Source organism: Marmota marmota, unplaced genomic scaffold (assembly GCF_001458135.2).
Source record: "Marmota marmota marmota unplaced genomic scaffold, marMar, whole genome shotgun sequence".
NCBI lineage: Eukaryota > Metazoa > Chordata > Mammalia > Rodentia > Sciuridae > Marmota > Marmota marmota.
The window spans coordinates 7,590,071-7,662,159 of record NW_026000068.1 but is presented as its reverse complement, the minus strand read 5'-3'; the positions used below and the strand labels follow the sequence as shown (position 1 = coordinate 7,662,159).

The following is a 72,089-nucleotide window of genomic DNA, read 5'->3' as shown; positions in this document are numbered from 1 at the left end:
AAATAGGGAGAATGACATGGGAACAGGAAGACAGAGGTTGAGGTGATGCATCTATAAACTACGAGCCAAGCAATGCCAAAGATTCCAGCCAGAAAGCCCCAGAAGCTGAGGTAAGCATGGAACAGATTGCCCTTCAGAAGGAGCCAGCCCCGCTGATGCCTTCATCTTGACTTCTGCCCCCTGTGACTGTGAGATGCACATTTCTCTTGTTTAAACCATCCAGTGGCATTTTGTGGGGGCAGCTCTCACAGACTAATGCAGGGGGACTATGAATTAGGTTGAAATGGTGGGTAATTAAAATGGGGAGCTCATTCAGCTAGACCAGTGCAGGTGTCGGGAGGTGGGTTTGGAGGTTTTCCACTTGTCAGAATCGTCAGCCTTCTTCTCGAGCGTGTCTTGTCAGGACCCCCGTCATCCGTCTGTCTCTCTGCTGAAGCTCTTCTGCCTTGATTACTGTTATCTGCTCATTTCTGAGGAAACACTGGGGTCCCCCAGCACCATTTCACCCCCACAGTGCATCCCCGTTAAAGGACCTAGGCCTCCAGTTCTCCTGTGTATCCAGGGGTAACGCCAGTTTTCCGATCTGGGTGTTGTGGTGTGGATGGGAGGTGTCTCCCCGAAGCTCACATGTGAGATAATGCGAGAAGGTTTAGAGGTGAAGTGATTGTGTTATGAGAGCCTGCACCTAAGCATCCGACAGGGGTTGATTGGTGGTGACTGTAGGCGGGTGGTATGGCTGGAGGAGGTGGGTCATTGAGGATGTGCCTTTGGGGTTCATGTTTGGTCACTGGATAACGTAGCTGTCTGTGTTTCTGGGTGTGATGTACTGAGCCTCTTTCCTCCACCATAATGTTCTACTTCACCTCAGGCCCCAAGGAATGGAGTCAGCCATCTATGAAATTGTGAGTCAAAATAAACTTTTCCTCCTCTAATTGTCCCTGTCGGGTCTTTTGGTCTCAGCAGTGAAAAAGCTCACTAAAACCCAGGATAACGAAGGTTGCATGGTCCAGAAAAGGCAAAGTCAGACATGCTCTGTCCTCCACATCTCACATCTTCCCTCCCAGACACAAAGTGAAAGAATGATTTTCATCATGCGTTTCCCACTGCCAAAACATTTTCTTCACTAACGAGCTCAGCCAGGAAACTTCGAGGTGGTTACCTGGAAGAAGTGTCACCTTCATTCATTGACTGGGAATAATGCCAACAAGATAAATGAGACATATATTTTTTTCCCTGCAAGAAGGAAGCCAGAGATATAAGCCTCCAGTTCAAGTCAAGCCGAGGCTGAAAATCAGTGTCATTTGTTACCGTCTGAGGCTGTACCAGGTGTCAGTGCTGTGGATGAGCCCCGCAATCCTCGCAGACTCTTCCTGGTTGCCTCATTTTAGGGAGGATTTATGCTTCGGTGCCTTGCTGTAGATTACTTCTGAGTCAGATGGGAGGAAGCAATTTATAATTGTTTAACACGTGTGCACAGGTTCAATATACTCCACCTCCAAATTATCTGCCTTCTTAGGAATCACCATTCTCTGAAGATTTATAGGAGGCGCTGAGTTTCAATCACGGTATTAGATTTAGTGACCTTCAAGGGAAGCAGGAGTAGATTGCACCTTCCTCAACTTACACGTCAGGAGTTGGCCATTCATCCTGCTCCCAGACAAATGAACACTGTAGTGACTTCCTGCCAGGAAGAGCAGAGAATGAGACTCATTCTGGGCAATGGAAATGAGTTTGGACATACTTGTGATCTGCAGTTACGTCATCCAAGGATGCTAAAGTTAGACTCTTGGATTAATTCTAACTTTGAAAAATCAGTGAGTCCTGGGTACTTTTGAAGCTCAGAAATCATGTTTGGAAGTGATTAAAGTAGAGGTGGATTTTTTCAAAACCCTGCATCTAAAACCTTCTAAAGGATGGGTTTGACTCATTATTAAAGATAAAGTCACTTCTCCCTTCCATAGATGTGAGGCACTGCAGTACCTTTGGTTGCTTAATAGATGCAACATCCAGACCTGTCACAGCAAGACACCCCTTCTACAGCAGGTATTTAGACTCTTCTTCTCTCCTCTCTCATTATTTTTCAATGTCTCTGCACCACATTCACTTAATCCCTAGTTGAGCCTCTGTCTGGAGCTGTCTGGCAACAAGGAGACACTTTTAAAAGGCAGACAATAAACAGACTGGATGGATTTTTATCTACAGAGAAGCACCTGACACCTCTAGTGTGACCAGCAGGGCTTTCAGTCTTTAAAGCTCTTGGCTTCCAAGTGTCACAGCCCCGAATGAGCATTTATAGCCCATTCCTGAGACTGAGAGCCTTCTGTGCCGGGCCACGTACTGGCCCAGCAACTGGGTCACCTGCTGGCTCTTGGACGGTCGCTTTGCCAGATGATGTGTTTCCTATTACGTGGTTTCCCCACGGTCCTGTGCAGAGACCAACTGGGAAGCTCTTGCTGCACTTCTAGTGTTCCAAATGAGCCACGAGTATTTTAGAGTTTAGAAAGTAAAGTTAAAAAAAAAAAATCAGCTCCACCAAATTCCAGCAGGAGAAATTACTTGTGAGATCTGTGAACCAAGTAGATCAATATCGTTCCTATTTGTCTTTAGCGTCTCAAAAAAAGACCAGAATTAAAGTGCTTTAGAGTTGTAGGTGGTATTATTTCTTTGTCAATTTTAGGCTTTTAAATTTGTAATGTACACCAAAGGCCACGCTGGCTGCTCCCACCGCCGACTTCATTGTCTAGCTGTCCTGTGCCATCAGACAACCAAGACAACCCCAGTCAATAAAGGTTTCCGGCCCAGATTCTGACATTACTGCCAGGAGGTTATCAATAAGGAGGATGTTGAGTGTGTTATTCTTCTCTTGGAACCTATTCTGCTGGAACATGGTTTATAGAATTGGCTCTGAGGGAAGAGTTTAAACCTTTATCCATCCCCGTGTAGGGAGGCCTACTAGCCCCCGAGAAAACCGTCTTTATTCCGCAGCCTCCCTGGCAGCCACGTGGGTCCTGAAGTGTGGATTTATCTGCTGCCCAAAGACCTGTCTTAAATCTGCATTCCACCTGGAAGGAGAAAGCACTCTCTGTGGCTCCGTGAATGCTACCAACCAGAGCGGAAAAGAGAGACAGGGTGTTTGCTTGCAGTTCTTCCTCATCCCCACCCTCCACCTCCAAAGTTACAGTGTGAGGTAATTTCCATGCAGCCCCTCACACGTCAGGACCTTGAGCTTTCGCAGTTTGGACAGGAGTGACTCCACGGTGAGAGACAAATCTTCCGTCAGGATTTCCAACCTGATGTGCACACTCGTTCCCCACACACTCAGACCCGTGCCCATCTGTTTGGGTGGCAGGAGGCCTGCAGAGGACGGGGCAAGCCGACTCTGCAAAGGCCCCTTTGCCAATGGCAGAGCAGGTTTGGGGGCATGACTTGCCCAGCCCAGCACGTGCCAATGTGCCTGCCAAGAGAACCTTCTGTTTGGCAGCAGCACCTGGTAGTGCAGCGGGCTGCTCGGCCATGAGCGACATCTGCAGTGAAAGCTGTGGGTGCTGTTCCTTTGTGATGGACCCTGCTGCACGCCAGCAACCAGGCCTGCAGAGCAAGCTAGCCGGGAGGGCGGCAGGAAGGCAAGCCGCTGCTGATAAATTGCTATTAAATGCCTGCTGAGCTCAAGTCACTGTGCCCGGGAGGATGTGGGTGCACTGGACAAGGTCCTTGGCTTTAAGACCTGGGCATGAGTGTGCATTGTCGGTAGACGAGGAATTCCACAAGCCTAGAGATGTACACATCAGAGCTGCAGAGGTGTGGTGTCCCCCAGGGGAGGGAAGCAGATGCTTGGCCTCGGAGCCCCAGGCACTGGTGTGTGCCTAAAGCCTGGAAGGTGGAAGGATTTGTACCTGTGATTAGGGTGGGAATGGCCATAAAAGGTGGGGGGAATTGCTTCAGGAAGGGGTGAGAGTCATCCTTCAGGGAACTGAGCAGGAGAGGAAGAGCAGTGGAAGAGGTACTGAGGATGGGTCATGGGTCAGGACATGAGGAGGAAGGTTGGTCTTGGAGATCTGGTGGAGATGAGCACAGAGCGGTGCTACCTGTGGCTGCAGGGGACGTGATGGTAGATGGGAGCTGGACTAGGTGACCACAGCAACCCCGTACTCCTTGCTGCTGAGACTCATGAAAATGACTAGGAAGCGTGGGCTCCAGAATTTGTCAGTTAACCAACATTTACATAACTCCTCCCTATAGGCCCTTTACATGGGCCAGGTGACATCTGTCCTCCCCACCCAGGAGGGGAGAAATATTAGGAAAACTTTGCAACTCAATTAAATAGGATAAAGGTAAAGCTATAGGAATTCTGTGGAAGTCTGGGACCCCTGAAAAGGGGGTCAAGAAGCAGACAAATGCTTGAAATGTCACCTGCAGAGCAGAGGACTGAGTGAGCTTCAGAGTTTGGTGGCCTAACTGTACCCAAGCCATGTGGCTTGGAGCAAGTTATGCCACTTCTCTTGTCTCAGTTTTCCCATTTGTAAAGTGAGCCTACCAGCAGCACTGTTGGATAAGTTGTTAGGAAAACTAAATGGGTTCATGTATGTAGAGTGAGGAGAATTTACGTGGCCTTCAGTATCTGATTAGTACGCGAGAGCTTTCTCCTGGCCGTCTTGCATTATAGACCATGCAAAACGGTGAATCCACAAGCACTCTGTTCTCTCTCCTGGGTCTGGGGGCCAGGAGGGTCTCTGCTTGTTTGACCTGCTTGATCTTGGCTGAGGGTGGAGTTCAATTGTGATCCATCCGTGCATCTTCTCCGTCTAGGTCCCAGCAACTCCCCACTCTGGGACTTCCAGCAGAGAGCAGGATTGCGGATCTGAGCCACACACTGTGTCCCTACCCAGGGTCTCACTGCTCCCCATCCTCCAGTGGAAAAGACCAACACCCACAGGGCAAGAAAACACATTCTTCCCCTGGAGTTAGGAGGGGACGATGGAGCTGATACCTGTGTCTGTCACAGATTGTTTCCCGGAGGAGGGAATGGAAATAGGTTGGAAGTATTTGGTCAGGTGTATTAACTGGAGGTAGACACACAAACAGAGATATAAAGAGGTACAACTGATGTAACAATGATTCACCATTGGAATGACTTTTTTCTATTTAAAAGCTTCCCCTAGCTTTATTAAGATGTAATGAACCAAAAAATTTATATGTTTATGGTACATGGATGATTATTTGATATTGACACATACAGTAGAATAATTAAACTGGGATAATTGATATATTTATGGCCTCACATACTTATTTTTTTGTGATGAGAAGATTCTCGACCTCTCTTAGTAATTTTTAAGTAGACAATACATTATTACTAACTACAGTCATCCTCCTCTGTAGCAGATGTCTAGAATTTATTAATTTTGACTGTCTGAATCTTTGTGCTCTTTATTTGGAGTAAAATTGGCATAGTATATAACAACAAACATTGAACTTAAAATAAGGAGATTTGAGTTCTGGTTGTGTAATCTTGATTAAGAAGCTTAAAATTTGGGGGCCCCTGTGGTTTCATTTGCAAAGTGGTGGGAGCTAGATTAATTAACCTCCAAGTTCTCTGCCAACATTCTGTGATTCTGTGATGACTAATAGCCACAATGAAAGAGGGATTGCTGAGACAGGCAAAGCTTTTATTATTACCCTGGGGAGTTTGTTTTTGACATAGTAAATAATAAAAAAAGAATTACTACAGGTTTTTGATTGGTGGAGAAATATTAATTGGGGACTTAGGAGATATTCAAGAGCTCTGGGTTGGATGGTACAGTATCACAGTCCTTGAACTTTAGTGTGCACTGGAGTCACCTAGAGGAATGCTTAATACATGATGGCTGGGACCCAGTCTCACTGCAGAGGTTCAGATTCAGTGCATCTGGGGTGGGTCCTGGGAATTGGAAAGTCTCATGTGTTCCTGAGTCCAGGGAACACACTTGGAGAACCACTGGTGTTGGGATGTTGCTGATACCCACCACCAGGGGGCATCCATGTGCCAGCTACTCTGAGCATCTCTAGACAATGCCCTGTCCTAGCCCAGGGAATCACTCTGGGAAGTGAATTGCATCTCTTATCAGGAACACAAACACACTGACCGCCCAAGGCTTGCAAATGGCTGGTCCTCTTGTCTGAAGTTGGAACCGATTCTTGTCACTAGTGCTCCAAAGCATCCCTGTGACATCAAGCTCAATTTAGTCCCAGGCTGGATACATTTTTGCTAGCATTTTGTCCCTACCCTTTCTGCTAGCCTCCCTCTCCTGTTGGGAGGGCACCCCTTCATTGAGCACAGGAAAGAGAAGTGCCACCTCAGGCTCTGCTCCTGGGAGAACTGACTGAAGACTAGTTCTCTAGGGTTGGGAGGACCCAGAGCAAAGGGGCCCCTTGTTCAGTGCTCCAGGGTCTAGAGGTTAGGAACGCAGAGTAGACTTCTATGGAAATCAAAAGGGGAAGAAGCAAAGAGTTTTTTGTTGAATGAAAAAAGGATCTAAACTGTACCCCCTCGCTGTGTACATTATTTCATGTAAGATTAGACATGGGGCAAAGAAAGTGTGTAAGCATTTCTTGGTGGTTGCCCTCTGAATATGATACAAATACGGTGAGGCTGTAAAGTGGAGAATTTGAGGAGTTTGTTGTTTTGAGAAAGGAAGATCAACTTGGATGGAGCTCGTGAGGTTTCCCGAGTTTTAGGGAAAGCAGAGAAGGCATCCTGTAGGTGTCCTGTGGGCTTGCAAGAGGGCGAGTTGTCAGAGCTGAGTTGAAGCTTGGGACTCGTCTTCACTGTCTGCAGTTAAATCGTGAGAGCTGATGAGATTGCCAAGACATGGAGCAGCCAAGGACAGAGGGCCTGGGACTGCAACTTGAAGGCTGCACTCAACTGCACCTGAGAGAAAAGCAGCCTTCAAAAGGAAGCAAGGGACAGACAGAACTGGAGTAAGTGGGCAGCTTAAAAAGGATCAGAGAAAAAGCTGGGGATGGAGGCCAGTGGTGGGTACTTACCTGGCATACAGGTATGCAGAAGGTCCTGGGTTCAATCCCCAGTGCTGCCAAAAACAATAAGGGATCAATGAAGCTGCAAAATAGGTTTGTTTTCATTTGGTCAATTTTCTTCAGCTCATATTAAAGTGTGAGTATTTTAAATGTTGAGTCCTTAAGAAATCTGAGGTTCTACCGTGGTGTTCATTTTTGTCTGTCTTGGTTGGTGTGGGGGGCAGGCGTTAAGTGATGGATTTAGACATGAGTGGGCATTTTATCCCAAATGCAGTTTTTCAGACAAATTAATGTGAGTGGAGACGGTGAGCACTGGACAGTTTTCAGGAGGAGATGAGCAGGCACTAGTGGAAGATAGAGGAGCCCTATTCCAGATGGTCTCTGTTTTGGCCATTTGCCTCATTCTGAGAGGAGGTTTTTCAAAGGCAAATCCATAGAAATTGTGTGCCAGGAGACCTAGACAACACGACTCTGGGCTTATTGGACATGGTGTTGGGCACCGTTTCAGACTCCGAGGACACCAAAATGCGTACGACATTATCTCTCTCCTACAGGGGCTTGCTTTCCTGTCCTCAAGACACAAGGACAAAATTCAGAAAATAAAATATACCAATACAATATACAGAAATCAGCCAGCAGTGCTCAAGGTTTCAGAACTCTCTAGACTTTTGCATTTGGTTGGTTATTTTCCCCTGAAGTTTCCATTTCTGCATTCAAAGACCTTCTTTGTTCTCTAGCCTTTCACTGGAAATGACCTTCTCGGTTCATACAAATCTTATCTAATTATATTTGTGCTACACATTTTTTTTTCTTTTTTTAAAAAGTAGTTTATTGCTTCCGTTTTCTAACTCCTTTCTTGCGATAATTGGTCCCAGAGTGAAACATTATATTCAGGTTCATGCTTAAGGTAGGAATAATATCTTTTCATTTTTTCTTTTACATTTTATTAAACATTTTGACATTGGCTATCTTGTTTTGATTTGGTTGGTTTTATTTTTGTTCCTGTTTTGGATTATTTCCCTTGAATATGCCTCTTTGTTTCCCAGAATCTTCTTGACTACATTTTCCATAATCATTATATCCATTAGTATACCAAATTTAAAAGAATGACCTTAATAATCCATAGTGTTTGGAGGACATTGAGTATTTTCCCATGCCGTCTCTGGGTCGGTCCTTTAGACTGTGATTGCAAGTTAGATCATTGGCCTTAGCCTCTATGTTCCTTCCTTTCTCCTCTTGCTTTCTTGATATGATGCTTAGCTCTCATCTGTCACGTTGCTGAAGTACTTGGGGCCCAATTCCATTTGAATTAATGTACCCTGCTTAGAACTGTGCATCTTTTTCGAGCTTGACAGCTAAGACACATTGAATGACTGCCTTATCTCCAGAGAGCAATAAAATTTTTTCTACCTTCCATTTGGAGCTTTCCCAGAAACTAATTTCACTTGTAACTAATTTATTCAACAAATATCATTAAATGTTTCCTGCAAAGCACAGGTCTAGGTTCTGTGGGAGAGATAAGACATAATGGACAAGTTTTTAGACTTAATAACACATATCAATCTGTTAGGCAAATATACCAGTAATGCCCAATACAGGAGCAATGTATCAGAACCATGTAAGTGTTACACATTCATGACAATGTGGTGCTGAGAGGAAAACACTGTTGGAATTCACTTATGGCATTTCTTACCAAACTATGAAGAATTTCAACTTGTTGGCCATTCAAGTCAGCAGACCTGACCGCGGTTCTGTTTCATTGTAGATGGTGGTGTGCTGGTAAATGCTTTAACAACTGTCTTTCTGGAGGCGGGGGTTGTTATTTGCAGCACTTGTCCATGGCGGTGGTGTGATACTTCCAGGGTTGCTGATCTCAAGCCTGACAGTGCTCCTGCATGGTAGTTGGTAAGAGATGCACACAGCTGATTCTCATGTGGGCCCACTGTGAGACACAGGCCAAAATGACCACTAACAGGATATTTTGAGTTTTCTTAAATCTTTCCTTAAATTCACCACATGCTCCATATGGGGACCAGTAGTTGAATAACTTAAAAATGGAAGGGAACTCCATTTTTGGGTTTTGGGGACCAAAGATCCTGGGAAAGACCACATTGTCCTGCTGGATGAGGTACATCACCTGCTACCATGGGAAGCAGGCTGGGTACACAGAGGAGAAAAGACATGACATCGGTGAACTAAATTTGGAGTCTCTGGACTCCCAGGAATAAAAACCAATGTAGTGAGTGACAGTTGGTGTTATGGTTTGGATGTGAGGTATCCCCCAAAAGCTCATGTGTGAGACAATGCAAGAAACCCCAGGGTAAAATGATTAGGTTATGAGAGCCTTAACCTAACCAGTGAATTGATCCCTGATGGAATTAGCTGAGTGGTAACTGAAGGTGGGTGGGGTGTAGCTGGAGGAGATGGGTCACTGGGGGTGTGCCTTTGGGTATATATTTGTATTTGGCACAGGGATCGTTCTCTCTCTCTCTCTCTCTCTCTCTCTCTCTCTCTCTCTCTCTCCCCCTTTCCTGATCATCATAAGAGCTGCTTCCCTCCACCATGTTGCCTGCCCCTGGGGAATGGAGACAGCTGTCTATGGACTGACCTCAAAATTGTGAAGCCTCAAATAAACTTTTCCTCTTCTCCAGTTGTTATTGTCAGGTCTTTTAGTCATAGCAGTGTAAAAGCTGACTCAAACAGTTGGTAGCAGGAGCTGTCTCTGAGGTTTTATTGGGCCCCAGATAAATTTTGATATTGGTTACTAAAAATAGATCAGATTTATTATTTTTTATTCTAAATGTTTTTATTAGTTGTTTAGCAGTGAATAAGATTTCATGTAAATTGTAAAATGCTTACTATAACTATCTAGTGACATACTGTTTTGAGTTTTTTCTGCATACCACCCGTCTACTTTATTGTGGTATACTATAGAAAACATAGTATTTTTGTGCTCGGCTCTTTTTATTTGTCCTCTTATTTATATCTTTCCAAGCATCCTCACATTTTGCATACTTCAATTTTTAAGAATTGATTAGATCTATATGATTTAAATAGTAAGAATGTACATAAAGACGCAGACATAAGTAGGTAGAGATGAGAGTAAGCCAGGGCCCCCAAATGGTGACGTCTTGGGGGTTGTGATGAATGGCAGAGTGTCCCGAAGCTCCTGGAGTTTAGGGGGCATTTCCGTCTGTTCTGTTGGCTGCTATGATACAATAGTACCGACTGGGTGGCTGACTTGCTTCACAGTCCTGGAGGCTGGAAGGCAAAGTCAGGGTTCCAGCAGATCTGGTTGCTGCTGAGAGGCGGTAGATCTCTACCTTGCTGTGTGCTCACATGGGCGTTCCGTTCCCAGTGTGCACAGTAGAGACGGGGAGAGAACCTTATAAAGGTCCTGACACATCATGGGCCCCACCTTCACGACCTCATCCAACCTCCCAAGGTCCCCACTTCCAAACCCCATCACACTGGGGTAAAGGCTTGAACATATGAAGTTTGGGGAGACACAAAACCTTCAATCCATTGCACAGTGTGATAGGAAATATGCTCAGAAACCTGGCTGTGCCCACATTACAAGGGGACCTTTATGTCCAATAGGGAGTATATGATATTTTTGACAACACTTGAGACTATTGAAGACATCGATTGTGTGGTTGTCATGGTCAGACTTCAGCTTTGGAAATCCACCTAGCAAGGGGCTCTTCACTCTCCGCCTGTTCTGTGCTGACTCTGTCTTCAAGAACCTGCTGTTTTGGAAAGGCCTTTCACTAGATTATCTTTTTTTCTTACCTCTTGTAGAGACATATGTCCATTGCAAAAGGCCTTAAGGAATTGCTGAAATGTCCCAGGTAGAATACAGAATTTTCATAGCCAAGGAAGATAAGATGTATCCAAATTCAGACACAGCACCACACTTCATGGAACTTATGGTCTAATGGGAAAGACAGACTGAAAACAAATCATCATATAAATAAATGCATGCCATATCTAAAATTTCAAGTGAGATTTATTTGGTTCTGGATAATAAAGGACTTTTTTCTAATTAGAGATGAGAGACTTTTTCTGGAGGAAGTTATGCTTATGTTGAAACATTAAGAATGGATATGCATTATCTAGGTAAGAAGTTAGGTATGGTAGAGAAGCTGCCTGTGCAAAGGCCTGTGGAAAGGCACGGGACAAATATCAAGAAATGAAAAGCACAGGTGGAGGACAGAAAGATAGTGTGAGATGAAGATAGATTGAGGAAGATAGTTAGGATTTAGAGCATTAAGATTTATAAGCTATCCTACAGATGTTTCTCCTAACAACAATGGGGATCTGTGGAAGGGGAGCCACTGCAGCAGGACATGGGCAGAATTCTAATACTGAGTCCGTGCCCCATGGGGTTATATTCTGTGGGCTCCTCTCTCCTTGAGCATGGGTAGAACCCGGGACTTGCTTCTAGTCAACAGAATATGGCAAAAGCGAGGAGATTCGACAGGAGCAGGAAATCATGTCGTTGGCTTGAGGGAGAGAATAGAGATGCTCCCATAGCAGGGAATGCCTGTGACTTCTAGAATCTGAGGGAGGCTTCCAACAGCCAGCCAGCCAGATCTGGGGTCTTTGTCCATACAGCTTCAAGAAAATGAGTTCTGTGAATCCCCTGAGTGAGCTTGGAAGAGGGTTCTGCCCCAGGCGAGTCCTCGGAGGAGAATGCAGCCCAGCTGACAAATGAATTGCAGAGCCTGAGCCCAGGACCTACCTGAGGGGTGCCTGGACTCCTGGGTGTGGAAACTGTGGAGTCATTGACGTATATTGTTGCAAGCTGCTAACTTTGTGCCATATGTTATTCGGCAACAGAAAACCAGTGCTTTGTCTTATAACCTCTGCGAGGGCTGCTTTTGGGGAACAGACCAAAAGAGAAGAGCCTGGATGAGGGTAGATGAGCTGCAGAATTCTCAGCGATGAGGTCAAGATGAAGTGGTGACGGTGGGGAGACGGACAGAGGTGGAGGTCTGAGTTGGAGAAACGTTTATCAAGGACTGGCTATAGAGGCGAAGGGAGAGGGGGTGTGGAAGTGATTTCTTGGTTTCTGACTTGGGTTTCTGGCAGACCAAAGAGCTCTTTTCCTTACTATTTATTTTCAAGTGATCGTAGATTCACAAGAGAATACACAGGGCCATTCACACACCCTTCACCCAGCATCCCCAGATGATGACATCTTCCATTGATGCATTATGATTATACACAATAGTGGGGCTCACTATGCCCTGTTCATATATGCACATGATTTGATCAGTCTCACTCCCCTATCCATTCCCTTTGCCTCCCACTCTCTCCCCTTGATCAACTTTCTCTACTCTCCTGTTTTCCCTTCTATTATTTTTATTATTTTAATTGGTACATTAAAATTATATATTTAAGTGGGATTCATTGTGGTCTATTTGCACATGGGCATAGCGTGATTTGGTAGATTGCTTTCTCCATTACCACCCTGTCCCCTTCCCTCCTCCCTCCCTAAAATCCAAGAATTATGGGATAACATGAAAAGACCAAATTTAAGAGTTATGGGAATAGATGAAGGAACAGAGATACAAACCAAAAGAATGCATAATTGTTTCAATGATGTAATAGCAGAAAATTTTCCAAACCTAAATAATAGAATGGGAAATCAAATACAAGAGGCTTACAGGATTCCAAATGTACAAAATTACAGCAGACCCACACTAAGACACATTATAATTAGAATTACTAACACACAGAATAAAGATAAAATCTTAAAGGCTGTGAGAGAGAAAACTAAAATCACATATAGAGAGAAACCAATTCAAATCTCAACTGATTTCTTATACCAGACTCTCAATGCTAGGAGGTCCTGGAATAATATATTTCTCTGAATGAAAATGGATGCCAGCCAAGAATTTTATATCCAGCAAAATTAAGTTTCAGATTTGAAGATGAAATTAAAACCTTCCATGACAATCAAAAATTAAAAGAATTCACAACTAGAAGGCCTACACTACAGAGCATTCTCAACAAAATATTCCATGAGGATGAAGTGAAAAAAAAAAGTGAAATCCAGCAAAGGGGGGATCTACACTAAAGGGACATTCAACCAAATGAGAAAGTAAGACAATTCAAAACCCAGAAATAAATCAAAATGATAAGGAATACAAATCACATCTCAATAACAACCTTGAATATTAATGGCCTAAACTTGTCAATCAAAAGACATAGATTGGCAGATTGGATTAAAAAGCAATACCAAACAATATGTTGTCTTCAAGAGACTCACCTCATGGGCAAAGACATCCACAGGCTGAAGGTGAAAGGATGGGAATAAACTTATCACTCATACGGATTGTGTAAACAAGCAGGGGTTTCCATCCTCATCTCAGATAAAGTAGACTTCAAGCCAAAGTTAACCAGAAGAAACAAAGAAGGACATTTCATACTTCTTAAGGGAAGTGTATATAATCAGGACATAACAATTATAAATATTTATGCCCCAAACAATGGGGCATCTATGTAAATCAAACAGACTCTTCTCAATTTCAAGAGTCAAATAGACCACAACATAATAATACTGGGTGACTTTAACACACCTCTCTCACTACTGGACAGGTCTTCCAAACCCAAATTAAATAAGGAAACTATAGAAATAAATAATCCAATCAATAATTTAGACTAACAGACATATATAGAATATTTCATCCACCAATGAGCAAATATACTTTCTTCTCAGTAGCACATGGCTCCTTTACTAAAATAGACCATATCTTATGCCACAAAGCAACTCTTAGTAAAGACAAAAAAACAGAGATAATACCCTGCATTCTATCAGACCACAATGGAATGAAATTAGAAATCAATGATAAAATAAAAAATACAAACTCCTGTAACAAATGGAGACTAAATAATATAAAATTGTATGACGAATTGATAGTAGAAGAAATCAAGGATGAAATAAAAAAATTCTTAGAGGTAAATGAAAACACTGATACAACATATCAAAATATCTGGGACAGTACTAAGAGGAAAGTTTATTGCATTGAGTGCATTAATTAAAAGAATAAAAAGTCAACAAATAAGTGACATAACACTATATCTCAAAGCCCTAGAAAAAGAAAAATAAACACCAAAAGCAGTAGAAGATAGGAAATAATTAAAAACAGAGCTGAAATCAATGAAATCAAAACAAAACAAACAACTGAAAAAAAATTGACAAAACAAAAAGTTGGTTCTTTGAAAAAAAAAAAATAAAATAGATAAATCCCTGGCCATGCTAATATAGAGAAAAAGAGAGAAAATTCAAATTACTAAAACACAAGATGAAGAAGTAAATATCACAATGGACATGTTTAAAATACAGAAGATAACTAGAAACTATTTTGAAGATTTATATTCCAATAAAATAGGAAATATAATGACATCGACAAATTTCTAGAGACATATGACCTACAAAACTGAATGAGTAGGTCATACATTATTTAAAAAGATCAATTTCAAGTAATGACATAGAAAACACCATCAAAAGTCTACCAACAAGAAAAGCCTAGGACCAGATGGATTCTCAGCTGAGTTCTACAAGACTTTCAAAGACAAATTAACACCAATACTCCTCAAAGTATTCCATGAAATAGAAAAGGAGGGAACCCTTCCAAACTAGTTTTATGAGGCTAATGTCACCCTGATATCAAAACCAGACAAAGAAACATCAAGGAAAGAAAACTTCAGACCAATATCCCTGACGAACATAGATGCAAAAGTTTGCAATAAAATTCTGGCAAGTCACATATAAAAACATAGTTAAAAGATAGTGCACCACAATCAAGCAGGGTTCATCCCAGGGACGCAGGGTTGTTTCAACGTGTGGAAATCAATAAATGTAATTCATCATATTAATAGACTTAAAAACAAGAATCATATCATTATCTTAATTCATGCAGAAAAAGCATTTGGCAAAATATAGCACATCTTTATGTTCAAAAACTAGGGATAGGAGGAACATACCTCAACATTTGCCACAGTCCGGCTGGGCAAAATAACCGGGAGGTGACAAGCAACTTGAAGGTTGAAGCGGGAACCGCTTTGTTGTGGAACAGCAGAGGTCTATATACCTAACTGATTACACACAGCTTGACTCAATTAGCATTATCCAGATACAGCAGTCAGCCAATAAGGAATCCCCACCATCTTAATGGCTCGGTGGCCTTGCCTCACAAACTACTCCTCCTGGCAAATTGCCAGGCGCCATCTTGACTTGATTGCGGCCCCCAACAAACATTGTAAAAGTTATATATGCTAAACCCAAGGCCAACATCATTCTAAATGGAAAAAAATGAAAGCATTCCCTCTAAAAACTAGAACAGGACAAGATGTCCTCTTTCACCATTTCTATTCAACATCATTCTGGAAACTCTAACCAGAGCAATTAGGCAAAAGAAAGAGATTAAAGGGATACAGACAGGTAAAGAAGAACTCAAACTACCACCATTTGCTGATGACATGATTCTATATCTATAAGATCTAAAAAAATTCCACCAGAAAACTTCTAGAACTAATAAATGAATTCATCAAAGTAGCAGGATAAAAAAAATCAACCCCCATAAATTAAACACATTCCTATACATCAGTGATGAATCCACTGAAAGAGAAATTAGGAAAACTACCCCATACACAATAGTATCAAAAATAACCAACCAACCAAACAAACAAACAACCGGGGAACCAATCTAACAAAAGAAGTGAAAACTACAGAACACTAAAGAAAAGAAAATGAAAGAAAACCTCAGAAGATGGAAAGATCTCCCATGCTCCTGGATAGGCAGAATTAATATTGACAAAATGGTCATATTACCAAAAGCATTATACAGATTTAATGCAATTCCTATTAAAATCCCAATGACATTCTTCATAGAAATAGAAAAAGCAATCATGAAATTTATTTGGAAAAATAAGAGATCCAGAATAGCTAAAGCAATACTTAGCAAGGAAAGTGAAGCAGGAGGCATCACAATACCAGACCTTAAACTATACTAGACAGGTATAGTAACAAAAACAGCATAATATTGACACCAAAATAGACTTGTAGACCAAAGGTACAGAATAGAGGACACAGAGACAAACCCACATAAATAAGGTTATGTCATACTAGACAAGGGTGCCAAAAACATTCACTGAAGAAATGATAGCCTATTCAGCAAATGGTGCCAGGAAAAACTGGAAATTTGTATGTAGAAAAATGAAATTAAACCTCTATCTCTCACCTGCACAAAAATCAACTCAAAATGGATCGAAGACTCAGGCACTGGATAGAGACCCTGAGCCTAATAGAAGAAAACAGTAGACCCAAATCTTCACCATGTTGGCCTAGGATCTGACTTCCTTAACAAGACTCCAAAAGCACAAGAAATAAAATCAATAAATCAATAAATGGGATGGATTCAAATTAAAAAGCTTCTTCTCAGCAAAGGAAACAAATCAGAGAAGAGAGCCTACAGACTGGGAAGAAATCTTAAACAACTCAAAAACCTTAGCACCAAAAAAAACCAAATAACCCAATCAACAAATGGGCTAAGGAACTGAACAGACACTTCACAGAAAAAGAAATATAATTGATCACCAAATATATGAAAAAATTTTCAACATCTCTAGCAATTAGAGAAATGCAAATCAAAACTACTCTAATATTTCATCTCACTCCAGTCAGAATGGCAATTATCAAGAATACAGACATCATTAAATGTTGGCGAGGATGTGGGGGAAAAAGGCACACTCATACACTGCTGGTGGGACTGCAAATTGGTGCAGCCACTCTGGAAAACAGTATGGAGACTCCTCAGAAAACTTGGAATGAAACCACCATTTGACCCAGCTATCTCAATCCTTGATTTCTACCCAAAGTACTTAAAAATCAGCATGCTACAGTAATGCATCCACATCAGTGTTTATAGCAGCTCAATTCACAATAGTTAAATGATGGAACAAACCTAGGTGTCCTTCAGTACATGAATGGATAAAGAAAATGTGGTACGTATACACAATGAAATATTACTCAGCATTAAAAGAGAATAAAATTGAGGCTGAGTAGTAGCTCAGTGGTAGAGCGCTTGCCTAGCATATGTAAGGCACTGGGTTTGATTCTGAGCACCACATATAAATAAAATAAAGGTACATTGTCCATATATATATATATATATATANATATATATATATATATATATATAAATTATGTCATTTGCAGGTAAATGGATAAAGTTGGAGAACATCATGCTAAGCAAAAGAAGCCAATCCCCAAAACCTAAAGGCGGAATGTTTTCTCTGATAAGTGGATGCTAATCCATATTGGGGGGGGATGGGATGAATGGAGGAATTTTTGATGGGGCAAAGTGGAGTGGGGAGGGAGCAAGTGGGTAGGAAAGATGGTGGAATGAGACAGACATCATTACCCCGGGTATCTGTATGACTGCACAAATGGTGTGACTCTACTTCATGTCCAACCACAGAAACGAAAAATTTTGCTCCATTTGTGTACAATGAATCAAAGAGCTTCTATTGTCATGTATAACTGATTAGAACTAATAAAAAAAATTGCCAACTTACCTCCAATCAGTTAGTATCTGGTTGAGTTAAGGCAGTCTGCTTTAAAGCAGACTATGTACCAGGACAGAAGATGAATTTTCTCTGGAGGAAGATAACATGGTTGAGAGTCTTGACTCTTTTAAATAGGCAATATGTGACTTCCAATAAAACTTACCAGATACACAAGAAAACAGGATCAAGGGGAAAGACAGACAAGAACCCTCAGAACATGGAATTTGGTATTCTTGCTCATGTGCATTAAAATTACTGCTTGATCGCCTGGTCTGGAATTTGACTTTGCCTTACTCACTAGGTAACAAGTAACCTTGTTACTGTTTCAGAGATTTGGGAAAGGCTATGAGACTCCTGGGTTATAGAAACAAATTTATTATTCATGGCTTAGCAAAATCATGAGCATCAGTATATTTGCATAGCCCCCAAGTTTCACAGGGACCATGTGAGGTATCTCAAATGAATGCTACATATTCAGTGGATTTGCCTCTTAGCAGAGGGATACTGAGCTTAGAGAATCCCCTGATTTTATAGCAAGAAGGAAGCAAGCCTGCTCTTTTTCTTGGAGGGAAACATTATATCATTTCTCAAAATTGCTGGCTACAAACATAATCTTGAAAAATAGCCCAGATAATGAGTGGTCAGGGCCTTTCATTTTTGGCATGTCCAGCAAGAACAGAAGGGATGTAGGGCTCCTGAGGTATGTTCCTCCCAACAGGTCATGGTAAAGTGAAGACAGATGGAATCTGACTGCTGTAGATAATAGAGTGAAGAACATTCTCAAGAACAGGAATCTATAAAGTAGAATCAACTGAAAACTCTAGAACTGAAAAAAATTGATCAATAACTTAATAAACTCATCATATGAGTTAATAGCAAGTCCAATCCATTGGAATAGATGGTACATGGAAACTAATAGAAAATATTCAGGCTGAAATACAGCAAGGAAAAAAGTTGAATGTACATTAAGTAAGGAAACATAAAATATGGTAAAAGGCACTAATGAAGACAAAGTGAGAAGCTATAAGCAGAATGAGAGATTAAAGATATTTGGTTCCATGATGAAGAAGCTCCGTGATTCTCAACATGGATAAATTCAAAGTAGCCTTTTAAAAGCAAAAGACAAAATCTTTCAAAAGCATCTGGGGAGGGTGTGGGAAATAGTGTACATGTTCTCAAAGAAGCAAAACTAACATGGACAACTGACTTCTCAAGGAATGTGGGAGAAGCAGATGATGATGGAATGGCTGAAAGATTATCCTAGACTTCCATGTCTCATGAAAATATGTCTTTTTTAAGAGTGAATGTGGTGACACACATCTGTGGTCCCAGCTACCCGGGAGGTTGAGACAGTGGGATTGTTTAAGACTAGGAGTTTGCTGCCCACCCACCCTGCATTAACAGCCTAGATAACATAGTGAATCCCTGTTTTGTTTTGTTTAGTTTTTAAAGTGAATGTGAAATAAAGACTTTTGGGGGGGAGGAGGGGTACCGGGGACTGATCACAGAGGCTCTTAACCACTGGCCCACATTTCCAGCCCTTTTTATTGTTTATTTTGAGACAGGATCTCACTAAGTTGCTGAGGGTCTCCCTAAGTTGCTGAGGCTGGCTTTGAACTTGCAATCTTCCTGCCTCAGCCTCCTGAGCTGTTGGAATTATAGGCATGTGCCACCATGTCTGGCTGAAGTAAAGACATTTTTAGGTAAATAAAACTGAGTTTGTTGCTAACAGATCTTCACTTTAAAAAAAAATCTAAAGGGAGTTTTTCTGGCAAAAGAATAAATTCATGCAAAACAGAAATACCGTAAGAAATGAAGATCAATATAAGAGGTGAATATAAATGAACATTGACTGTATAAAATGATTGCAAAGTTTAAGTAGACTACATAAAGAATTAAGATGCTTGGCAACAATAGTTCAAGAGGAATGAGGAAATAAATAGAAGTAACATTAGCTAGTGGTAAAAATCTTAACTCATGTTAGAGCTTAAAAAAGTGAATAATGCATGCTTTAATCTTTAGAGGCTCCAATAAACAACAGTAAGATATTATATCCCTAAAAACAGATGGGATGGAAAAAGATGGGAGACCTTTAAGATATTGGTGCCACTTGTTCAGGCAGAGAATTCTGGAAGAATTTGAAGAGTTGTTATCCTGAGGATTGCCTGAATCCCAGATGTCAGAACCGGAGAGAAACTGCTTCAAAGTGTCTACTTTCTAGTGAAGTGGAAGGAGAGTGAGGGTCTTTCCCTTTGTGCAGGTAGGTCCCCAGTGAGCCACCCTCTTCGCTGCTCCTGTGGAAATGGAGGGTGGGTGGGCAGCAAAGCCCAGGAGTGCTCTCAGGCAGCAAGAGCAGCAGGAAGCATCCAGGTCCTTTGCCACAGAGCCACCTTTGCTGGTTATCACTGCCCACGCCAGGTCAGTGTCTGGATAGTTTGGATTCAGAACTCTCCTGGGAAGACATATAAGTCTAGAAATGGTGACCAGGACTGGGGCTGGCACGATAAGGGGGTAAAAGTTACCTTTCCCTAAAAGTGTCATCACAGTCATGTATCACATTAAATATTTTTTTGAAAATGACCAAGTTATAAGCAGTGTCAATTATTGGAAGGCAGTAGGGGTGGGGGCTGGGGGTGTTGCTCAGTGGTAGAGTGCTTGCCTATCGTAGATGAGGCCCCGAGTTCCACCTCTAGGACTGGAAAAAAAAATCTTGGAAGATGGGAAAAACAACTGTGATTTAAAATGTGAAATTACTGCAGTGGATTTTGTTCTGCATTTTAGAGAGTTGTATTTATCCTCACAACTTCAGAAAGTACTGTATATGTATTTTAAAAACAAAATGTCCCTCTGTTTTTTGGTCTTGCAAAACACTCAGTACCTCTAGAATTAAACCTGTGGAGAAGTGTGCTCTGTGTTATTGATTGACAGCTGTGATTGAGCTTTAAGTCATTTTGCACTTATTGAGCTCCTCAAGCACATTTCTATAGTTTCAATGAAGGAAATCGGCACCCTCCTTTTGAGACCGTCAAGGGTGTTGTGATGGCAATTTCAAGGAATTTGATCATGTAGTAGAAAGCTTCTGTCTTTATTTTGTCTTCAGGAAAAAAGTAACAGGCTAAATTTTCATTCCCTTATGAGATCTGCTTATCTTTATAAAAGACCAAGGATTGTCTTCAGTGTATTTCATTGTTTTCAAAACAGGACGCTATTTTATTGCTGAACCCCCAAACCTGGGGGTTCAGAAGCCTACACTATCTTTCCTTTCCCTGCCTTCCTGTTTCTTCTCCTGCACTCATTCTGCCTGCTCTGCTGCTGTGCAGAGCTATGAGTCCTGGAGATCTTGTCCTTGGGTTTCCATGGTCAAACCAGAGCCCTGTTCTCTGGGTGGCTCCTGAGCTCAGACTTCGCTCGCAGAGTGATAACACAGGCCTGTTCAATGCTGTCTGTGTAACAAGCCTGACTCAAAAAAATTTTTTTTAGAACGGTAATGTCTTCCATGGGCTTCTATAACAAGCACTCCAGCCTGGACTTGCACATCCAGTTATTCCAAGTCTGAAACCCAAGCCTCCCAACCTCCCAGTTCTCCTGGCATTTTGAATCTCTGGTTGAACTTGCTGCTGGTGCCCAGAAAACAGTGTAGGTCAGTGTTCTAAACGTGAATCATTTCCAGCTCTGAAGACGACCGTAAGAGACTGACCTTCCTTCACAATGAGATCATTGCATCTTACTCTCTCCTTAAAAAAACTTATATCAAGGCGTCCTTTTCATTGGGCTTGCTATGACGTGATATCCAGGAGAACAAATGTGTTGTTCAGCCTTTAAAGCTCTCAGATCCTCCAGCTTAGTCCCTTTCCGTAATTGTGGGTATTAAAACCAGAGGCAAATGTCAGCAGCGACCTCAAGCTGCTGAAGAATTTGCATCTTGAGGTGTCACTGCACATCACTGATGCCTAACTGTCACAGTGGCGGGCACAGCTTGTAGCTTTTTCTTTGTGTAGTGGGGATTAAAAATGTGGCGTAGAAGCTGGCTTGACTGGCAGGGTGGGTGGACTGCTCCTCAGGATGTTTAGATTAGGTGTCTACGTTTCAGAGGTATATTCTATTCCCTTCTCCCATCTCCCAGCTCCCACACGCTCTTGAGCTTTCTTTGACTTGGATTTTCATCGATATTCCTGGGGAAGTAGAAGGATGGGGCAGGGATGCAGGGGTGGGGCAGAGCAGAGCACACAAGCTTCTTGGGCATTTTTAGAGATCCTTGGACCCCATTTCAGACCTAGAAAATCAAAATTTGGGGGACCTGTGCTTTCTCAAACCTTTCCAAAGTGATCCTGATCATCCTCCTGGCTGGGAAACTACTGTTTTGCGAGAGATGTCACTGAGTTCCACCCATGGGCATGGCAGAGAGACTCGACACAGCTGACGCTTGCTCTGCAGTGTGCTCAGATAAGGAAGCAAGGCTGGGGTGCAAAGACACTGGAGAAAAGAGAGCGACCGTGAAAAGACAAAGACTGTCTTACCCAGTAGCAAGCATTTGGTGCAGTTCTTCACTCGAGACCTATTTATTATGCACCTACATGTAATTTCTCTCTGAGGCTTTCCAGTCATGTGGAGGATTTCATAACAGACAGGCAGAACACAGGTTGCTCGCAGGCAGGGATCTCTATTCTGTTCATTAACCAAAAGCCAGAACAGCACCTAGTGCATAAAAAGCATTTGTTAAGTGGATGAAGACAGTATTTCATATGGGACATACATCATGAAAGGAACAGAGAAGGAGGCCAGGGTCTGAGGAGGGGACATGGAAGGGTCAAGGCTTGCAGGCGGGTGCAGGTCCTTAGCTTGGGAGCTGGGTAGGGCCACCTCGCCATGCTGTCCCCCAAACCTGAGTTTATTCCTGTGATGGAGCTCAGGGCTAGGAGGCCATCCTTTCATTCTTTTTCAAGGGACTCCATGATCATTTAGCCACAGCTGGAGATTCCAATGGGCCAAATCACCTGGATTGCCTCTCTGTCTTAGCTGCCTGCTTGACAGACATGCCCTTGCTGTCTCCTAGTGAAGCACCACTACATGGTCTCTGCTGTTCTAGGCTCCTGTAATTGTCAGTGAAACCAGAGCGCCTGTCTCAGCCCACAGAGAGCGGCCACCGTGGCTCTTGAGGATTAGTGAAAGTCTTTGGGGGCTTTGTAGATATAGTGGGGTGTGTGTGTGTGTGTGTGTGTGTGTGTGTGTGAGAGAGAGAGAGAGAGATTCCAATCTTTCTATTTTCCTAAGCCTTTGGATTCATCCTCTGTAGTATTTCATGAGTTGGAAATTCATCCACCCATCCGTGTATCCATCCATTCATCCAACCAGCTAATCAGCCAACCATCCATCCAACTGTGAGAGCTGCTTCCATCTGGATAAATAGACATAGTAAGTCTTTTTTAATTTTTTTAAACCTAGCCAATGTGTTTTTTTCATTTCAAAAAGTTTCATAAGAATTTTAGGTTTCGGGCTGGGGATGTGGCTCAAGCCGTAGCGTGCTCACCTGGCATGCGCAGGGCGCTGGGTTCGATCCTCAGCACCACATAAAAATAAAATAAAAGATGTGTCCACCGAAAACTAAAAAATAAATATTAAAAAATTCTCTCTCTCTCTCTCAAAAAAAAAAAAAGAATTTTAGGTTTCACAGCACGAATCCCTTGAAGTCTGCACATGCCAAAATGGGGCTTTTGGTGCTTTCCCAATCCTTTTTTGTTGCAAAGGGAAACAGCTCTATTACCAGGGGTTTGGGGCAGCCTTGTTTTGTCAGAGGCTTTAACCCAGGAAAGCCTAGTGATGGAATGTCAAACATTAGACCCTTCTAAGTACCTCTCGACACCACCCCTGGAAGAGGACCAGAAAGCTGGTAAATTTGAATGGATTCTAGACATTAAGAATGTTACATTATTGAGTGTTCAGATTTTGTTATTTTTTTTTTGAAAAATCTAGGGCTTTGTTCTGGTAGGAAATTAAGTTATTAGATATTAGCTCAAACCCTTTTTGGCTTGTCTTTAATCTGGAGTGAGTCTAGGAGACTATTGTGATAAGAATAGTTTAGCCGTATTACTAAGGTGTGATGCTTCTGAAATCTTTACCAAGTGCCTTGGATTTTCTTTTTATCCTGGTGTCTCTTCTCTTTGTTTTTTATTTGTTCCAATTAGTTATACACGGCTGTATATGCACTGTGACACATCATACATACCTGGAGTATGACTTCTCATTCTTCTGGTTGTACAGGATGTAGAGTCACACTGGTCATGGAGTCATATACACACCTAGGGTAACAATTTCTGATTCATTCTTATATCCTCCCTACCCCCATACTCCATCTGCAATATACCCCAATTAATATATTAGGGTCAACCTAGAGTTATATTCCTTGTTTCTTAGTATAATGCCTTTAGAATTTTCCTGTGCACATTTCCCTGATTTCCACTGGTGTAAATGAGCAAAGTCTTGCTCTTCTTGTTGAGTGCAAGCCACTTTCTTCTCGTCAGACTTTGCACTTGTGCCTATGGAGCTTGCTGAGGGCTGACTCTAGATATAGGTCAATGGTATGAGGGGTGGTTTGGCTATTTGCTTTATGTAAAGATTATTATTAACCATCAGGAACAGGGAATCCCCTGACTCCACTTATTTTGATGGGTTTACTATGCAACCCATAGACAGCAAGGAATGGTTTTCAGTCAGACCTCCTGCAATTCCACCATGGAAAGCAGTGCTTCTTTGGTTTCCACCAGGGGGAGACTTTGTCTTTTGTTCTTCCCCCAGGACATCTGGCATTGTCTGGGGGCGTTTTGGGTTGCCATAGCTTGGGGGCGATTGGAAGGGTTACTACTGGCATCTAATGAGTGTTGGCCAAGAGTGCTGCTGATCCCCCTATATGACATGAGACAGTCCCACCACAAAGAATCATCCAGCCCCAATGTCCCCAGTGTCAGAGCTGTGAACCCTGGGTCCATAAAGGGGCCAAGGTGATTGATGGTGACAGAATTTAAAGTTGGAGCTCCAAATAACACAGCTAGGACTGACTATATCTGGGTTCTGACGATGAACTACTTCCAGACCCAGTTTTTGGCTCATTTACTGGGTTCCTACTGAGTGGCTTTTCCTGCATAATTATGCCAGACCCTGGGATCTAGGTGTCTCGGGTCTCTGTAATGAAGAAACTGAGTGAAGAAAGATTCCTGCCCAGTGCTGCAGTTCCACTGAGGCCCGTGGGGACCTGAAGCCAGTCCTTTCCTCCACATGTCCTCTCTGGGAGATGTGCACAGGAACCAGCAGCAAGTGGCTGTCAGGAGGGCACCATGGGTGTCCTCACTTGCCATCACTCCTCTTGTACAGGCTTTGTGGGTAGCTCCAGGAGGTTTGGCTATATGATGTCATTCACGTTGTCAACATCCTGCTGGGAAGTAGCGTTGAATTCTTTTCTTCCAAATTGGCTCTGTGAGAGGTTGAATGGGTGACAGCAAGCAATTATTCCTTTCCTTCATTTGCCTGTGTTCACTGGTCTTATTCACAGACACAAAAGAAAAACATTTCTCCTGGATGGAGTGCCAGCTGTGAGTGGGTCTGTGCCACAGGACACTAAGTGAATGCTGAGCAGGCGGCTTGGAGCATTTCTCATGTGAGGCCACGTCTCCTGACCTGAGTGTGGGTGGAGGGGCTCCTGGCCACAGTGAAGGGAGCTTCTGGGAGCCCCTCTGGCTGTGTTGTGGCTGCACTCCTGGGCCCCACAACCTCGCATGTTCCCAGGTGCACCCTTCTGCCTTGCACCACTGCAAATGCTGCATGTGCTGCCCTTCGAAGCTTGCAGCTGCCTTGGAAGAGGCAAGTTTTAATTTTCTTTGGCATTTACAAGCATTGGAAAGCTGGGGACAGATGTTTTTCTAAGCTGCAGCCATGGCCCTAGGAACAGGGGGACAATCGATTGATTCTTAACCTGTTGCTGGGCATCCCAGGCCTCCTGAAAGAGACTTAATCTTCAATGATTAAACTCTAAGTGCTTTCTCACATTTAAACATTAGGCTCATTTTATGATTGTGAAAGCAGCAGTTGAGCAAGGGGGAGAGGAGTTTACTGCATCTTAACTTGTGCTGCAAATTGAATTTCTATCGATGAGAAGTGCTTCTCCCCATCAGAACTCTCCAGGAGCCCGGGCTGAGAGATGGGCAGAGGCTTGTGGTTTTTTTAAAAAAATACAGTAATAACATTTATAGAGATGAAACTGTCAACGCCACCCCTAAGGCTGCAGATTAATTTTGATAGTTGTCTTTATAATGCAGGGGAGGGAGATATTGCCTACACCCCTGGGGAATTGCTCAGGATGAAACTAGACAAATGCAAGCATTTGCTGTGGTTGCTTTGCTGTATTTGGTCTTCAATTTCTTTCTTTTTTTTTTTTTAATTCTACAAACTTTTATCCTTAGCTTTGAACATATTAGCATAAATATCTGCCCTCTGGGCATTTTTCTGTATCTGTTTTCCTTTGTGCACAGCTTTTCTTTTCTGGAATTGTGAACATTCACGTAAGGTTGAAATCACAATTGCTAGTATCTATTGAAGTTTCTTTATGTGCCCAGAACTGTTTGTTCTAGGAGCCTTGCATGTGCTGATCCACTCTCTGAGACTGGCATCCTGGGACTCTGAATTCCCAGTGCAGAAGCTCTGGCTGTCAGGGACTCGCTGGGAAGCGCCACATTGAACCCTGGGGTTCCGGCTCCTGAACTTAGACTGGGCTGTGCTCTGCTTGCTTCCCTTTTACCCTGGCTGGGAACTTATGCTCCCTTGGGACTTGTGGGCCAGGGCCTGGGACCTAAAAAGTGAACAGGCAGAGATAAGGGGAGGTAGTAGGGTGCAGAGCCGTCTCCATGTGGAACACAGCATTCACCTGCCAGGACCCAGGAGGTGCTAATGTCCCACTTGACTTGCTTGAAGTATGAGGGAGCCAACACTAATGCCTGAAGGTCTTCCTTATTAGGGGAGTTTTGACCTATAACAAAAGAAATTGGCTTGTAGAAACACAAGCCTCCCTCACAGAGGACGTATATACACCTTATGTTAATTTATAGGGTCAGCCATTTCCAACGGCCAATGTTAAACTACCCTTAACCTACTCAGAGGGCATTTCACATGGGGCAGCCATATTTATCTTCAACTATATTTATAATTGGAGGTGGTTTTGCCCATCATCAGTTGGCCTGTTTGACAGAACGAACCATCCAGACATTCTTCTTCTTTCTTAGATATGTCACCTAACTGTTTTAGTTTGTGTTTACCCATGAGCTTTAGATCATCCTTCTTTATTTTAAACCCTTTTTGTTATTTTGCCTTAACTTGGTCTTTTCACAATTCACAATGAGAATCTTATATAACCAAGACACTTTTTAGCAATAATGTTGAAAAAGATGAAGTTGTAAAATATTGAGATATATTTTGTAAAGTCCTTCAAATCCTATTATCAACCTTTTGGCTTACCAGGTCTCTTTCATTTTCATTTTTCATTAATCTCTCTTCAAAGTGGCCAGCTTGTATGGAATGAACTGCTTTGTTGGTGTGTGGCCCTTTACTTTGTTCAGGAGTACGTAGTGTGTCCCTGAAGGGACAACCTTTGAATCCCATGATTACCCGTCTACTTTAAAGAGTGCTTCCATAGAGAAGCGAGTTTTCATTTATATTGCTGTTCTTCCCCATGCCGTAGCTACAGGGAGAACTTCGGCAGGGATTGGGAGTCAGCAGAGTGGCTCAGCCTTCTGCTTTCTCAAGAGGTTTGCCCTTAGTTTCAATCCATGATTCATCCCGTTCATAAAGTTTCCAAACACTAATGCCCACCTATTTTCTATGTGAGTCTGAGGTCATATTTCAAGACAAGCACAGTGTTTTTGAGCGAGTTGCCTGCTGGGTTCCGCTACACCTCATTGCTGCTCCTTTATAGCACATGAATGAGGAGGGCATGAACACGCTTGGCAAAAGCAGGAGGGCAAATGCTGCTCATTGGTTTCGTTGAGAACTAAGGAAAGCAGATTTGGAGGCATGCATGTTTTCGGTTATTCTTACGTTCAACAGATAAGTTGACTGTGAGCTGCAGATCCGAGACTGAGAAGCCACTCAGGCTGGAGGTGAGCTGGACTCTGTGACAGGGTGTGCAAGCAAGAGAGTCAATTAGGCCACAGTGCCGACAGCTCTGAGTGAGGGCTCGGGGTTTCTCTTGGCCTCTGTTTCTTTTCATCATTTAGAAAATGTCAGAGTTCAACTGAAATGTCTTTAAAAATAGGTAGGTAGTGATGAAGGCATTCTAAAAACTCTTTAATATGCTGGAATTTTCTCTGGAGAGTGCTTAAAGAAGCACTAGAGGTCATGTTAGAGAAGAGCTATAGTATAATTAAGGAGTTGGTAGGTAAGTCTTGAGAAGAAAAGCTTAAAGAGCAAGAATTATCTTGCCTTGGAAGAGAAAAGACAAGGGGTTGATGGTAACGTTAAGATAACACAGAAACCTAAACAATTAATCTAATAAGAAGCCTCACTTTTCTTTATAGCTAATATGTTATGATTTTAGGAAAAATGAAATATGCGTATTAAACTAAAGTTGCCAAAAAACTCACACATACCGAAAAGCCAACCAGAATTGCAGGCCCAGCTTACATAACCTCTCATTACGTTTTTAGAATGTTTATCTAGCTCTACAAAGTCTCAATGATTTTGCCTATTATACAGTTCAGAATAATAATATTTTAGATTTACATGAAAAAAGCATTATTGAACTTAAAGGTTATTGAATTTCATGCTTTTGTGAGATGACAACATAGTTTATATACCATGATTTTTTGCTTCTGCTCAGAACCTTGTGGAAAACGTGTGTAAGACTTTCTTCTATGTTCTCACCAATTTCTCATGAATAGAGTGTCTGTCCTGACTTTCTGGACTCATGGAAAGGAAGATGTTTGAGGTGGTTGGTAATTTTTCCAAGTTGCCTTCCAGAAGAGTCCAGCACACCATGCTGCCAAGCACAAGGCATTTCCTGGTTCCAGCAGTTATACGTGATCACATCATGCTTCATTACAAGTGTGTTTCTTCTTTTTGTTTCTTTTGATAACCTTTTCCCATTGATTTGTTGACATCTTCGTGGGTTTTGACCAATCACAAAATTGGAGTTTTCCAAAGTTAATATGTACATATTAACAAAAAGACATGCGAACAGGAGACAATCAAAGACCCATGTGCCTGGGAATTTTCTGGAAAGACTGACCCTCTGAGCAAATGGAGCCTCGGGACAGACCTCACAGCTGCGCAACTCACCTGCTTCTCTGCATCTGTGTTCGACTGTGTTAAAAACCAGGTGAGAATAATGATGAAAAAATTCTCTTGGGGAGGAAGGAAATAAGTTGATGTCCTATTGGTTGGGAGCCAGAGAAATGATTCTTCCTTTGAAGGCGGGGGGAGACTTAAGATTCCTTCCAGTGCGAAGACTCAGTAGTGTCCTACCTATATGCCTTCTGTCTTCACCTGCCTGTCTTCCTACTGTCTGTCTATGATCCAGTCAGCCTGAGCAGGCCCAGCAGCCTTATCAGCTGCTTCCCCCCACAACCAAAGCTGCAGGTGGTCCACCCTAAGGCCCTGTGGCCTCCCACCTGCTGCCCAGATACACTCCTGTCCTCTGTTTCCTCTGGAGCGCCTCTTTCTGGTGCTGCTCTACATCTAGTTTTAACTTATGTGTTCACTTCATGTCTCTGTCTTGGTCTGTGAAGGAGATCAAGGTTGTCTGGGTTGATTGGACTGACTGTGACTCGCCATTCCACATCTCAAGGGACAGTTCCTAGCCACTTCTGGACCCATGTTCTGCATCCTCAGCTGGACTTAGGCCATGTAGAAACACAGAGGAGCTGAGACAGAAATTAGTGATGATCGTTGTTCATTCTTCAGTCAAAAGCAGAGGGAGAGAGATACCTGGATTCCAATTTCAAGAATCATAGTCAACTAGTTTGGTCATCAAGAGGAGATTTTAACACAAAATGTCCTTGTCCATGGTTGCATAGATGATAGAAAGTCTCAATATCTTGAGGTAGTCTCAGAGGAATAACTGGATGTTATCTCTGGGTCCTTCGCTGTTCCATGATCCTCATCTCCTTTCTAGGTTACTCACTTTGGTCTTTTTTTGATTTTATAAGAATCATTGGAAGTATGAACGAATAAAATAAGAGCTAGTGAGGTTAAAATTTTAATGTCTTTGATTATTCAAAATTTGCATCTCAGAGCTTTTGTGGAAATTTGAGCCTTTGGCTAAATAATCATTGCTGTAATTTTTCTACCTAGCAGTCAGTATATAGCCTTGAATTCACTGTCTTCCTTTTCAACAGAAATCCATTTATTTCAAGTTCTCGGCACAGCTGAGGCTCTTTATCAATTGCTAATTATCACTCACTCTATGCAGGGACACATTTCCTCTGTTTGCATGATACAATACTTGTACAATCTCAGCCTCACAGTGTGTGTTCCTACAGAGAAAGGTCTTCCTACCAAGTTTATATGATAAGACCATTATCCACCAACCTCAAGTGAAATAAAATGCTATCCCTTATTTTGGAGTTTGTTATTAAAGAATGATCACATTGAAGTTGATATATACATCATCTCTCTGTTTTTAGGCAGTTTGGGAATATAAATAAAGGATAAAAGCATAATAACAACATTTAATTAAAATGGACAGTTGTTTAAAATGGTCTGGAATCCAACTATATCATTCAGAACAAAAGTTATCTTGCACTTAGTTTTGCATTAGGAAGCCACATGTATCTACTTTCAAGTAAAGAAGGACAGATAAATGAATTAAATAAAATGCAAAGTAGTTGATCCCAAAGATGAATTCAGTTTAGAGATTGCCTTGTTACCCAGGAACTGCCCAAATGATAATAAGCAACATTTATTGACAGCCTACCTTATGTCAGACCACACACTTGGTACTTTGGATGCATTACTCACAATACTATAATTCCCAGGCCCAGTTGTAATGATTAAGATAAGACCTAAAGAATGAATCTGAGCACTTGGGAGGGTATGGAGAAAAGTGTTATTCTAGGTGGAAGAAACAGCTTTGTAAAAATATAAAGGCACCAATGAATATTCAGAATTCAAGAAATGAAAAGAAAGTTTAGCAAAACTGAATTTAGTAGAGGGAACTGGTGAAGAACAATACCACACAAGGCTCATCAGTAGGTAAGATAGTTTAGAATACAAGTAAGTAAAGTTTGGCTTTGTTGTGAGAAGAAGAAGTTGTTGGATTTTAATCAGGGAAATGCTGAGGTTTGATTTAAAACAATTATTCTGAATATAGTATGGAGACTGAATCAGAGAAGATGGAAACGAGAAGCCGGAGGTGTTGGAGAAGCCCAGACAAGAGAAGATGACCACCTGACCCAGGAGATGGGCTGGTCCAGGACAAGTAAATGTGCTGGATGAGTGTGTCCTAGGTAGACAGACCGAGAGCGTTGGGTATCCATGGGCCCTGGAGACAGGGGAGAAGGGGGATGGAAGAAGGGAAGCCTGATGCTGAGCCATTGGCTTGGCACCATTTTAACACCAGAAGGCTAGACGAGGGCGGGGCAAGAGGGGCAAGAGGTTGAACTCAATCTTGTGCATGCTGACTGCACAGTGCCTTTGGGCACAAAGCAGGGAGACCCCATCAACACTTGGAAATAGGTTTCTGTGGCTCAGGAATTAGGTCATGGTCATGAACCTACCTTCTGGAGCTCAAGAGTAAGAACCACCATGGAACTGAGATTCATTAACATATAGATGGAAACTAAGTCCAGGGAGGAGGCAGGGGGAAGAGTGGAAGGCCCTAAGGAACGTCAATATTAAGGGATGACGAGAAAAAGAGGCAGGTTCAGTGGGCACTGACAACCGGGGGCAGCAGGCCAGAGTGCGTTTCCATGCAAATGATGCAAATGAGAACAGAATACCACCAGAAGGAGGGAGGACCACAAGCACCAAATGCTGCCTGGAGCATGAGCAAGGGGAGGACCAAAATGTGTCCCTTGATCGTTTGTTTTTAAATATACTTAAATATCAAAAGTGAAACATGAACTCTGAAAGAAAAGCAAACTTTTTATATGGGTAACTATAAAAATAATAACTTATACTTAATGTATTATCTCCAGTCTACATTAAGTGAAAAACATATTATCCAGGCACTTGAAGTGTGCTAAATTGGGCAGGAGAAAGCAAATGATGTTCTCATTTCTTATGTACATATTAACAGAAAGAAATGGAAAGAATAAATAAGAAACCAATAAAATTGTTATCTATTCGACATTTCCTTTTTACATTGTTTTATTGTTTGAATCATACAGATACTACATTTTAAAGCAAATGGAAGCAGATACACAAAATTGGTAATAACAGAGAAAGGATTTATTTCCAGTGACTTTGATGTCTAGAATTGGATGTAAACCTTTAATTCATCTAAAGATAAAAGAATTGTAAAAATTATAAACAAGTAGGTTTTCTATTAGTAATATTAGAATTATTTAAAATCATGTATATTAAGATATGCAGAAACACATCTTTTGTATTTTCCATATAGCACTTGCTATGATCTCAGCCTTTGAATACCATCATGATAAAATTAAATAGAAAATATTTTAGAAATTCATATCTAGCCACCAGATTTTGACCTTTGACATTGTTAGCATCTGAGGAAATATTGGCTCCGGAAGCAATGGCTGATTTCAGGTCACGAAAGGGTAAGAGGAGCCTTAAACAGGTGGCTCTGTGCCAGAAAGCAAGGATGGTTTACCAGATGGATGGGCCAGAGGACACAGGATTACATTTGCAGTTGCTCCCATTGGCTGGAACCCCAACTGGTACACAACAGTGATTTTAGTTGATTTCTACAGACAGACTATGTGAAAATCCATGCATCTGCAGCAATGTTTACAAAAGAAAAAATCCAAAAATCCCATTGCTCCTCGAGGGAGCAATTTAATGGACCTCTTATTTGAAATTAGAGGAGAGAGAAATTGATCTTTTATCTTTCCTGTCCTGGAGGAACTTTTTCTAGGGTAACCAAATACTCTCAGTTGTCGAGGACAAGTTCCACTTTATAGAAGAATGCCAGCCAGTCGGGGAAGGGAAAGGTGAGATTCAGCACTGTTGTTTTACAACAGGACGGGCTCAGCCATCGGGTGGAAAATCATTAGGTGAGAGGTCAACGGAAGCCCACGTCTTTTTAAATTTATAATCATTTGATTATATCCACTGTGCACATTTCTGGGTTTCACTGTGACATTTCCAAACATGCACATTCCATGCTTTGATCTGACCAGTCCTTCTTACTACCTCTCTTCATCATCTCCCCACCTTCCTTTCCTAATAGTCCATCTTCTGTTTTCTATTTTAGGGTCACTTTTTTTTCCTCTTTCCTGTTTCCATACATGAGAGAAAACATGATGCTTGTCTTTCTGTGTCAGGCTAACTTTGCTTAACATGATACCATCTATTTTCCTGTAAATGACATGATTTCATTCCTATTTATGGCTGAATAAAACTCCAGATACCATATTTTTTTATCCATTCATCTGTTGATGGGCACCTGAGCTGATTCTATACCTTGGCCATTGTGAAGTGGGCCGCAATAAACATGGGCAGGCAGGTAGGCCTTGGGTTGCTGACTTCGTTCCTTCTGGGGTGCCTGGATCATATGGTAGTCTACTTTTAGTTCTATACTTTTTCCCATGGTGGCCACCCTAACTTACATTCCCTCCAACAGTGTAGGAGGGTCCCTTTTCCTCCTCATCCTTGCCAGTATTTGTTATTATTATTTGAGTAATAGCCATTCTGACTGGGAGAAGATGGGATCTCAAGGAAGTTTTGATTTGAATTTCCCTGGTGGCTAAGATGTTCAACATTTTTTTTCATATGTTTATTGATAATTTTATTTCTGTTTTGGATAAGTGACTGTTCAGATCATTTGCCCATTTATGGACTGGATTAGATGTTCTTTTGTTGTTGATTTTTTGAGTTCTTTCTATGACTTTTTATACACGAACCCTTCAGTCAGATGAACAGCTGACTTTGGGAACCCACATTTTCTTTTTTAGTTTTTAATATGTTCTTCTGACAGTATGTTCTGTGACAGCAGACCGTATTTTTGACATACTATACATACACGGAGTACAACTTCCCATTCTTGTGGTTGGGAGCCCCCATTCTGTGGTGCGGCCAGCACTGCCCACTTGGCTTCCATTTGGGTGGCTGTGTCTTACCACGCACAGACCCACTCAGGCGAAGCTCTGCTTCTGGAGAAACGTGATGCAGTAGGTAGAAGGCAGCTTCCCTTGTACCTATGACTTGATCATTTTGGAAAACTTGATCAAGTCATTAGGTCTGATTCCCAGGTTTAGGAAAAGCAAGCGATGGAACATGGAGCTCAATGGCACCGGGAGGGAGTGGTTGGTGAGACCTTCATGGAACCCCAGCCGGTTGCTCTTCCTTCAGGTCAGTTCTGTGAAGAGAGCGCTGTTCTTGGTTGAGAAAGGCCTAAGAACCATGGTGACCAAGCCAGGTGGAGAGGACACGGTCGAGCCCACTGGACAGCCATGAGCCTGGACTGAATCTTTCCCTGTTCACTAGTGACTGTCAGCTTCCCGGCTGTGGCGTCTGGGGGAGCCTGACAGAAAGAGGGAAGAGAGTGAGGATGCGGGGTTTCCTCCCCACTCTGGTCTGTGCTGGGAGGTGGCTGTCCCTCTGCATGGTAAGTCCTGCAGGTGGGCGCTCCTCTGCCTGCTTCAGTCTCCCAGGCTCAGGTGACCCTGTCTCCTCTGGCCTCTCCAGGGTAACTGTGAGGGGTAACAGCTCCGCAGGCAGCTTGTCTCTGGGTGTCTGTAGATCCTCTTTAGACTTCTTAGTCTTGCCCACCCTCCGTGAGTGGCACTTTGAACCACTCTTGTGACTGTTATTTTCTCTTAAACCTATATGGAAACAACTTCCATTTGGATTTTTAATCTAGCACACATTTTCAACTGGGGTGAAATTGTTCTCAAGGAGGAAAGTCTTCACTTGTTGGTAGTTTGTGGGGTGGTGAGGAGAACTCGGCTTGCTCTAGGTGTAAGACGGCTGTACATACTGACTTTAAACAGATGCCCATCATACATCTATAGGGGATTCAAATTCAAAGAGGTATTCAGTGTTTCTGCAGCAGGTTCAAACTTCATGGGAGGCTGCTATTAGGGGAAAATATCTAAAATGTTTTAAAAGATTCCTAAGGGGACCACAACGAAAGAAAAAAACAAACAATTCACCACCAATTGCTTCCCTTCGGGATATGTGGTAGCATTTTACACTCCCACCAACAGGGGGAGACGTGTGTCCTTTCAATTACTGAGTCCTCATCCGGACAGATGGAGAATCTCTCATCATTCCAGTCTTGTCTTTTTGCTCTTTCAGAAATGTTTTGAAGTTATTGTACATAAATCCTGCACAGTTCTTTCTCTGTGTTTCAAACCCAGTCCTTTTGCGGGTGGAAGGAAGCCTTCCATTCTGTGAGGTCTGCTGTGCCCACTCCCACCCACAGTGTCTACTTTCTGTGGGACCCCTAGTGTCTACCCCTGGTCACTTTGTCTTAGCCATGTGTCTTATTTCAAGATTGTGGCTTTTTTTTTTTTTTTTTACTGCAACATAAAACATTCATTTTTTAAATTTTGTTTTTTGACACATAACATTTGAACATATTTATTGTAGCACAATTTTTAACAGCAAAAGAATGGGAAAATTACTTCAATTCCATCTCTGGAGGACTGGTTGAATGCTATAGAGTTCCATTAGAATACTATGTAATTCTGAATCTATTACATTGATATAAATTTCCAGATAAATTTTTATGTAAAAAAGTGAGTTGATGGACACATGCATCACATAAATCACATGTATTTTACAGATATAAACATGACAACTCATGTAAAATGTTATGCAGGCAAACAAATCTTCTGAGGACAGATAATTACAAGTGCTAATGCAGGGATAAAGGAAGTCTTTTCTAAAGAAGGACGTGACATCAGGAAGTCAAAATGCCGTATTGACAATTGAGGGGGTCCCCAGATGAAAATGAGGGGAAAGCAGAGAAGAACAGTGGACTCACATAAGCAGAGTTCCCAGGGTAGGTTGGTGCTCCAGAGGAAAGTCAAGTGTGATTGTAGGTGCTGGTGCAGCCTTGTAGGGGCTGACCATGGTAGAGACAGCTGGAAAGCTCTGTCCCTCCTTGGTGAGGACCTTCAAGTCCCAGGTTTTAGGTGGCCTGTTTTCTATACTTTCTTATTACAGGTAGCGGTCCTGTATTTTATACACGAGAAACTGATTCATGAGGCAATTCTAATGACTTTCTCTCCACCATAAAGCTAGAAATTAATGGGGGAAGAACTAGAAAAATGGTGTTGTTTCAAATATCTTTTTATTAAAGTTCAGTAAGGATGCATGATACGGTTATCTAAATACAAAATAATACGCTATCAAACGGTTTCCCTCTCCATGCCAACCTCTGTGGATCTCAGCTTCCCTGCCCTAAAGGCAACAATATCATCAATTTCTGGATCCTTCCAGAGCTGTTCCACGTGCGGCAGTACATCCCATCTCTTTGCAGTTCTACTCAGCCACCTCCTGTTCATGATCACATCTTCTTCCAGCGTCTCTGCTTGTGCCTGCCTTGTGGATCCTCTCCCGGTGTCTCGAAATCGCCTCCCGCCTGCGCTCTCCTGAAGGTGCCCATCTGCGTAAGGCAGAGATGGATGAATGTCCTGCTGCTCCACCCTTCCTTCTGGTCTAGAAGGGTGATTTCACTGGTACTTATCACCAAGAGAAGAAACCACACTTCCAAGGCAGGGCTGGGAAGACAGAAGGCCAGGGGTGCTCCGAAGCCTTCTCCCTGCCCTGTGGTGGGTGAGTGGATCCCTTCCTGAGCTTGGGGTGGGGATGGGTGCTGCTCCAGGTGCAGGGGTGCTGCTGTGCTCTCCCCATCCTTCCTGTGTTGTTTTCTTTCTTTTTAAAAATTACTTAATTAATTTTAATTAGGTATATATGGCAGCAGAATGCATTTTGATTCATTGCACACAATTGCAGCACAGCTTTTCATTTCTCTGGTTGTACACCATGTCGTGTTGCACCATAAGTGCAGTCATATACGTACCTAGGGTAATGATGTCCATCTCATTCCACTATCTTTCCTGCCCCCATGCACCCTCCCTACCTCTCCCTCTCCTTTCCCCAAAGTTCCTCCATTTTTCCCATGCCTGCCCCCCCCTCCCCCATCATGGATCAGCATCTTATCAGAGAGAACATTTGGCCTTGGGTTTTTTTAGATTGATTTACTTGCTTAGCATGATATTCTCCAACTCCATCCATTTACCTGCAAACGCCATGGTTTTGTTCTCTTTTAATGCTGAGTAATATTCCATGGTGTCTACATGCCACAGTTTCCTTTCATCCATTCATCTACTGAGGGGCATCTGGGTTGGTTCCACAGTTTAGCTGTTGTGAATTGAGCTGCTGTGAACTTTGATAAGTCATGAGTTCCTGCAGACATGATCCGTGCCTGCACACCCAGCAGAGTGCTGTCTCCATGCCGTCCATTGGGAAGCACCAAGATTCCTCAGGCTTTTCTTTCCCCTGACTTTCTGGCACGCCTCTTCCTGGGATCTATGTTTCTGCGTAGATATGAGCCAGTACTGAGGGGACAGCACAGGAATGTCGGTCTGAAAGGGAACCCCTCACCTCCAGTCCTGGAAGGTAGGTGGCTGAGACCGTGAGCAGAGAGCGAATTAGTTCAGTGCCTTGGGACTGAGGTTGGGGGGACAGAAATGCCTTCTTACTTTGCTTCTTTTGTTTATATTTTCTAGAGGAAATTTGTTTTACAGGGTTTGAGTTTGCAGAGACCTGGAGCCTGGGTGGCTTTGTCATATGGAACTCTTGGTGCTACCTGTACTTGTTTTTCCTGGGACTGAGGCACTGGCTTCTTCTCGGTGCTGGATTTCAGGGCTGTGTTTGTGCTTCTTTGATACTTAAGTGAGAAGGAGGAAGAGGCCCTGTATCGCCATTTCAAGCTAAAAGTAGCTGTTTAATTTTGTTAAACAACCCCTTTGGTGATTCGACATTATTTTATTAAACGGATGTCCCACAGTTGACTTAGTGGTTTCCTATTGTTGGCCATTTAATGTGTTTTCGTGTTTTTACTCTTCTTATGAATAATTTGACAGTGAACACTTTCATGCATATAATTTTTTAATGGGCTATAAATAAAACTTGTGACATATCCTGGTTACAGAAGGGATTTCTTCTTGCAATTTATGTTTCTCCTTGCATAGAAATTCTGCCCCTGTGTGGTTGGTCTAGAGCAGAGGCTGACACTTCCATCTTCCTTTCTGGGGACCTCCTTGCCTAAGACCTGACAGTGGGATGTGAGTGGAACACGTGTAAATCCCAGGAAGTTTCTTGAAAGGGGAGAGGGTCTATTTGCGTTATTATTTCCCTTCCCCAGTCTTATGCCCAGGATGAGAGTGTGATGGCTGGGGCCCAATTCCACCTCATGCTATGGCAGCAAATGCATTTCTATTCATTTTGCTTAAGCAATGCCTTCTTGGGATCTTTGTAATTGGGTGCATGCAATCCTTTCATATTCTGTGTGAGGTAACATGGAAGTACTAGATTTTAATGAGTGAGCAGTAGATGGCAAGAAATTGAAATACAGATCCTGGTAAGTAAGGTAGAAATGCACTGCATATAAGCTTGCCTACCCTCGAGTGTTTCCCTCTGTGATTAGCTTAGATTACAGGATCTCACACTCACAGTGTCTATCAGCACATCCACTGCTTCCCCCCATCCCCTGCCAGTGACTTTCCCCCACACACTATAAACTTAACCCACACAAAATGGATCTGAAGAAACACACGCTGGGACCAGATCATTGTGTCTTTGCAGCACAGATAACTCAACACATACATGGCCTTTTGCTTTAAGAATGGCAAACCCAGCATCTCCCCGGGCTTGGAGTCCTTTGAGAAGCCTTTAAGGTTCCATTTACCACCCCAGACCTCTCCGCCGTCCTCATCCAGGGAAGGACTGTGGCTCTCTTTCTGTTGAGTCGACTGTGTCCGCCCACGGCTCTCAGGAGGAGGCAGGGACACAGGGCGAGGGATGCAGATGCATTTCAGTTCACCTGCGGATGTTTTTTTCCCAGTGGAAACTCTTCCTCTTGCAATCACACATGGCTTTGAAGTCATTAAAACATTCTGTTCCTTGGGTCCCACTGGGAGGGCGAGCTCTGCGGATTGAGAGCTCTTGAGTGCTTATTTCTTTGTGTTTAAAATTGTGGGGTCTGAGCCAGGAGGACTGTGTGGCAGGTGATTTTCAAAAAGTGACTGCAGTAATTCCCCTCCTGTGTCCCATCTTGCGAGTCCACTCCCTCCAATGAAGAGGTGGGGCTTATTTCTCTGCTCCTTGGGTCCATGCTGGACTTGGACTCCAGGTGACTGTGAAAATGTGGATGAAGTAGCCAATGTGCAGGCTCATGTACCCTGTCTGCTCCGCTTGCTGCCTGGCTATGAGCAAGCCTGGGCTCACCTGCTGGATGAAGAGGCAGATTGGCCAGGTCATTGGTGACCCCAGACAGCCAACCTGACCACTGCAGCTGAGCTGGAAGAGTCTTAGCCAAGAGGGTTAGCCTGCAGAATCCTGAGTCGCATACCTGGTGGCTGTCTTGAGCCACTAAATTTGGTGATGGTTAATGATGCAGCCAAAAGTAGATGACACAGGCATCAATATGGGCTTCCAAGAGTGGGGGAAATCTTGGGGTGACTACACTGCAGGATGGTCCTGCAATTCTGCAACGTTGAGCCCGTGACACATTTCCTGTCATGAGTGTCCCTTCACTGGGACACTCCTCATGATATGGTCAGAGATGTGTGCATGGACAGTAATGTCCAGTTAAACAAAACTCAGCTTCGGAGAGAAGGCGTTGAGGACAGGGTGGCCTCTGCTAGCTGTCCCATCTTCTACTTTCTGGCTGGGTGGAAGGGCAGTGATTTCAGGGGAACAGGTTCAGAGTTCAGGCCTGGATCTGATGCCCTTTTGCAGTATCTTGTGGGTTTGTTTTGTTTTGAGGTATAATTCACACATGATAAAAATTCCATCTTTTACTATAAAGCTTGGTGATTTTTAGCATATGGACAGGATTGTGTAATCATCACCTCTGTCCAATTCTGAACATTCCCATCACCCCCAGAAGAGAAACCCATTTGTTAATAACTTCAGTAAAATATCAGTCAATTTGGAAAAAATCAAACTTCTTTTTCTCAGTTTGAGGAGTATCAAAGCTTTTCCTAGTTCAGTGCCTATTGTGTAGACAAAAATATGCACGCACTTGGGTCTCGTAGAGAATTTTCATTTAAAAGGCAAACGTTTTTCAAGAAAGCAGAAAAGTGTTTCTTTTTCTCAATGATAAATGCAGAAATGAAAGCAATGCAAAATAATTTGAAATAGGGATATACAAAATACAAGTAAAGTCCGCTATTACTCCATATCCCATGATATCATAATGGCTGTTTTGAGTTTGCAGTGTCATTGTTATAATTAGGGCTTTACACTTGAACATGGTGTCTGGGCTCATTCTAACAGACTCATTCATGATCCCTCCCTTCCCTTCCGTCCTGTCCCCACTTCCATTCTCCCTCCTCTACGTGACTTCCTTTTGTTTCACTATGGATTTGTATTTGATTGGTTCTTTGTTATCTTGTCCCTCCCTCCCCCTTTCCTTTATTTTATTCTAGCTTCTGCAAATTGAACCTTTGAGTTTCTGAGTTGGGCTTCTTTCCCTCAGTATGATATTCTCCATTTCCATCCATTTACTGGCAGATGCCATAATTTCATTCTTGTTTATGGCTGAGTAGAACTCCATTGTATGTATATACCATGGTTTCTTTTTTTTTTTCTTAATTTTTTACTGTTGGCTGTTCAAAACATTACATAGTTCTTGATATATCATATTTCACACTTTGATTCAAGTGGGTTATGAGCTCCCATTTTTACCCCATATACAGATTGCAGAATCACATCAGTTACACATCCATTGATTTACATATTGCCATACTAGTGTCTGTTGTGTTCTGCTGCCTTTCCTATCCTCTACTATCCCCCCTCCCCTCCCCTCCCCTCCCCTCTTCTCTCTCTGCCCCCTCTACTGACATTCATTTGTCCCCCTTGTATTATTTTTCCCTTTCCCCTCACTTCCTCTTGTATGTACTTTTGTATAACTCTGAGGGTCTCCTTCCATTTCCATGCAATTTCCCTTCTCTCTCCCTTTCCCTCCCACCTCTCATCCCTGTTTAATGTTAATCTTCTTCTCATGCTCTTCGACCCTACTCTGTTCTTAGTTACTCTCCTTATATCAAAGAAGACATTTGGCATTTGTTTTTTAGGGATTGGCTAGCTTCACTTAGCATAATCTGCTCTAATGCCATCCATTTCCCTGCAAATTCTATGATTTTGTCATTTTTTAATGCAGAGTAATACTCCATTGTGTATAAATGCCACATTTTTTTTATCCATTCGTCTATTGAAGGGCATCTAGGTTGGTTCCACAGTCTTGCTATTGTGAATTGTGCTGCTATGAACATCGATGTAGCAGTGTCCCTGTAGCATGCTCTTTTTAGGTCTTTAGGGAATAGACCGAGAAGGGGAATAGCTGGGTCAAATGGTGGCTCCATTCCCAGCTTTCCAAGAAATCTCCATACTGCTTTCCAAATTGGCTGCACCAATTTGCAGTCCCACCAGCAATGTACAAGTGTATCCTTTTCCCCACATCCTCGCCAGCACTTGTTGTTGTTTGACTTCATAATGGCTGCCAATCTAACTGGAGTGAGATGGAATCTTAGGGTGGTTTTGATTTGCATTTCTCTGACTGCTAGAGATGGTGAGCATTTTTTCATGTACTTGTTGATTGATTGTATGTCCTCCTCTGAGAAGTGTTTGTTCAGGTCCTTGGCCCATTTGTTGATTGGGTTTCTTAATCCTTCTGTCTGTTGATGGGCGTCTGGGTTGATTCTATAATTTAGCTATTGTGAATTGTGCTGCTATGAACATTGATGTGGCCGTGTCTCTGGCTGAGTTTAGATCTTTGGGGAAAATACCAAACTGTGGGATAGCTGGATCATCTGGTGGTTCCAGACCTAGTTTTTTGAGGAATCTCCATATTGCTTTCTGGAGTGGATGTATCTCCAGAAAGCAATAGTGGTCGTGAAGTTTCTGGTCTAATTCTGCAGTCTCACCAACAATGCACAAGTGTACTACCTTTTGCCCTACAACTTCACCGGCGTTTATTGTTTGTAATCTTGATCATTACTAATCTGACTGGAGTGAGATGAAATCTTAGGGTAGTTCGATTTGCATTTCCCTGATTGCTGATACGTTGAACATTTTTCATATATTTATTGGCCTTTGTTTTTCTTCTTTTGAGTAGTTTCTGTTTCATTCTTTTGCCCATTTATTGATTGGGTTGTTTGATTTTTGGGTATAAGGTTTTTGAGTTCTTTGTATATTCTAGATATTCATTCCCTATTGGGGGAAGAACTGGCCAAGATTTTTCTCCCATTCTGTAGACTCTCTTTTTGAGTTCTTACTCATTTCCCTGGCTGTGCAGAAGCTTTTTAGTGTGATGGCATCCCACTTATTGATTCTTGGTTTTATTTCTTGTGCTTTGGGGGTCTTGTTAAGGAAGTCAGTGCTCACCCCTATATGATGGAGCATTGACCCTGTGTTTTTTGTACTAGCAGTCGTGAAGTTTCTGGTCTAATTCCTAAGTCTTTGATCCATTTCAATTTGAGTTTTGTGCAGAGGGAGAGATAAAGATCTGATTTCATTTTTCTACACATTTTTTTACACAGCTACCTAGTTTTCCCAGCACCATTTGAGGTACATTTTGGTACCTTTGTCAAATATTAGATGGCTATGGGTTTGTGGACTTGACTCTGTGTCTTTTATTCTTTCATTGGTCTTCTTGTCTATTTTTATGCCAATCTCATGCTGTTTTTGTTTCTATAGCTATGAGGTATAATTTCAGATCAAGTATTATGATGCCTCCTGCTTTCTTCTTTTTTGCTCAATACTACTGTGGCTATTCTAGATTTCTCATTCTTCCAAATGAATTTAAGTAATTTTTTTCCCTAATTCTGGGAAGGATGCCATTAGTCTGTTGATGGGGATTGTACTGAACCTGTCCATTGCTGTTGGTGGTATGGCCAACTTCTGAGGCTTCTTCAATTTCCTTCTTCAGGGTCCTATAGTTTTCATTGTAGAGCTCTTTTACCTTCTTGGTTATATTAAATTACCAAGTATTTAATTTTTTGAGGTCATTATGAATGGGGCGATTTTCCTGATGTCTTCCTTAGTTGGGAGTCTTTTACTAGGGGAAGAGAGTGTTTTTACTGATATTAAGGCAAACTCCCAGTTTAAAGAAGACATGTTCTGTTTGCTTTTGACAGGTAGACCTGAAGTTATTTTTTGTGAAATTCTGCTTACTTTAGCATCCCTCATAATTTCAGTGAAGACTTTGGCTCACATAGATGCAGTGAAGTGCTGTATTTATCTAGTGAAAATATTAGTCAGTTTGGAAAAAAGTCAAATATATTGAAATTTTACTAACTAAGAATATTAACCATATGGCAGACAGTTTGGATGCTGGAGAGAATAAGATAAAAGTGGCCGATAATCACTTTCACTCTATATTAACTACTGTTACTATCTTGGTGTATTTAAGAATTTTTTTTGCGCTATCTTAATTTAAACTTCAAGAATTGTGACAAGATTGGTAGAAAGTTACGATTAAAATCTATCAATTACCAACTCTATTCTTATTAGAATAATGAACTGCTTTGATGTGTCACGGTTCTTGTGCATACTGGTGGGTACCATTATCAAGGACATTTCAAAATAGGCCAAGAGACCTTGATGGTTTGTCTCTAGTAACGCTGCTTTTTATCACCTAATAATGAAGTCTTCCTCCATGAGAAACATTATTTCTGACTATTTCTGATAAGCATCTGCCATGAATTGTCGTAGGGCTCTATCCTGAGGCAGGTTTACAGAAAAAAGATGGATTTTTCAATTTATGTTTATCTGTGATTCAAGACTGTTTTTATTAAAGGGATTTTTATATTGTGCTTTAATCCCATTCTATTCCTGGTCGTTGTTTCATGCTTACTTCAGTTATTAAATCCTTATTTTAACAAGAGATTGTTTCAGGTCTTCACCATCTTTGTTTGAAAGACAATGAGCTGAAAACATCAATTGTAATTGATTATCATGCATTGTCATATTTCATGGCAGATTAATATTGTATACTATCTTTTCAAAAATAATGTGTTACAGTAAGAACAGCACATTAATATTTGATCATGTGGAAAAGGGGATAACAGAACAGAGCCGTGTGAGTGTGTGATTGTTGGTAAATTACAGATCATGGGCTATCCACTGCTTAATGGAGAATCATGATTTTACTTTATGATTTTTATGATAAAGACATATCATTCTTGAGAGAGGAAATTGCAGTTTGATGGCTTTATCTCTGTTGATGCATAAGAGTTAACCCCACAATCAGTTCAAAGAAGGGTTCCTCTCTGTGTCCAGGTCTTTGATGCGGTGGGGCACATATATTTTAAAAGGGTAATACTGCCGGTTCATGTGGTTAGTAAATTTCCAGGAGCATTGATGACCTCAGAGGGTGACATTTCCCACTTCAAAGCAGGTGGAATTACTGAAGCCCGAGTTATAAATATACTTTTGCTTCGGTTTGAATGCCCTGAAGGGTAGAGATTTTGAAAGAAATATAATACATGTTCATTGTGTGCAGTTTCCTCATTTGCAAATGTAACCTGATGATAAGCTAAAAAGGCATGTGAGATGTTAGGAATTTTTATCTATAGTTTCCTTGTTCCACTTGGGTCCTTTTAAACAATTAAGACATTTTTTTTCAGTGACCGGAATTCAACAAACAATATGGACTCTCCAGTGGTGATTTGACACGGGCCCTCTGCCGTCCCTCTGAGCAGGCCTGTGTAGATCCAAGGCTTTCTTGCCCCCTCCTTTTTATGTTTTATACTGGCATTTTGGCTTCCCACCATTAAGTGGAAACACACACACATTTAACAGCATGTGCCTGAGGAGAAGAGGGAGGAGTCGCCATCCCAAGCCCCAGACCTCAGACCTGCAGGGTCTTGGCTTTGGCGCTGGCCAGCATCTGATCCCCATTTCTGGTGTTTCCTCCCCGTTCTGGGAAGTCTCCGGCTTACACTGCATTTGATTTTCTGCTGGATGTCCCAATCTGGTCTCCATCGTCAAGTGTCACAGAAACTGATTTACTGCTTTGATCAGTTATGACCTCCCTTTCCACCACTCCTTCTTTAAGGGAAGTCTATTTGGAAGGCTTTTAGGGAGCTTAATTACATTTCCTTTTATCCATCTGAAAATAAATTAAATAGCATTTCATTTACATGGCCCATGTGTTCGCCATTCTGCCTCGGCTCCGCCAACACGCCGCTGAGTTCGAGAAAGGAGAAACAGTGCATTAAGTTGTATATTTCATGCAGAAATTTCAAAATGTCCTGACAGATTGCAGAAATAAATGCTCAACAATAACAGTGTTTACACTCGGTAATGAGATAATTTATTACTAAATTAGTGGAACTTTGCTTTCCCTGTTTTGCAAATGAGGAAGCAAAGTCAGAGAAAGGATATCTCCCCCCAAGGTCGTCCACTCTTCCACTGACAGAGCCAGCAAAGAAATATGGCTTTTCCATATTTTGTCTTCTTTTTAGTTCACGGAGGGACCAAAATGTTGCAAGTAAAAAACGGGTCGCGAGAAGGCAAGTTATGTCATTGTTGAATGGTTCGGATGTTTCCATGTTGCCCTTTATACTAGAGGAGAAAAGAATGTAGGACTGACTGATTAGTTTACATTTGCAGAGGAATGCTTCACTGATTTTTAATTTTGATCTGGAATGTAGAATGCTCCCCTATTTGCACTTGCATGGGATATCTGCATGAGAAAAAGGCTCAGAAACAGTGGAATCAGTCGCAGAGAAAACTCTGAAGCCACCTGTGTTTGATGTCCAGGGTTTTCACTCCAGATACTCCAACTTAGACAAGGGAAGACTCATACCAGGGACTTTCCTTAGAGATAGAATTTAGGAACATTTGGTGTTCTTTCCCCTGGGTCTTTTTCCTTTGACTTCTATTGATTAAGAGAAGTCAGGCATATGAGTATCAATGAACAGGGATCTTTATTTTAATGTTGACATTTTTTAAAGGCCAAACATGTCCAGCCAACTCCCGTTGTCTCTGTATTCTATTGCAGGAAGTTCCTTTTATTTCAAAGGGGACTGTATGTGTAAGTCAAAGACACAAGAGTAAATAGGTGACTGTTTTGGAAAAGGGCTTTACCTGTAATGAGCCAGCTGAGTCACGTTCCACGGTGTCTACGCTAAAAAGAAAAGAATAGCACAACGGCAGGCTCGCGTTCTGGGGAGCATTTTGAACTTGAATAGCAGATTGGAGTGAAATAAAGGGAATATTGGATCTGAGGGGACAAGAAGAAAAAAAATCTTGGAAGAGTTGCTTTGTTTGGTCTGAAAATGAAAAGACAAGTGAGGTTGACAATGAAAACCAAGTTCACCAGGGCAACTAAATAGAAGGTTTAGGGATGGATGTGGCAGGATACACAGATGATGTAGAATGTATAAGGATAAGAGGTCAAGTGTACATTGCCGGGCTTTCTTTGGAAGTCACCTAAGTGTCAATTTACAGCTAGTTATGACCTGTTTGCAACATGTATCAGTTAGGATATAGGCTAAGCTCCTGTAACAAAGAGCCCCAAAAAGAATAGACCTGCTTTCCCCCTCTCCCTCTCTCTCTCTTTGTCTCTTTTGTGGTGCTGGGGATTGAACCCAGGGCCTTGTGCATGCAAGGCAAGCCCTCTTCCAACTGAGCCACATCCCCAGCCCTAACCTGTCATAGTCACATGTGCTCCATCAATAGAGCTGTGGCTCTGTCGACCTCAGCATCTGCTTCCTCCTCTGGATCCAGGATGGCTGCTCCAGGTCTTGTCATCCCCAGTCCAGCAAGGAAGGAAGAAGGCCAGGGGGTTCATGAGGGGTGGTGTATTAGTTTGCTAGGATGCTCTAATAAAATACCCCTGACTATGGTTTAATGAACAGAAATGTATTGCCTCACAGTTCGGAGGCTAAAAGTCCAAGATAAGACATGGGCAGGTCTGCTTTTTCTAAGGACTGTAAGAAAAAGAAATTTGCGGCAGGCCTCTCTTCTTGGCTTGTAGATTGCTCATCTTCCTGTGGCTCCTCCACCTGTCTTACACATCTCTCTGTGTCCCAACTTCCTTTTTTATTGGTACGTTATAATTATACCTAAGAGTGGAATTCACACATGCATATGACAGTTTGATCGATCTCATTCCTTACAACTTTCCCTTTCTCAGTCCTCCTCCCTCCCCCAACCTGCCTGCTCTGCTTTATGGGTCTCCCTTCTGCCATTGCTACAGTTGGTTAGCGGCACACACATGGTTCACTGGGGTATGCTCACACACAGACAGAGCACAATCTGGTAGATTTCATTTCCCTGTAGATTTCTACACCTTCCTTCCCTCATCCCCTCCTTCCCTCTTTATTCCCTTTTCTTACTCTATTGATCTTCCTTCTATTTTGTTTTTTCCCCTTCTCCCTGCTCCCCTATATCCAGACCTTGACTTTCTAAGCCTGGCTTATCTCACTTAGCATGATGTTCTCCACTTCTACCCACTTAAACTTCCCTGTCTGAACCAGGATTCGGGTCATACTGGAGAGGCGCTACTTTAAAATCCCCTTATATGAACTTGATCTCTTCTGAAAGATCCTGTCTCCAGATAAATTTATATTCTGAGGTACCGGGAGCTAGGATTTCAGTGGATGAATTTGGAGGAGACACAATTCAACTCAAAAGAATATCCTTCTCTTTTTCTCCTCCTGGTACTAAAACTTGGTCCAAGTCCACACCAGACTGTGTACTTTCTGGCAGCCATGTACCCAGCTAAATGGAGGAGAGAGAAATTAAGTGGGAAACAGGGTCTTCATCCAGTGCCCAGCAGTTGTCCGCATGCCACAGTCTGTGGGCAGGGCCATGGTGCCTGATAACTGGGGGTTCCCCAGCTTTCTTGGTGATGGGACTGAGAGTAGCAAGTAGCCTCAGTGCCTTGGTGGGGGTTAATGTCACCCCACCCACCACAGTCACCAAAGGCTCACATACAGGTGTGTATTTTTGCACCCACATTTTCAGTCCAATTATGCAGGGAACAGGAGAAGGCATGGGAGGGGAGAGCTAGAGGGCCCCCATTGCCATCAGTCACAGTTGTGTTCACTGTTTCTGGGCCCACGTGGGAGACCAAGCAGAGGAATTTGGTGGCAGGCCAGCAGCGTCCTATGGAGTTCTGTGGGTTCTGTCTTGGCCCTGTGCTCTACTGACCCTGCCTTGGTGTCACATTCAGGTGAGTCACACTCAGATGTCCACTCATCTCCTGACCAGGTGCTTCAGGCTCACAATGTGACATGAAATTCATCATCACGCCAGCCTCCTGAAACCCCCCCACCATCTCCTCTTATGTTATTCAAGCTTCATGCAGAGGAGAATCAAGAATAAAAATAAAAAGAGGAGAGAAAGAAAGTGAAAGTAAGAGAGAGAGAGAAGTCCCAGGTAAGGTTTGAGCAAAACCCGCTTGATGGTGTGACTCATGACTTTCATGCCTCCTGGTGGCTGTATCTGGTAGTGGCATTGTCCAGGACTGAAGTGTTTTTTAAATTCACATATCATCCTCACCAGGATGGGTCAATGGAGGTTTCAGTCCTCTGAACCTTCAAAACTGTGATCTAAATAAAACTTTTCTCTTTAAAATAAGTTGCCTCAGGTGTTTTGTTGTAGTAACATGACACAGACTAGTATACTGCCCTTCTTAGTTTGTCTAATTTATACTTGTCTTTCATTACTGTTATGGTTTGGATGTGAGATGTCTCTCAAAAACTCATGTGCGAGGCAGTGCAAGAAGGCTTAGAGGAGAAATGATTGGGTTATGAGAGCTTTAACCCAGTCTCTGAATTATTCCCTGATAGGATTAACTCAGTGGTAACTGAAGGCAGGTAGGGTGTGGTTGGAGGAGGTAGGTCATTGGGAGCATGCCTTTGGAGTATATATTTTGTATCTGGTGAATGAAATGTCTTTCAGCTTCCTGATCATCACATGAGCCACTTCCCTCTACCACCCTCTTCCACCATGGTGTTCAGCCTCATCTGAGCCCCAAGGAATGAAGCCAGCCATCTATGGATTGATACCTCTGAAACATGAGCCCCAAATAAACTTTCCTCCTCTAAAATTGTTCTTGTCAGGTCCTTTAGTCACAGTGGTGAAAAAGCTGACTAAAGCAATTGCAGACTTACATCTTCTAGAAAACCCTTCCTTAGCTCTTGATTGTGTCAGGAACACCTTTCCTGTTCCCATTTTTGCCAAGTATGTTGGTCTGTTTTCTGTTATTATAACAAAATACCTGAGGCTAGGTACTTTATAAAGAAAAGTACAGTTTTGAAGGCTAAAAGTCTAAGATCAGGTAGCCCCATGTGTTAGGCCTCTGAGGAGGGCCTCATGGTGATTGGTGACACACTGGTGGGAGCAAGTGCAGAAGAAGTCACTAAGCCAGAGAGATTCAGGGGCCAGGCTCAGCCTTTATAATAACTTGCTCTTGTGGGAACTGAGGTCCTTGAGAACTACACTAGTCCCTCCCAAGGCTGGTGCCCACAGTGACGTAACCACCTTCGACCAAGCCTCACCTCTTAAAGGTAGCACCACCCCTCAATACCTCCACACTGGGACCAAGCCTCCCGCCATGAACTCCTGGGCAGCACACTCAAACCACAGCACCAGGGTAGAGTCCCTGGTACAGAGCCTGGTGGGGAGGACTCTGCTTTGCACTGTCTGCCCTGCCTGGCTGTGGCTCAGCACAGGAAGAAGGCAGGTCCCCCCAAATGACCTGGACCAGATAAAAGATGCTCAGCCTACGCGGTGTTCTCCACCTCTCCACCACTGACACCTGGGCTGGACTGCTCTGCTGTGGGGACTGTCCTCTGCATTGCGGGACTTTGAGCAGCACCCCTGGCCTCACCCACTAGAGGCTGGGTGTATGGATAGGATGTCCCCATCATTGCCAAATGCCCTTGGGGACAAAGTCACCCCTGGTTCTGAACTTCTGATCTATACTGGGAATACTCAGGAGGTGACAGTCTGAGAGGAAAGAAGTGGTAGGTCTCTTCTAAGGCTGTGTCCAAGTGTCCGTGTGAACAAACTGACCTGCTTGGTGCCTGCCTTTTTCTATGTTGCTAAATCTGTTGTTTCAGACAGAAGGTTTATTCAAAAATGCTTGTTGAATTTTAATGAAAACAAAATGATCTTTTAAAAAAAAACCATTTCCGCTGAAGTACTGCGTCAGCACTTTGTCCTACCCTCAAAATGCCATTGAGAAGAAAGCATGCTTGGGAACAAACGTCTGGGGGCTCGCAAACGTCTGGAAGCCGCGATGGCCCTCAGCATTTAGTACTTACCGTTTGGCAGAACCAAGTCTTTGATTTCCTTCAAGTTTTGTAAAATATGCCAGGAGATGTTTCTTCCTTTTTCTTCTTCTCTTTTGAATTAAAGGTTAATTGGGAAAATTATTGCCCCCCACTTAGTAATATGGTGATAGAGGTGCAGATTATTTCAGGGGATCAGTGAGACAACATGGAGGGAGAAGACACAGCCCCATTGTGTCAGTAAAGGATAGTTAGATGTCTCCTTCCTGAAGCTCATCTCCTCCTGGTCTGCTGTTCTCACTGGAACAACCTGTGGCGGTGAGTGTTGGTGGCCAGCCGTGTGGCCCCTCTGTCAGGATCTCCCTCAGCTTTGTCTCCTGGCTCATCTCCTTGGTCACACAGCCTGGCTAACTCTCCTCTGCTTGTGAAGAGAATTCTCCTTGGAAGACGACCTTGTGAGAGGAATGAGGACCTGTGACTGCCCCTGATGTTTGGTCAGTCAGTTGACATCATTCACCACCAGGGGGGATTCTCAATGGAAAAGTCTGTGTTTTGGCCAACATTTTGAGTGCAGGTGGTCCCTTGTTTTGTTGTTGTTTTAAGGCCCAAGGGTGATATGGGCCACAGTCTGCCTTTGCTGCCTAACAGGCCCTGGTGAGAGTGACACAGCTGTCGTGCAGTGGCCATGGCTCTGTGTTGAGAGCCACCCCCCAAGGGGCCCCAGCAAACTTCCAGCTGATTGGCTCACCATGGCCCCAGCAAACTTCCAGCTGCCAGCTGATTGGCTCCTCTGCAGTGATGCTCATTGGGCTGTTTCCCCTGCCCTTTCAGACCACGGAGCTGTTCATTGGGGGACTCTTTTGGATCCGCCCACACGACCCAGCCAATCGGCCTCAAGAGCAGGAGGAGTGGGGGGTTGAGAGGCCCGCTGGAAGCCGGTGGTGGCAGTTGGGCTCTGAGTGAATTCCTGAAGAGCTACTGTAGTGCTGCCTGTGTGTTGTAAAAATAAAGTTCTTTTCTGCTTGACAAGTGGCTCGTGGATTGTGCCCAGCCAGAGTGAGGCAGCTGTGGGTTCTCACTGCATGTCCGTCCCTGCTGGTGTCCAAGCGGGTGAATCAGCACTCTGAGCCCATGTGGAGGAAGAGGAAGAAACACCTTGGGTGTGCACGGGTCTGGCTGAGAAGCTGGCAGGCAGATGAGGGACCAGCCCAGTTCTTCCCTGGGTCTTCAGGGGTGATGGCGGGCACCTCTGTGTGCCCTGTGGGATATGGTTTAGGAGGCGAGCCCTCAGACAGTGGGGAGCATGCTTTTCCCCTCACTACCCATGTGGCCCTGCACTTGACTTCTATTGGGGCAGACACTCCATTTTGTCTTTTGAGCGAGCATGATTGAACCAGTACAGGAGACCCAGGCTCGTGAGTTAGGGTGTAGCATCTGCTCTAGTGAAAGTGAGCAGTCAGTTAAGCCAGAGCTCAGGGTCTGTGGGAGAGGGCAGTAAGACAGTCCAAGAGCAGGTAAGTCAGTGCCTTACCTTCAGTAATGCAGTTAATTGTGCATATAATTGGGGCTAGTACATAGACATTATACTCTCAAGTGAATGTTCTTTCTATAACATTTCCTTGCAAGTCTAGTAGATTGTTTGGTAAGAGCTTTAAGTGTATAGCACTGAAGTATTTTTGGTATATTTGCAGTGTTGTGTAACTATCACCATAATATAAATAGAGGACATTTCCACTGGCCTCAAAGATCTCCTGTGTCCATTTGCAACCAACCTTCAGTCTATGAATCCTCTCTCAATTCAAGGAAACCACTAATCTGCTCTTTCTACAGGTATGTCTTTTATTTTTTAAGGCATTTCATGTTAATTGAATTATATAAGATGTAGACTATGCTGCCTGGCTATTTTACTTAGCATTGTATTTTTGAGGTCTGTTCAGTTGGTAACATGAATTAGTATTTTTTTTACTTTTCATTACCAAATAATAACCCACTGTATGGATCTAGCACATTTTGATCAACATCCATTTGCTAGCTGTTTGGTGTTGGGTCAATTCTTCCTTTCGCTATTGTGAATAACGCTGCTATGCCCCTTTGTGTACAAGGTTTGGTATGGTGGCATCGCTGGGTATTATTGGTACTGGGGGTTGAACCCAGGGCCTTGCTCATGCTGGACCAGCACTCTACCACTGAGCCACACTCCAGACCCTCAGCAAAATTTTACAAAGAGAATTTGCCAAGTGTTTCGAAGAGATTTCAATGCTCAGCTAAACACAGCACTACAGTAGCGGAGAGGAGAGTTGTGAACTCATCAGTGGCCCCAGTGACACCTGGGCATTGTCACCCCCAGTCCTCATCAGGTTTGCCTGCGCAGGCAAACGTCTGTGGGCTAGTGGGGGTTGATGTGTAGGACGATGATGAGGACATGGCAGTTGGAAGGCCGATGACTTCCCATTTCACTCACATGAAGCCGAGGTCTCCCAGCAGATGGCCAAGCCTGCCACTTGGCGAGGAGCTGGAGTGGGGTTTCTCTGGCAGAGGGACTTTGTTGTTTTGTAGAAAAGAACAATTCTCCACGTAAGGTTTTCCTGTTTAAGCTTTCAGATCCCACATTTGTAAGGGACCCAGGGGCCACTCCTAAGGCTGTTCCCCTTAGGTGGGAGCTCTGAATCCACCCAGAAGAGGGCCCTTAGGGTGTTTCCATTTGATTTGAAGATCAGTAGCATCCCAGTTCTCAAGGACTGACCTCTTTCCAAGGACTGACAGATCTAAAAGCGGGAGGTGGCCACGTCACTCAGGAGAGGCACCGTGAGTCCATCTGAACTGTGACCTTGTCCAGCCATATCTTGGAAGTATCCCCTTCCTGCCCAAAGCTTCATGTTCCTTCTATGGGGAGTGATTACTGGGTCTAGGTCCTTGCATCCCCGCAGGAGCCTGGGACCAGTGGGGTGGGGTGAGCCGCAAGTCAGGGAGTTTCGTCCATCATGGGGGCTACTGCAGACACATCCCTCTGGCAAGCATTTCTGTGTCTTCCTCACGGTCTCGTCAGTTGTGTTATTCTGCTCTGTTGAGACACTCACTCTGCAAACTTAAAGCACCGTTAATATCATCATCAATAAGCCCGAGAAGCCACGTCATTGACTTCTTTGTTGTACAGACTGAGGCTGGCTATTGTAATCCTGAGAGTGATCCCAAGGTCCCTGCCAGCTGCTGCTGTCTCCACTGGGTTTAATCCATTCACCTCCCTGCGGAGCCAGTCCACAGGCTTCCAAGGCAATGACCAGAGGTCAGTGAGTGGCAGTGGGAGGAGCTGGAGAGTAGTTGCTCTTAACTTTTCCAACCCTGGGGACCCTTGGAGAAGAGGAGAGAAGCAGCATCCTCTCCCTGTATCATGACAATATTTGCATTTACCCCAAATTTGTCATATAAGTCTGAGGACTCCCTCTGAAGCACATCAGTGGTTCTCTGAGCCCAGGTGTCAGGCTAAGTACTGTGAACCACACCTCTGAGGGATGTTCAGGCAGGGTGGGATTTGCAAAAGAGGGACTGAGGAACACAAAAAATCAAGGCAGGGGGACATGAAAAAGGGGCTGAGTCTTTGCTCAAGAAAATTGCTTCCAATTTGCCTGAAATGGGTCTCTTGTGACCAGGGAATGGGGGTTGTCTGAGTTCCTGGCAGCTGCATCTTCTGAGTCCTGGAGACGCTGCCTGACATCCTCCAGAGTCTCTCGGTTCCTGGACTTGGCTGCATTTTTTTCCCTTGGGGGAAGAATGTGTTCAAAGTTGATGTTGGGAGCCGAGAAGAGCGAGCCTTGCAGGTTGAGACTTGATGAGTACCAGGTAAGTGCTAAGCCCTTCCCCTGCTTTCAGCTCTCACTTCCCTTTTAGCTTCAAGGGAGAAACACCTTCTAGAAGGAGGAGACTTCGCTGTCCCATCCAAGGTCACTCCACAGTGATGTTGGTAAAGAGCACCTGTCTGCAGGCTGCAAGTTGACATGGAAAGCCAGGGTGTGCACTGCTGCTGGTTGCTAAGAAGAAAACACTGATGAGACAGGCCAACAGACACGCTGTAAAAAACCAAATGTTAAACTGTCATTATTATATCATTATTAGTGAGCATAAACTGAACAGAAGCAAAGTCAATACTGTACTGGAAAAAGTTGTATTTCATGCATTGGAGGCTCTAAACTTAGCTGAAATATCAGGATAATTTCTCTCTCTCTTTAAATGGTTAATAATAATAATAATAATAATAATAATAATAACAAAAGCAAATAGCCTTACTTACGCTTCAAAGCAAAATGTAGCACCTTTCTGATATCACTAAGGTATACACATAATTACTCAAGATATTTTTTCAAAAATGTTCGTAAAAACTGAGACCATATACTTAGAATAATTTTTGTTTAATAGAGTAGTTTTTAAAGTAAAAAAAAATATGTTTTTCTTTAACTGTTAAGATGACTGATTTGTTTTAACTAATACATTTAGTACTTTTAGTATAAAAGTAAGAATTACTACTTGCACTTTTCTTGATTTATTCAGAAGTTGAACAAATGGGATTGACCTAAACAATCAAACTTAACTAAATCCCTGAAAGCATCTTAAAAGTATTTTCAAAATTTAAAACACTTTACATCCCTCACAGGACACATTTACAATCCAACAAGCACATTTCAAAACCTCAGAACTTATTCAACTCTTTTAAATATAGAGAAATTAAATTCTCTTAGAATTCATGAAATTCTCTTACTGCTTTCAAACTAAAGCCACAATTCTGGAATCAACTACAAATTTCACATTGAATCCCAAGACCAGTGTGTGTTTTCAGGACTTTGAGACAGATTGTGTGTGTGTGTGTGTGTGTGTGTGTGTGTGTGTGTGTGTGATGGTTGCATAGTTTATTTGGCAGAGAAGTACTAACACCAGTCGTTAGATTAGCCTCATTGTCTATAATTTTCTGTGCCTTCCTGATCACAGGGTTGTTCATACTTACATCTGAGGCTTGGTTCTAGAATATGGTCCAAGGAGCACTTTCTCATCTTGGAGTCTGGACCCTGACCCAGAATCTGGAAACCTCTTCCAGAATGTTCTGCTCACAGGGTGGTGGGACTTCTCAGGGACTCACTTTGCAGGGCTCCTGGTATTTTGTGCTTTCTCCCCACAGAAATCTGATAATTCAGGACCTTCAGACCCTGACCGATGGTTACTCTGCTCAGCTTCCGGGGTTGCCCCTGCTTCCTGTCCATCGCCCCTGTCTGCTGCCCTCTGCAGCGGGGCTGAAGGGCTCCTCACCTGCAGACTGCGCGCCTGCTGACAGCCTTGACCCTGGACACCCTGCAGAGCACCACCCTCACGGCGCACTCGGGGGGCCTCTGCATGGTCACCTCCCACCCCCCAAACTCCGCTCTCCTCCTCCTCTGTCCTCAAGGTTTCCCCACTTACTGAATTTGGTTTCCTTTGAAGTGATCAAAGCTTGGTTTTCTCTTTGTTACTTGAGTTGAAAGATGGGCCTTTTTAGATTATCCCACCACACCAGGGGTAGGATTGAATTGTTTTGAAAACAAAAATTCTCTAACATGACTTTCTTTTTCCTTTTATCTTCCCTTATTTTATGCTCCTCTGATTGCTAGAGTATACCATGTCCACCTTTCCCAGGATGGCTCACAAAGGAAACGAGTGTCTCATTTATTCTGAGGAGCCTGATCTTGCCACATCACATCTGTCCTCGCGGTGCTGGGTGTGTTGACAGCTGTCCCCGGGGTCCGGAGGTGACCCTGCTTGCCTCCCTGCCGGTCTCTGGACAGGCCCCAGGGAAGCCCATTTCCTGCAGGTGGAGTCTGAGAAAGTTTGTGTTCCATGCCAGGCAACTAAATTATTCCTACCCGGATAGCAGCGAGGTCGGGACTCTGAGCTCAGAGTCATGGGATCGGCTTCACGTCCAGCAGCACACACCTGGATTTGAGGGAAAATGAGCACTTTGACAGGAATAGGGCCCGTTTAAAGAGAAAAAGCAGAACTGGGTGGAGGAAGAAGGATCACATGCCCGCCCTCGTCCCCCTCCTCCCCCCGGTGAGCCCATTTTTCATCCCTCCCTGTAGAAGTCAAGATTCACATCCAGACCTTCTCCCGTCACAGATGCCACTTTCCCTGTGAGATTAATGGCTGTTGCCACGTCTCCCCGTAAGTTACCAGGCAGGCGTCTCGTTCAGGAGCTTCCCAGAGATGTAGCTTTGACACCTGAGTGCAGAAATATGGGCTTGCCCACGTTCACTTCCACTTCTGAATTATATAGCCTTTTGGAATGAAAGGCCCCTTGTCAGTCGCTGCAGTGCAAGTGATTTTTCCACTTCAAAAGTCTGGGTGATCGTTGCCAGTGTTTGCAACCTGGCTGACGGCGGGCGAGGCGTTTCAAAGTTAAAACACATAAAGAAAGTCTGCTTCCCCTAGCAAGCATGTCATCAGCCCAGGTTGTATTTATAGGTTAGCAGAGAGAACAGATGGTTTCATTCTCTATCTGTGACCCTGGCAAACTTAGAGGGTCATAGAATGGCAGGAGTTCTCCACCTCGTCACCACAGTTGCCACAGTGGCACGTGCACTCTTGAGTATACACAGGAACATGACATCCACATATGTGTGTGTGTGTGTGTGTGTGAGCATGTACACTTAGTTGGCATTCTTTCATGTTGTACTGGTTGAATTATTTGCACAAGCAAACTGCAGCCTATAGATACACATAGCAAAAAAATTCTAAGATGAAATCAGAAGTGATGATAATAATACCTTAACAGCTAAATATCATTCCACATATTATAATTGATGGCAATATTTTGACTAATGATATTTTAACCTTTTGTTACATAGGACCATATGATGTCACCACAAGATGGAAACAATTTGGAAGTTGAAGGCAAATGAAGTTTTAATTAACTATCTTCTCAAAAAGTAGAGGGTGGGGGAAAAATCAGTTGCTTCACCAAAAAACTAGAACCTATTTGTTTTTGAAAAATACTCTGTGAAACCCAAATTTAGTCAATCTCAGTGCCTTAAAAAGCCCAGTTTGGAAATCTCTGGATTTTAGCGTGTGTGCCTACATTCAAATGCTATGAGGCAGGAGGATCTCTCTCTTAGAGGCCACCAGTAACTCTTTAGAGAAAGAGAAAGCAAAATGAGAACAATGATAAAATCATGTGCAAAATTGGCACACCCTGCATCTCTGCAGCACTTGCTAAGTTCCATTCCAAGGAATGCCTTTGTTATTCTCAGAACCCCAGGAGCGGTGGCAGGTGGCAGGTACAACTTTCAAGCCCACTTAACAGAGAAGCATATTGAGACTCAGGATGGGTGGATGAGTTACTCAAGGCAAAGAAGACGTGCCCAGTAGAAACACTTCAGATCCAAGCCTGTGGACTTGGGGTTTGCGGGGTCCCCCCATCAGGTGTCACTGGATTTTCACACATGTATTGGCGATCAAATTAAGTTAAATCATCAAAGGTGCCCTTCACAAGCTATTAGAGCCCTGGTTCCTGGTGGCTCTGTCCCTTGGGCAAAGCATCCCTTCTTCCCAGCCCCCTGAATCATAGTGACCCTGAGAGTGAAGGAAAGGATTCTCAGGCTCACGGAGGGCTTTTGCAGTCTGGCCTGGGTCACCGTCCACAGATGGCCTTCCATGCCCTCTGCATGCCTCTCTGCACCTCAGGAGCCCAGCCCAGGCTGCATAGCAGAGCCACCTGCAGAAGTGATAGAAAACGTGGTGCCCCAAACAAACGTGTCTCCCAGGGCGGGCCCAGGCCTCAGTGCCTTTAAAGGACTTCCTGCTGCAGTGTGGATCTGGACTGTCCCCAGGTCCGGTGTTAAAGCCTTGGTCCCCCGCTTGGTGCTATTGGGAGGGTGGAAGCTTTAAGAGGAGGTCCCAGTGGGTGTACCCTTGAGGGGGCTCTGGGGTCTTTTGTGTGCTGGCCATGATCTTCACCGTGCCCTCCCTGCCACAGGCCCCAAAGCGGCAGGACTGAAGCCACCAAATGGTGAGCCATGATAACCCTGGCTCTTGTGGGGTGAGAGGCTCAGGTGTTTGCTGCAGAAAGGCGAAGCTGCCTAACAGCCCGGGTGACTGCTGCGTGCCACAAAGTTGCCTGTTCCATCTGTCACCTCACGTCTTGCAGGATGGTGTCCCTCTGGTGCCCTTCCTCTGGCCCCTGAGTCTGGGGTGTGGTTGTCCTACAAGGGTTCACGTGTTGGATGCTTGGTCCTCAGCCTGGTGATGTGGGGAGATGAGGAGGCAATTGGGTCCCCGGGGTATGCCCTCAGAGGGATTGATGCAGTTCCCATGGGACCTGGTTAGCTGGTTGTCATAGAAAGAGCAAGACTGACCCCTCCCTGGTCTTCATTTTCCTCTCTCACCTGTGGTCTCCCACGTGTGTTCCCACCACTGTGGTGCCGTCCAGCGGGAAGCCCCCACCAGAGGCTGAACCACTCGGGCCTCCCGATCTTGAACTTGCAGCTTCCCAAACTATAACTCAGATAACTCTTTTCTTTATAAGTACCCAGCTTTGAATATTGTGTAACAGTGATGAAGATAGACTAATACACCAGGGCTCCAGTCTGCAGGGAGATGTGGGGAGAGGAGTCATGTGATTACACCCTGATCCGTGTGGGTGTGTGCGTGTTTTCTCTCCTGTGATGCACTTTGCAGTGATGAGATCAGAGTCACTGAGAATACTACTCAGTTAACTTTAATAGGCATGTGGTTCTTGTTAATAATCTGAGTCAGGACTTAGTTAAGACCTGAGATTTTGCATTTCTAACCAGCTCCAACTGACCACATTCTGAGGAGCAGAGATATACTTAAGGTTAATCAGCAAATCTTATTTTACACACACACACACACACACACATGCACACTCAGACAACGACTGTTTGTCTTTGACTGTAATACATATTTTCTTTCACATTTCAATAAACACGCAGTTGAGATGCACCTTACAAACCATGTTTTGTGCTGCTGTTGACAGGAAGCAGTCATGACCGGGTTGATATCGCCTGTTAGAGGAAGACTTGGGCCTTGTTGTCACAGTGACCTTGCTTCAGTGGAGCAATGACTTCACTTCATGTGTGTGGTTGGTAGCTACATAGTTGATTCAGCTGACACCTGAAGTATCTCCAAAACTTCCATGTTTTTCTCACTTAAGGGAAAAGTTATTATGAAATATACAAAAAGACACGGAAACAGAGCAGCTGGGTAGAAATGTGTTATTGGTTCAGCAAATCTTGATCATTGGTAGAATAACCACAGCCTCTGCTTTCTCACAAAGTGACCACCAAAAGCTGAATGGTAGGTTGTGATGTTTAATAAAAGCACTCACTGCCCTGTCTGCTGGCTCCCTCCCTCCAAGGCCCTGCCTCTGTCCACCTGTGAGGAGCACATACCACCCCCTGCTCCTGTCTGACTCGACCTGTGACTTCCTTGGTGATGGAGGGAGAGCCTGCACTGTGTGGTCCTCCTGAGCAGAAGCCCAGGCCAGCAGCACTCTGTTCTGTGCCCTTTCCTTGGCTGACAGCGTGGTGTCCTCCTGATGGACACCCCTTCTTCATTCTGGAACCAGAACCGGGGAGCAGGGCACAGCAGCCTGCGAGGCACACACAGCGGGGGAGGACTCGGCTGTTGTTGCCAGCCCTGGGATCTGGGTCGTGTTTGTTACCACAGCAGAACTTACCACAAGCTAACTGGTAGAGGGCCTGAGAAAAAAAGCCAGTGAAAATGAACGACTGTGAGACCCCCTGCAGGCGGGTTGCCTGGCTCAGGGCGGCCAGTGCCACTGTGCAGGAGGAGCAGCAAGTCCCTGAGAACGGCACAGGGATGTTCAAGGCAAGGAGCGATGGTGCCATCCGTCCAGGTGCCAGGGCACAGAGTGTGGGCGAGGCTCCCTGCTGTTGCTTATTCTGTGACGGTTTTTCTTGATTCTTTTCAAACTAGAAGCCTGTCTTAGTGTTGCCCTAAGGTCCGTGAAGCACAAGGGCTGGTCCCACTGAGATGCTCCATGTTGTGTGGTGTGGTCCCCATTGTGTCACAGGCTCTCTCACTGGTGCCCATTTCTCAAGAGTGACTTAAAAACCTGTCAAAGGGTTACTCCTTTCAAGGCAGCTTACGGAGAAAAGGACTCTGCATAGACGTCCTCCAAGGAAGGAATCAACTGTTTCATTTTTACTCAAAAGTCAAACTGCTCATGCAAGGGGGCATCTGGAGCCTCTGTGGTCACTTTGCTTTGATGTCATTACCTTGTCTCAAATGCCTGGATGATCCGATGCTTTGTGTGAACCCCTCGGGAAGCTGCGCTCCTGGGAAAGGTACTTGAGGCTGGAGGTAGAGCAAGGGATGGTAGTTGCCAGCTCATTCTAATTGTACGTGCCATAAAGGTTAAGTTGGTGGGGACAGGTATTGTCATTATGAGACTATGAGACTCGGGGCACAGGACACGTGCACAGATGCAGGCGTGGTTTCCACACAGTCCTTGTTTGGTGTGTTGGGGAGTCAGCCATGAATTTGAGACCACACTTTTTCTCCTAATTTGGTCTCTATAGTATGAAGAAAATGTAACAGAAAATTCATTCCGGCCTTAGAATAAAGCATGCTCATTTTTCTCTTACAACCTCTACTCTGTATTCTTTTCTAAAATATCCCATCAAATAGCTTCTAATGAGTTTATTGTTGTTCAGCTGAAATCAACCCACATGCTACACAAGACTTCAAATTTCCCTTGGAAATGAGATGAAAGGCAAAGCAAAGAGAACTGTAATTATATTTCCCATTGGCTTTCTATCTCCTCCTTTTTTTTCTATTTTTTTTAAAGAGACAAAGATCTTAATAGAAATCCTCCTGCTCTCATTTACTTGTTGGAATCTCTTTAAACCCCAAGAATTAGCTCTCAAGGATCTTTAGGTCAAAGATAAGGGTCACCAGAGTTGGTGAGTGACGGCTGAAGAACGGGATGCTGCTGTGAATCCCAATTTTATATATGACTATCATGCACTGGTTGAAAAACAGTCGGGGCTGGGGCTGGGGCTCGGTGGCAGAGCGCTTGCCTTGCACGTGTGAGGCACTGGGTTCCCTCCTCAGCACCACAGAAAAATAAGTAAGTAAGTAAGTAAGTAAGTAAAGATATATTTTTAAAAAGTAGAAGGAAGACCCTTGGGTCGAGGAAGAGGACCTGGGGAGGGAAACGATGAGGGAAAGAGATGGTCCAGGGACTGTCACGGAGCAAACTCTGTCATGTACATTTGTGAATATGTCAAAACGAACCCCTACAGGTGTTTGATACAAAGCATCAAATCATCAAAGCAAAATGACCACAGAGGCTCCAGATACCCCCTTGCATGAACAGTTTGACTTTTGAGTAAAAATGAAACAATTGATTCCTTCCTCGGAGGATGTCTATGCAGAGCCCTTTTCTCCATGAGCTGCCTTGAAATGAATAACCCTTTGACTGATTTTTTAAGTCAGAATTCTTGAGAAATGGGCATCAGTGTATGATTATAATACACTAATAAAAATACCAATCATGAAGAAAAGCAAAACAAAACAAAAACCTGGTGGCCTTGGCCTTGGGCTGCGTGAGTGACGGCAATGGACATGTCTGGCTGGAGGCCAGCCGTACCGCCCCGCCTTGAGAGTCCCCCATCAGGACATCAGTCATCCTCCAGCATAAAGGGCAAAGGGCCAAACGAAGTTCCAAGATCAACTGGTGCATCTGGACAGTCAAATACCAATTTAGAGGATGTAGTCGTGGAACTGCACTTTAACCCACACACTTGGACTGGAATCGCACACACCTCTCTGTGCCTACAGCAAGACATGGCCAAGCCTCCTGGTCTCTCTTAGTTCATCTGCAATATCAGCAGCTCCCGAGGTGGCTGTTTGCTCTCCTTGAACGCTGACCACCCCACCCTGCTGCTGCCCACCCTGTGCACTGCCCACCCTCCGTAGGCTGCTGGGAGCCCCCCCATTGTTAAATGGCCTGGGTTGTGCCCTGTGAAGGCAGACTGTGCATAAAGCATCTGCCACTCAGGCACTGTTGGTCAAATTGCCGTCAAATTGCGGCAAAGCCTAATTCAGAGCGCCCCAGGATGGCCAGAAGCCCTGGACGAGAACTGCACTTCCCAGAGCTGAGCTGTGCAGGGCAGAAGCTGGCCTGGCTTGGGCACTGTGGCTCGGGTGCAGACACCGTCTGGGGTCCTCTCTACCTGACTTGCTGGTTTCTGAGGACTTCTTCCAGTGTCTCTTGCAAAGCTGTTGGAAAGGAGCAGCCCCAGGGCTGCTCAGCCTGCAGAGTTGTTAGGTCCTTAATTGTCTAGGAAGACAGTCGGGAATAAATTACCAGCTTCTGATATTTCTGAAGCGCCACTGCTGTTTGGCTGGTGAGCTTGGCAGGATTGATGGGCAAGGGCAGCCACCTGGCCAGGGCATTTTCATCTCCCAGAAGGACGGGATTTCTTCTGTAAGACCACTTGTCAAAAGTAAGTATGTTCCATTTCTATCAGGAAAAATAATAATGAAAATGATTAATAATAAATAATAATAAGTTTATTCAGATACATTTGTGTTTTCTGTTTTTTAAAAAATAAGGACAAAGGGAAATATGAAGACCAATGTATAACACCACATGAAATGCAGCTAGTTCTATCTCACCTTTCCTTTCCATAATGTCCTCTTCGAGCTCTGTCTTGTGTAAACCCCGTGTTCTCTTAGACGAGCTGCCTGGCAGGGCACCATTCTGAATGCCCGCTCTGGTGAGTGACGGGCTTCCCAGCCCTGTCCTGCTCACGGACTTCCTCCCCCAGGTGTCTGCTGGCTACAGCGCGCCAGCCACTGGACGAGGTGTCCAGACACTGAGGAGAGGGCAGCATCTGGGCTTTGCTGAGGTCAAGTGCAGAAACATGCACCCCAAGAAGTAATTAAATGCAATGTAGAGGGTCCCCTCCAGGCATGATCATGAGGGAATCTTTACTGAGATGTGCCACTTGGGTAGAATTGCCAAGAGCAATAGGAGCCCTTTAGGAAAAGCTTCTGGAAAAAGAGTCAGCCTTTGCCAAATAAGAGGAGAGAAATAATGTTCTATGTGAAGAAAGCATATTTCAGCTGTAGGAAAAAAGGATGGAAGGAAGGTAAGGTTGAAAAGCAAGGCCAGGGACAGATCATTAGATGGCCATGCTACTGAGCGAAGGAGGTTATTCTGATTTTGTCTTATCTTACAAATGACCCTTCTAATTTTTAGCAATTTTAATCCCTTTTCCTAGAATCTATTAGGGGTGTGGGTTTTGACTTTTATAGCACATTAAAATCACTCGAAGAGCTTTATATAATCTCAATGTTCAGCTGTGTTCTATACCAATTAAATCAACCTGTGGGAAGAGAAGGAGGCATCAGCACTTTTAAAGCTATCAGGGGGGTGACAATATTCATCCAGGTTGAGGACCACATTCTGGTCAGCACTATTTAAGGAGGGTAAATTCTAGACCCCGCTTCCTCACCTTTGGAATTCACCTCTCTTTCTTCTTGTGGTGGTACCTGGTAACTTTGTTAGGAGCCCTGGTATTTAAGTAGCACACTAATTTACAATTCAAGGGAAACATGCTACAACGGAGCTTTCCCACAGGATTGTTGTCAAAGGCTGTCAGACATCTTCTCTAGGAGACTGGTTCTGAGAGCAGGTGGCTTGCATGAGAATCTTAGCCAGAGTGAGTTTCATGGGACACCTCTGTCCTCTCTCAACGCAGTGCCCCAAATCCCAGCTCCCCCCGCACCTGCTCCTGATGGCCTGCTGCCAGTCCTGTGTGAGTTCTGGTTTCTGGTCTTGGAAACTGGATCATGTGTACGTGTCCAACACTAAAACCAGGGCACCGGTTTTCAATAAGCCGGGGGAATCAGCACAGATCTCTGCAGAGTGGCTGGCACTGCTCACCCTGGGTGCTTGTTTCTTGTTCTGGCACACTTCACCTCTGGTGTGTATGCAATGGTGGCTAAGCTTTGCAGTGTGGGCTGGGGAAAAAACAAGGTGCAGCCTTGTGAGTGGGACGGTGCTGAACTTACAAAACCCACTATGGTAGAGGGCCATGGCCTTGGGCCAGCAGTAAGGCAGGGTTCAAACTCTCCACCGGACCACTAAGCTGTGTGCCGACGCCTCGCCTCTGAGCCTCCTTCCTTGCCTGTAGGCAGAGACTTCCCTGGTGCAGCTGCATGCTGGGACGCTACGCAGAATGTTGGACTTCACCCCTGAGGCCCTGCATATCAGTGTCCTTCCCAAGCAGGAATATGGTCATGTGTGTGGCACCAACACTATTAGAGCTGGAGTTGGGATTTTTGAAAAAATGCTCAGCTTCACTTCAAAGGCACATGTTGATTGCCAGCTGTTGTCCCTCAGGGACTGTGCTAGCCTAGGTTGGCAAAAAATATAAAGAACAGAGACTCATCTCCACAGGTCTTAAGATGGTCACCGTTGACTTTTTTGCTAATGTCCCCATTGCAAAATATGTAAAAAGACAGTAAAATAATGCATTATTTTAATAATGATGCCTGGGGAGGTGACTTGGCAGGATCTTGGCCAGCTGTTACCCTGTGAGAAAAGCAAGATTCAGACCAGACACATCGGAGGCAAAACTCGAGCAACGCTGCCTCAAGCCACGGAGTAGCAAGGAGGGAGGACACCGCCGGAAGCCGGAGGTTTCAGGACGTCCTCTCCTCTCTGCCTTCAGAGGCAGGGCGGCCACAGTCCCCCTTGCCCAGACCGTGAGACGGTGCCACCTCGTCTGTGGGACTGTGTCACAGCTGTCCTTGGGAAACCCATGGAGACCTAATTCCTGATTCTGTGTTACACCCTGATGTTTTTTATTGAATAAGATCATGTGAGCATCTTTCCATGTGATGAAAGTTCCTCTACGATAGCCAAGATTAAATTTCACTCTACCAGAAAGTGTGAATGCAGTTTGCCTCGTGTAAGTTCACCTGATAAGGTTAACTCCGAAGCTTTCTGCTCTAGTTGGCCTCTTGGGACAGGTTGGGGACTTGAGGACACTTGTGGCACATGGGCCACCTGTCCTTTCCCCTTCGCCTGCTCTGAGATCCTGCTCCCTCTGTGCTGGGCACACTCCAGCCCGGGCCAGGTGCTGGGGACCCTGTGTGTGGTGAGTTGACCACGAGGTGTGTCCTGGAAGACCCAGGGGCTGTGGCCAGTCCTGTAACTATGGGAGCCCAAGGGATCTTGGTGAGGTCCTGTGGGTCAGATGCTGGCCTGGAGTCCGCCTAGGGAGGAACACCACAGTCCATGCCCTCCTGATTGGATAGATTCTCGGAATCAGAGTTATACTCATTGACAGAAAATTAAGAATCAATGGTCATAGTAAATACCTTTGTGCACAAAATATTCCATCTAGTGTTCCTCACATTTATCAACTTCCCTGACCCTGCTACCCCAGCATCCTAATGCCCTAGCCACTGCGACATCTTTATTGTACTGATGATAAAAGAGAGGCACAGAGAGTGTTAGCCACTTGCCTAAGGTCACAAAGCCGGTCAGCACTGTAACTGGGACTGGGATCCAGGCAGCATGGCTCTGGAGGCTGGGCTGGTCCGCATCTGGGTGCGGAGTGAGCTCCTGTTGCAAATGCTTCGTGTTCATTGGCTCACTGACTGTGTGGGACTTCTTCTAAAATATGAGCTTGTGAGCCGAGACTGTCATGGCTTCGTGGAGTTGTAATAATATTGTTTTGTCTTTGGGCATGAGAACACCACTTTACTGTTCATATAATAAAGCACTAGAAGTCACTCAGAGGGAAAAAAAAAAAAGAAAAAGAAAAATTAAAACGATCTCACTCATTCAAAAGGCCCATGATTTCACTCTGGAGGAAATCGTGCCGACACATGTTCAGTGTGGCCTGAGGGAAGAGGCCGTGGCTGGGGGAGTTCAGGCTTGACCGGAGGAGGCAGGTCCTCCCTGGAGGAGTGAGTGTGGTGAAGACCAGCCCCACCACCGAGCGCAGGCAATGGCTCCAGAGGCCATCTGGTCCTGGGAGGGTGGCTCCGGCTGGGGCGTCCTAGGGGATCCCTGTCCCCAGAGGAGACCTGAGCAGTGCAGGTCTGCAGCTCAGATGTCCAGAACCACCCCAGCAGGGGACTCCAGCTGCCCGGCTGGCCTGGCAGATGCAGTCGGAAGCTTCCTTCCCAGTGTGGCCTGCTGATATCAGTGCCTTTCTGAATAGCCAAGGGGTGACGGCGGAATCCCGCAGGTCGTCTCTCCAGATGCCTGAGTGGGAGACAGACGAGGAAGAGGAGGTGCAGGGTGTAATGGCTCTTTTAGTCTCTCAGGTGAAGGCCCTGCCCGCCTTTTAATGTCTGCGTTTAAAAGTTAATGAAGTATTCAGAAGGCAGCCTCGGAAGGCAATGGGGCTGCAGAGACCTGATGGAGACGGGGCGGTGGGGGGACAAGCCCCCTCTGTAGCCACAGAGGACCCAGGCCAGAGACGCCTGCCATGGGACAACACCAGCAGGACTTCACCTCCCTCTGGCGCCCGAGCCTCCATCCTCCCCGCTGTCCTGGTTTTTATTGCTGATTGTTAAAGGTGAGTCCTTTGGTCCCATCAATTTCCAGATAAGGATCACTCCCTCCTTTTCCAAAGGAGGTTTTTCCTAAGTAGCGATCTTTTCACTGCATAATACAGCATGTAGTTCCCGCTTTAGAAAGAAAGAAAAGTCTTGTTGCCTCTACAAGCCATGTTAAGGCACGGATGAGCAGGCTTGAATTCTCCAGGTATGACTTTCAGTCCCCCGCGAACGTGCTCTTCAGGGGGAAAGACAAGGTCCTGGGGCTGCAGACGGAGCAGCAGAGGGAACCTTCTGGAGTCATGCCTGGGCAGAGCAGGTCTGCAGCTCCGATGTCCAGATCCATCCCAGCAGGTCCTGGCTTAATGTGGGTGGGGGCCTCCCGGCCTCCTCTCCAGGAGGCCCACACAGGGGGAGTCGGCTTGGTATGAGCAGTGGGTTTTGAAGGGGAGGGACAGAGTATGTGGGGAGCTCTTGGAGAGTGGAGACTGTGGGGAGTGCTCATTTCAAATCTCCCAGAAACCTACAAACCCCAGTTCACTGATTCCTGGGAGGCGAGGACCAGGAGATCCTACGCCTCGTGGGAAGTGGCCTCCATGTCAGCTCCATTGGTCAGAGGCTCTCAGCAAAGACGTTCAGTGCCCACCCTGTGCGGCTGCCTGTGGGAGGCACCTGAACAAGAGACCTAAGTGCTTGTCCCCCTGGAGCCTGGGCTAGTGCGAGAGAGATGAGAGGTAGGAGCTTCAGGGAGACTCGCCCACAGAGCAGCTCATGCAACCACAGACACGCACAGAGTGCCGTTCTGTGTGTCTGCAGACACCAGGGTGCCAAGCAGGGACACATCCACCCATTCTGGGAGGGAGCCCTGGAAGATACACGCACCGACTCAGGGAAGGAGCAGGTGTCCAGGCGAGAGGGACGGGGGTAGCAGGACAGTCAGGAGCACTGGGAAGCCTCTTGCCGAGGATGGGCATCAGACGAAACTGTGAAGGAGGCAGATTAGCCCGTGGGGATGAGGGGAGGCTTCCCTGGCAAGGACAGGACTTGGGGCTCTAAGCCCTGAGCAGGGTGTGTCTGGTGTGTTTCAGGGACATGGACAGCTGGTGGTCAGAGTGAGGATGAGGTCGGAGAGGAAGGGACAGAGCAAGTCCAGGTGGGCCTGCTGAGCATGTGGCTTTTGCTCCTGGAGCAGCTGAGGTCTGTGCAGAGTAAGGAACACCTGACTTCAGGTCCCATATTTAAAGGGCCACTCGGGGTGCTGGGTTGAGACCAGACCTGTGGGTGGGGCAGGGCTGGAAGCAGTTTCAGAGACCATGGCAACCATCTACGCGAGAAGTCGTGGTGCTCAGGACAAAGGTGGGGCTGTGGAGTGGGGAATAAAGGCAGAGTCAACAGGATTTGGTTGTGGGGTACAAATGAAAGGAGCGATGGATGTTCAGAGGTTCCAATCCTGGAGGACCGTAGGATGGACTTGCCAAGAGAGATGGGGAAGAAGTCTGTCCCAACACTCGGCTTTAGGAATTGTGTTGGGTATTCACGTGGAGATGCTGGTATGGCGAGAACTGAAATAATTCACCAGGTCAGTTTTGAAGCAGGGCAAGGAACTTTATTTGCCAGCGGGGCCAAGGGATGGTGACCAAGTGGACTCTGCACCCTTTGACCCCCAACAGGGGTTAGAGCACATCTTTTATAGCCAAAAACCACAAGGGAATGTGGTACTTTTTGAAAGTGATGTTGGTCAAGATGACCCAGGTCAGGGTACATTGTACAAGGGGAAATAGGAACTGAAAAGGGAACATCTCATAAAAGCATTTCCTAATAATGCATTGTAGAAGAATAAAAGAAAGACTTCTAATCCACTATGCACTGCCAAACAGGGGGTGCTTAGCAGGGGGTGGGTTGCAGAGGTGGGGTTTTCACGTGGGAGGAACATTTCTTACGTGAATTGGAGTCTCAGGGTAAAATGGAGTTTGCTGGTCAAGGCACATATAGTTTGGCTCACAGCAATATTGAATGGGAAAGCAAATATTCAAAGTGATTCAGACTAAATATATTGAGGGGTCGTGGCATGTGGATGGCACGATGGTCAGCTTTATGTGTCAACGTGGCTGGGTTACAGTATAGGAATGCATGTAGGCTATGATAGGCTAAGTACCTACAGATCTATATAGATACACCTGAGTAGATCTCTGTGTATCTACAGAGACCTGCTGAGATGCATGTCCTATGTATATTGTGTATGAAGAGATTTACTTTAAGGAGTTGGCTCAGGTCTGCAAACGTGGGGGCTAACAGGTTGTGATGCATGGGGTGAGCCATCAGGATGGAGGCTCAGGCAGGGATCTATGCTGTAGGCTTGAGGTGAATTCCTCCTTCCATGAGGAAGCCTCACATTTGCTCTTAAGGTGTCAACTGTTTACATGAGGCTCATCTACATCTTTACAAAACTTAACAGATTGTAGATGTTGACCACATCCACACAAAAATACCCTCACAGACACATCTAGATTAGTATTTGACTAACTGTGGCTATATGCAGACAAATACACATGTCCACATATACATACAGCATATATGTAAACATACACAGACATGCAGCACAATACATAGTACACACACACACACACACACACACACACACCTCCTATTGGTCCTGTTCTTGGGGAATCCTGACTGACACAGATGGTTTAAAGCTACAGAGGTGGTAGAACCTGTCAGGGGAATGAGTATCATTAGGGAAGAAGGAAAGAGCCTTCTCCTGTCCTCTTGATGTGGGTGCACCAGGGTGAAGGGATGGGGAGGCAGCCAGCGAGGTAGCAGGGACACTTTGCTCCAGAGAGGAGGGGTGCTCAGCTGTAGCCAAGCCATCTAGGGGTCTGCGTTTCAGAACTGGGTTTTGCAAAACAGAGGCGCTGCGTGACTGTGACGAGGGTCTCTCGAGGGCAGTGGAGGAATCTGGGGAGTGGGTTGGGGGAGTGTTTTTAGGAGATAATCCGAGGAGGGGAGTTAAGAAGAGTTAACCCAAGTCTTGTCGTTCCAGGAGGATTGCTATAGAGGGGCAGAGAACTGGGTAGCTGTTGGGTGGCAAGGGCCAACCTTATTTTCCACCGTAAGACGACACGGCTAACTGCGATCTCTATGCGGATGGGGACAATATTGTAGAAAGCCAGGAAGCTGATGGTGCAGGGGATGTCGGGGCCCTTGAGTTATTCCAGAGGCACGTGGGACACAGAGAGGTGGGCCATCACAGGAACGTGGGTTTCTCTGTAGCAGCGACTGTAGACTTGGGCGTGTGTCAGAAGTCACTGGAGGACGAGCAGGTGGGAGGCAGAAGGTGTGGACACAGCCGCTGGCCAGAGTGGGCGGAGTGGGTGGGAGTTCTCCATGTGCCCCTCTTCCCCCATCAAGTGGAAAGTGAGTCGTCACCTGAACGAGGGGGCTGGGGCTGGCGAGGAAGGAGAAAGATGGAGGGAAGGGAGCAGGAAGACCAGGGCTCCACGGTCTGTCAGGCTGGCGTTGCTAACGGCTCTCTTGGGTCTCTCGGCCAAGAGCTTAAAGGGGTTCCATCAATGAATGTCTTGTTCTTTCCCGGCTGCATTCAGCTGGTAGAGAGCTGAATTTCAAGGTGATAGTTTTGCCAGGCACATGTGACAAATCAGGAGGGTCAAGACATTCCAGGGCATAGAAAAAGTAAACCTACCTAGGCCTGGAGAGGAGTGGGCTGGGGAGGGAGGATGCGCAGGGCAGGGGGCAGGAGGAGAGGTCCTGGGTCAGGTGGCTGAGGACCACAGCAGGGGTGCAGGAGAGCAAGGCTGCCCAGGAAATGCCAGGGGAAGGCCCTGTGGGTTTCAGCCCATGAGTCATGTGATCTGGGCTGTGCCCCCTGGCTGGCACGCAGGCAGGGTGAGGCCACGCTCCATAGGTGCCACCGTTCCCTTGCTTAAGCCCTTCAACAGCTCCGTGAGAGAGGGCGGGACCTTTCCGGTCTTGTAGCTGAGTAAACCGGGGCGCAGAGCTCGGACGTGCCTGGTGAATGGCAGAGGAGGGACTGGAGGCTCAGCAGCAGGTGGGGTGCTCTGTTTGGGGCAAGACCTGGAGAGCTCAGGTGGAGCAGGAAGCAGGAGAGTGGGCCCAGGATATGGTCTCCAGGCCAAGCTGGCAGGATGTGGTGCGCTAGGGGCAAGGGGTAAAGAGGGCATGCAGGAAGACCCCTAGACCTGGGGCAGTGCAGTAGGTGATGTGTCACCGGCCAAGCTGGGAAGATGGATGGACAAAGCAGGATTGGAGGAGGACATAAGTTGTAGACGACTTCCGGAAACTTCCGTGGCTCTGTAGTGCCGCAGTCTGGCTGGGCACAAATCACGAGCCACTGAAGCAGGAACAAACTTTATTTTTAAACTGCAGGAAAACACTTCACACAGCTCCCGGGGAATCCTCCCGAACGCCACGAGGCTTCTCCAGGAACCCCCAGCCGGAAATATCTCTCTCGGAAATCCCTCCTCCTGCACTTCCCCAACCAATGGGAACTCTCGGGGAATCCCCGGAAATCCCCACGAGAACTCCAAAATAGTGCGAGAACTCAAAAGTTGCGGCAGAGGCGGATAGTAATGCCTCGCCTGTCAATCAATACTGTTGGCAAAATGCCAGGGACCATACAGACTCGGCCGTGGCTCTCAGCACTGTAGGGTCACCAGCTGGGTGCACTCAGTGAGGCTATGGAGAGGCTGTGGCTAGGGAAGTGAATTGGCCCCAGGTGGGGGGGGGGGTGCTGAGGGCCATGACAGGGAGAGGGAAGTGGGGAGGGAAGAGGGCGGAGGCCGGAGTCGGAGGCTTGCCAACCTCAGCAGGTGATTAGAGGATGAGCCTTCAGTGAAGGACCGAGAGGAGCAGGAGGAAACCAAGAGCGGATTCTGCAGGCTCCTCACCAGGACCAGCTTCACGGGAGGCAGGCGTGAAGCCCCCGTGGGCCTTAGCCTGTCCACAGCCTGCATGTCATCCCAACCCAGGCACCACTTCCCAGCTGTTGTCTGAACTTACAAACGAAAGGGAGTGGCCTTTGATCTGAGTCAACCCTGCAGTGCGTAGGGTTGTGCAAGACAGAAAACCCAGACTCGCCCACACACAGGCAGTGGTGGGGACCCAAGGCCTCGCTCACCCTCAGCCTCGCTCACCTCCGGCCTCACTCTCCTGACTCAGTCTTTGGTGCACAGATGTGTCCTGGGGACACATGGGCTGGAGGGGGACATGGATCCGGATCACAACGCT

At 44.7% G+C, this 72,089-nt stretch overlaps 1 long non-coding RNA gene across 2 annotated transcripts; it reads left to right on the top strand.

Moving 5' to 3' along the window:
• The first annotated feature begins 46,201 nt into the window (after positions 1-46,201).
• Positions 46,202-62,766, top strand: LOC125619962. Of its 2 annotated transcripts, XR_007351539.1 has the most exons (4): positions 46,202-48,378; positions 51,929-52,067; positions 53,392-53,520; positions 53,885-62,766. It is a non-coding gene; the product is annotated as an uncharacterized LOC125619962 (long non-coding RNA). The 2 variants fall into 2 exon arrangements; XR_007351538.1 differs by having other exon boundaries at positions 51,929-53,520.
• The last annotated feature ends 9,323 nt before the right edge of the window (positions 62,767-72,089 follow it).